Genomic DNA, 51,933 nt, shown 5'->3' on the forward strand with positions numbered 1-51,933 from the left:
AATTGCCATGGGGAATGGGGTTGGGTGCTGAAAGCCTGGTGGTGAGAAGGGCTGTTAACAAACTAGGAAAGAGGGGAAGAGCTATGTTGCTGCTACATCACGTTTGAGTCTTCAGTCAAAAGCAACTGGGAACAACATGTAATTAATCAAGAAAAAGATATTTAAAACCTGTAAAAGAAGGAGAAAAAACCAATTTGGATTGATAACAGCCAGAGCCAGAAGGTAAAACCACTGAAATAGGATAAATGAGCTGTGAAAGACCAATATGTGCAGAAGAGTGAGAATGGGTTGAATTAGTGAGGGTAGATTTTATGCTCAGAGACTAGATCTGGTCAGGTGTCCTTGTAGGCAATACTGAGGAACTGGACAAAACGGGAGAAACATGTTTATGGCAGGCTATAAGGAGAAAAATGTAGAGGATGCTTGGTGAAAATTCAGATGGTTAAATGAGATGATAAGGTTAGACAGTGGTGTTGAAGAAATGTCTCCGAGAAGGCTGACATCTCCAGGCTCTGAAGGAGGAGAAAATCTGGGTGAGTGTGAAGGAGGCAGTCCTGGTGTGCTTGGGCTTGGGGGCAGCTGGTGGTATCACACTGGTGCCAGTCCCAGCGGGTCCCCATGATGGAGCTTGCTCTGAAATTTAGTCTTTGGAGTAGGTAATTTGATGATAAAATAGAGCTGTGGCTGGACGCTAGGTGTGCAACCATGTAACTGCTGGTGGGTCTAAACTGCTCTGGTTGCTTTTGCCATGCCAAGTGAAGCTGAGCTGATCACAGAACAGAGCTGGGGTGAAAAATCTCATAACAGAGAGTGCCTGTGTAAAGGCAGCCCTGTGAACAGCATCTCTGTGTGGCTCACCAGTAAAAGCCTTGCTGTGGCACAGGAGGCTAGGGTTTGCTCTTGGATGCTGAAGAAGCAGCTAATTAGAGGTAGAATCAAACACCCTTTTTATTTTCCAAGGGAAACACGTGAACCTTTTTTCCTTTCCTCTCAGGTTTCATGCTCCTGCTGGTTCTTTGAAGTGGGAAAAGCCTGAAAGGCCCAAGGAGCTGACTTACCACATGACCTCCACAATCACGAAAGTCTGCTCTGCTGAGCTTGCAGCCCGGGCTTCTGTCGATGCCGAATACTTAGGTTAGGCAGGCACTCCACATCTTCTGGGCGGGTTTGGAACAGTGTCTCTTAGGCTTTGGGGATTTAGTAGCGCTGCTTGTTAGTAGCCTAAGGGCTCTGCTTTTTGTCGCTGTTGTCCTGTGCTGCTTGATTAAAGGCCAGACCTGAGCGAGAGCATTTACTGATTTCAGGAGTAAGTAAGCAAGTAGTGATGGTGGGCTCGGACCCTCCGCACTGATGCTGTTCCCAGTGCAGGTCAGTGGTGGCACCCGTCTGGGCCCGGTGTGTGCAGGGCTGGGCCTGTGGGACTGAGCCAGCACAGAGACCGGGGCGGCTATTGAGCAGGAGGTGGCATGAGGTGGAGGAAAACTACCGCGGCGATAACGTGCGTGGGGGGGAAAAACAGATCTAAGCAGTAAATGAAATGGAAAAAATAGCAGTGGGAACAGAGACGAATCAGTAGGACTTGAGCACTTGTAAGAAACAAGCTGCTAGGTCCAGTGTCAGCGAGGCATGCATTAAGCAGACTGAGTGGGAAGTTAATAACAGAGGTGGCCGGTGTTGCTGAGAGGGGACCCGGTGTGCTCTTTGTGTTATGATTCATTGAAAGGACCAGGGGTCAATTTTTCTAGAGATATTTTTCTTAGAAAAGAAGCTGTAAAGCCCTGTGATTGTCAGATCAGGTATACCAACAGTTACTGCCATTAAGTATATGGTAATATGTAGTCAGATCACCATAGGGAGTTCTGATAACATAATCAACCAAAAAAGCAGCTTAACTAATGGTCTGTGCGTTGTAGTTGCTTATATCGAGAGCTATAATAAATACAAAATTTGTAAATTTACTTCTGCTAAGAGATCCCAGCTCATTAAATGTGCGGCACCCCAGGAGCTGCTTTTATTCAGCTCACCTGTGTTACAGGCTGGCACGCAGCGCAGCTGCTCTCACAGAGCAGTAGCTGTCGGTGGGTCAGACTCCTGGGAGATAACAGTCTATGGTTGTAAATGGGACTTTGGGGTGAGGAACTAATAAATGAAAGTTTTTTGGGGGAAGGGGAGGGGAAGCTGGCCTGCATGGGGTAGTTACAGAGCTGACGGATGCGGTTGTTTTTGCCGCCTGTTTTGCTCTCGCTGGGTGCTGTGATGGTTGCGTTTTGTTTTCCAAAGCTGGAGACATCCAGTCTGCGTGTCAAAGACGAGCATATAATGATTTTGCAGTACTTTGCTGTTTTATGATCTCATGTTTTCCGATTGCTCCCTGCTCTCTGCTGATGTTTATGGATTTTCATATTCTCTCCAGTTGGCCTGTGAAGGCAAGTACACACAAGGGCAGGAGCCTACATTAGCAATAGTGCTTGTGCGTGTTATTGCCTAACCCCAGGCAGCATCGTGCTCTTCCCACTCCAGAGGCTTTTCACGTGCGATCAGCCTTGCATGCCACTAGAGCCAACGTGAAGCAGCCTGCCATCCTGCAGAAGCAGCACAGTGGTCTCAAGAAGAGTCTGCAAGGTGCAGAGAGTCATATGCACCGGTCATATCTCGTGCCAATGTGCACGTCCCCCTGTGTTGTAATGGTTAAAACCAGCGCTGATTTTTGTGTGTTGCAGTAACATGCTCAGAGCAGCAGGGGTGAATACCTTTTGGAAGACCATAGACTAAGGACTGGTTGGTCACCCTTTGGAGGTGGGAAGGTAGAGGAAGGTGGGCAGCCACCGTGTGAGTAACCATAGTGCTTATGGCTGTGAGCAGCCTCATCAGTTCGCTGTAAATGGTGCTTGCCTGGGTGGGCCCAAGGCTGGGTGTTGATTCTCAGATGTAATATTCAGAGACTTGCCTTCCAGAGTTTGTCCAGGCCATCCTAAAGCCTGAGTTTTAAAGGGCTGTCCCTACAAAGCTTTGACTTGTCTCCAGAGCTTTAATTCCTACTCGTACAGGCTGCAGGTAGTGATTTTTGTTCCATTAATTTTCAGCTGTTTGATGCATTTTGAGAGCCTGCTCTCTGGAGCCCTTTTACAGCCTCTGCTGCTTAAGGATGATTGCTGGAAAGAGAAAGAGTGAAGGACAAATGGGATGGAGGCAGTGGGGCAAGGCAGGAGTAGGTGGGACAGTAGAGAGAGGAGAGAGTGGTGGACTGGATGCCAGACAGCAGGTAGATGTCCTTCACTGCATTCACATCAGGTTTTCCTGGTTCCCTCTTGCTGTGTCTAGGAGGGGCGATGTAGCTTTGGTTCAGGGCTGTAGCTGAACCAGCATTCCTAACTGCCTGGGTTTAGAAGAAAGGAAGAAGAAAAGAGGAGGAGAATAAAAAAAAAGGCTGAGGCAAAATAATTGATATCAAATCTATATTTGGGCCTGGAATCCCAATCCCTTGATGAAGAGGTCTGTTGTGAGGCCAACAGTGTTACCTGGAGAAGTCCCTGGCGTGGGATTTTACACACTGCTCTCACTGAGATAGTATGTAGAGGAGGATTTTATTTTTGAAAGCCAAACTGACATCAGGGCCCTCCTTCTCCCTGCCCCGTGTGCACACACATGGGCACGCCTGTCCTACCCGCTTCGTAACCATTGTCCCTCTATGTGCCCTGACAGCCATTTCATAACGATAGCTCAGTTCAGTTTTGTTTCATCTCATCCTGTCATTTTTGAAAGAATTGCCACTCTTATTTATATAGCTTGCTGTGTTCCCTCTCTTTTTTTTGCTTTGCTTTTGTAATTTTTTGTACCTCTTAAAACCCCATTCACATGTTGACACAGCATCCAAGAAAACATGCCCTACTGTTCCTTGGTAAGAGGCAGCGCAATTAATTCCGAAGACCTTCAGCTGAAAGAAACCTTGGCCTTCCTCTGAACAGTGAGAGCTTTTCAATTACGCTGGAAAGCTGCATGTGGGCCAGCCCGAGAGCCCCCTCCCCTGCCCTCCCAGCCCTTTCTGAAGGGCTGCTATATTGTAATCTGTCAGAGTCACTCATTTCCAGATAATTGGCTTTTTAAAGGGCATCTATAGGACCCAAATAACTCCTGGCATACTGTTTGTTACCATTGACCTGCCAGGTTAGCAAAGGTTAGACTTAATTGCCTCATTTGTGGCTAATGCATTCCAGTTTTGCTGTTGCTTTTTCTCTGAGAATAATTGCTCAGACCTGGATATTTGTTCTGAAATGTTGATGGTAAGAAAAAAACAAGGGTCATGCTTGGTGGTTAGAGATTTCTGCTTTCACCAAGACAGAGATCACATAAAATTACTACGTTAAGAAAACGACCACATACATGGAGTAGAGATGGTCTGGATGAGCCTTGCTTAGCTCATTGACGGTTCAGGTGTCCCACTGTGCTCCGTTGGCAAATCTGTTAGCGTGGTGCAGGTTATCACAACAGAAAGCAATTTTCAGACAGATTGTGTGCAACACCGATATTCTCAGTCCTGTCCATGGACAGCATGTGCCCTGTGGGTACAGGGGTGGCGGGATGGCCTCTGCAAATGCAGCTCCTCTGGCCACAGGCTGGCTGCTGGGACAGGAGACACAGACACCTTCTGGGCTGGTCCATGAATATACCCAATGCTACTCTGCTGTGCTCTGCTGAATTGATCCTGATATTTTTACAAATGTCTTTAATGCACGTCTTGTGTGTGTCCACAAGCTTGGGTGGTGAAGATTGAGCAACCCTGCAGCAGCATATGATCCGTGCTCATGTGAGTAGTCAGTCATGCGTGCCCTACCATTTCTAACACCATGTGATTTTTCTGCTTGGCTAAGAATAAAACAAAAGCTGCAGCCTCGTGAGCTAGATGTGATCCATTGGACTTTCCCATCTGATTTGATGCCTTCACCTGAGAGTGCAGGAATAGCAGTAAAGCAGCTGAATGCTTCCTACCATGCTGGTGCTCAATTTAACTGTCTGTGCAGAAGGAGAGAACTGCTTCTGAAGGTGAGCAGTCATCCTGTAGCAGTGAGAAGACTGGTTCAGGGTATAACATCATGTCAATGTGCCAACTCTCTCAATGGACTTTTTGGGAGTGTTTGTGATGCACAAGATTAATAATGAATATAATCAAGAAGGCAACTTATGGTTGGATCTGACGGATTTGCCATCATTTAAAGCAGGCCTAATGTCTTTGTATAATGCGTGTTGTGCTTCTGATGGAAGTGATTGGTCTAGCACTGGACCTTCTGGTGTAAATGTCTTCAGGGAAATCCCAAGACTCCTGCTGGTCTTGGGAACAAATCTTGTAGGGAGCTCTCAGAAATTCACTTGGAGTCACTTGGCAGTATTTTAGAAGAGAGGGGAGTAGAGATGAGCCAAGTAAAGTGGGTGGTGGGAGGGATCACAAGTGCTAATGAACATTGGTTTTATTTGCAAAAATGTTTAAGAATATTGGTTACTCCAATGTCCCAAATATAAACTTTTTTTTTTTTAAATCACCTGCCATGCGGAGAGAAAATTAACTTTCAGCTGCCTGATTATGTGAAGACTTCCAGCAAATGCAGTGTAGGGCACTGGTTTGCCACTTGTTTCTTGGATAAACCTCTGTTTGCACAATCTGTTCGTTCTCATCCGGACTCAGCTTGGGGTGCGTGCATGCATGTGACCATTTATATTTATTTAATTCTGCTTGCTTTGGATGGCTAAAATAAACCCTGAAGTTCAAAGATGTGCTCTCTCAAGGGTACCATTCCCATCAAGTCTGAACACATGGTGTAATGCCACAAAAGGAGGAAGAAAAGAAGTCTAATAAAAACCTGTAGCTAGTGAGACCTTGATAATTAAACACCTGTATGTGGTAACTACAGAACTAATTACTGTGATCGGAGCAGCCAATCAAATACAGATGTGTTCAATCCATGCTCTCAGTCGTAGCAGATGTGTAGCAGAAAACACCACGTTATTCAAAACCCCACCTTCAGCCACCCTTGGCTGTGTGTTGATGAAACCTTAAGCTTGTTTTGTCTTGCTCTTGGGCTTCTTCTCTCCAGGGCCTAAGAGCAGAAATGTTGTTTGACTTAGGATGCCAGAACCTACATATCAAGCAACAAATGTGTGTCAAAGAGATCCTGAAATTGTATCCAGTGCTCACTGTGTTCTTGCTGAGCCTAAAGCTACGAAACTACTTGCTTATACTACTGATGATTTAAAAATGAAGAAAAATAGTATAAACGCTAACTTCCAGCCAGATAGTAAAGTATTTAGAAGCAAATGTTACAGTTCTGCATGCTTATTCTTGAAACTATACCTCAGGATTCAGTGCTGACACAAGTCAGTGACCCAAGTGTCAGGTGTCTCTGGTTCCCGTCAGGCTGTGTGGAGCTGGAAGAAGACATATCTGTGTGTCCGTAAGCACTGATCTGTTTGGAGATCTGTATGGACCTTCTTGGTTTTGACTCGGAAGCAGGAGTGCGATTTGAATTCTCTGTTGCAAGGCCACCGCTATACAAAGCTGTGAGGAGTAAAGAAGTAAGAACAAAGAAGAAGTGTGGTGTTTAGCTGTCTGCCAGGCTAAACCACTAAAATAATATTGAGAAACATGGTGAACTTAAGCTTCTTGAGTTGTCTATTTATAAGACTAAGAAAATTCTGTAATAAACGGCAAGTGTGGTCTAATTTTCTAGGATACAGAGAAGTCCTTCCATCCAGTCTCCTCCATCTTGAACTTGTTCCCCAGATTTGGAGATTTTTCCTTTGCTGTGATGCAGAGTATATGATCATCTCAAGACTAGGGAGTTTCCCATCAAATCCATGCTGTATATACATTGTAGCCTAACCTGGCAGACACCATTTTAAAACCACACAGCTCACTACCTGCTCCCCACAGTGGAATGGGTGAGAAACTTGAAAAGAAAAATGCACAAACTTGTGGGTTGAGATAAGGATGGTTTAATAAGAAAGGAAAACAAAACCAAACAAGGAAACAATAACCAAAACACTATAACAACAACAACAAAAAAATAAACCAGGCAAGTGATACACAATGTAATTGCTTACCACCAGCTGACCAGCTTGCTCCTGGGCAGTGACGGCCTGCCCCTAAGCCGACTCCCCCAGTTTTGTTGTTCCATGTGGCATCATACCTTATGGGATATGGCTCTGGCCACTTGGGGCCAGCTGTCCTGGCTGTGTCCCCTCCCAGCTCCTGGTGCACACCCAGCCTGCTCACTGGCAGGGCAGCATGAGAAGTAGAAAAGTCCTTGGCTCCGTGTAAGTACTGCTCTGCAACAACTAAAACATCCCTGTGTTATCACCATTATTTTTCTCTGAGGTCCAAAACATGGCACCATACCAAACACGAGGAAGAAAATCAACTTTATCCCAGCTGAAACCAGGGTAGTATACCTGTAACATCTACCAAATTTCATCTGGTGATGCATTCAAAAGCCTCAATGGAGCTCAGTGATCCTTGTGACTGAAAGGGGATTTACTCCAGATATTGGTAGTAAATGTAATATGCACAATTTTTTATCTGTTTTCAGTGTAGGGATGTGCATTCCTCGTGGCTCTGCCCTGTACCTCTTCAAAACCATTACAACGAAATCCTTGAGTGTTCTCTGTTGAAGTGCTAATAAGTTTGGAAAGACTTTATTAAAATTCCCCCCTCTACTCTGCCCTGGTCAGGCCTCACCTGGAGTACTGTGTCCAGTTCTGGGCTCCCCGGTACAAGAAAGACAGGGATCTCCTGTAAAGAGTCCAGCGGAGGGCCACAAAGATGATACGGGGCCTGGAGCGTCTCCCCTGTGAGGAAAGGCTGAGAGACCTGGGTCTGTTCAACCTGGAGAAAAGAAGACTGAGAGGGGATCTTATTAATGTTTACAAATACCTGAGGTGTGGGAGACAGAGGGATTTGGCCAACCTCTTCTCAGTGGTTTGTGGGGACAGGACAAGGGGCAATGGCCACAAAATGGAGCCCAGGAAGTTCTGCACCAACATGCAAAAGCACTTCTTCGCGGTGAGGGTGACGGAGCACTGGAACAGGCTGCCCAGGGAGGTTGTGGAGTCTCCTTCTCTGGAGATATTCAAGGCCTGTCTAGATGCCTACCTGGGCAGCCTGCTCTAGGGAACCTGCTTTGGCAGGGGTTTGGACCCGATGATCTCTTGAGGTCCCTCCCAACCCCTACAGTTCTGTGATTCTGTGTAATTCTGTGTGTGATTCTGTGAGAGGCTGGAGGAGGAGGTGCGCTGAGTGCCCAAGCAGCTATTCACCACGGCCTGTGGAGAGCCCACACTGGAGCAGATGTTACTGACTGGAGCTGCAGCCCATGGGGAGCTGCAGAGGAGAGCTGCGAGGAGGAAGGAGAAGCAGAGAAACCCCTGGGTACTGGCCATAATCTGCCCCCCACCTCCCCAGTGCGCTTGGGGCAGGCAGAGGAGTCAGGAGGGAAGGGAGGAGGCTGGGCATGGAAAGGGGGGAGAAAAAGTGTTGTTTCAGTGCTTGTCTCTTCGCTTCCTGTTACCCCAATCAGTAATTAAACATCTCTTTTAACATCTCTTCAGTGCCCTATTGAAGACGTTTATGCAGAAATGTCCTAAAGATGTGATCCAGCTTTTACCAAGAAGCTGTATTCAGAACGTTGTCCCAGAAGGTGAGGTGCTTGCAATTGGGTAACAACAGGTCTGGGTTTGATTTGTGCAGCTGGGGAGGGGCAGGGGGAAGAAAAGGAGTTGTAAAAATAGACTTTTAGTGTGGGCTTGAATGATCCTTTTCAAAGATGTTAGATCTCTTAATTTATAGCCATTTTCACAATCCATATATGTATATATGCAGTCACGCAGTTTTATGCGTGTGGGGTGCATATTTAACAGAAAGGGCTAATAGCCATTGTGTCACACAGGAGCATGGGGATAGGATATAAAAACTGTAAATCAGGACAGGCCTCTGAAAGCGAGGAAGTGTCTGAGCAGGAATTTATGGGCTTTGATGCAGAAATTGCTTCGTCTGCCAGTGGTGCTTCATAGCAGCCCAGACTATATGGTCATAATCATCCTGTCTGGAAGTAAAATCTATGGCCGCCTTCAGTAAATGTTACAACTGCTTATAGAGCAGCATCTTTGTATTACCAACCTCAAAAATAAATCTTGCCATCTTTATTAGCATGATCTTTTTTTTATTGCCATTGCTAAGAGAGAGAAAAAAAATAACATTTTATGGAATCAAGATTAAGTATATACAATTCATTATTAGTGACAAACCTGGGATTTGATACATTGGGGAGATTGTATTTTGCTTGCAATTAGGTAATTTTTAAATGTGTAGTTTATAAATTGCAAGATGTGCCATTACTTATCATCCAGTACTCTAGATACCTCCTTCTGGTAGGTTTACCTGTCTCACTTGGCAAATTCAAACAGTGACGTGCAGAGATGCTTGATTTCTCCAAAGGCATAGTAAATCTTGTTCGATTTTTCAAACCTTTGGCCCACAAATGTTGCTAATAATCTTATCTGTTGTACCTTTCCTCATGATTTATTGCTGCAGAATCCCAAAGAGAGTGAGTTAATGATCTATCAGGTATTGCATAATTAATATTCTCCTGTATTACTATTGCTTATTTAATAATGTTCTGTTCTCACTCGTCTTTTCTAATTTATGTGTCCCTATCTGTAGTCACATTCTGGAGAACTACAAAAAGATTTAGTCATTCAAGGTATAGCAAAATTAGGTGTCTGTGTACTAAAAGGTAAATTTCAGACGTTTCCAAACCTTCTTTGATTATGTTATTGTATAAAGGTGGGAGCCGGGGGCTGGGGTTCAGGCTAGGTCTGAAGTGGTTCTTGCTCTGCTTTGGAAATAATCAGATCTGGTGTGATCCAGAAGATCTCTAGAAGAGGCTATAAATCCCAGACTGATGCAGGTATTTAAGCCCTGGGAAAGACTGGGGTTGAAGAGAGAATTTTCTTGTTGTCTATGTTAGATGGGTCCATCAAATGTGCCATCTGCTGTACTGAAGTTAAATCTGTATAGGGGATCTGTAAATCATAAGTACAGATCTCTCTCCAGGTGCCTAAGAGGTTGCACATCACCTGTAGCTTTTCTGAAGAGAGCTCAGTCTGCCCATGAGCAGTTAAATGGATGTGATTTTTTTAATAGTGCTGGAACAGACTAATGCACAAATGGTAATAGCTGCAAGATGATCATCTGAGAAAGAACATGTTTTGTACCAAGGCTGAATTCTGACAAAACACACGCAGAGTAAATTGGACAAAAGGAGAAATGGGAGAGAGATGTCCTTGTATGAGAGGGCACTTTCGTACTGTGAGGGTGACAGAGCACTGGAACAGGTTGCCCAGAGAGGCTGTGGAGTCTCCTTCTCTGGAGATATTCAAAACCCACCTGGCTGCCATCCTGTGCAATGTGCTCTAGGTGATCCTGCTCGGCAGGGGGATCGGACCAGATGGTCTTCAGAGGTCCCTTCCAACCTCAGCCATTCTGTGATTCTGTGATTGTATAACTGGGGTCAGGTTCTCAACCTTGAATGGTGCTGAACACGCTTGTTTCTTATTGACATGCAGCTTGCATGAGGAGGAAGGTGCATCTTCACTTTTGAGGGCTGGGTTCCAGGTCAGTTGTGTGCTCCCTGTCTCAAATTGGATGGTCTGGTAAAATTGGGTAAAAATGGCCCCAAGTGTAGTATATGGATCGAGATCAAAAGGGCTAGTTTTTCACTTTTCCTGCTTAACTGCAATTATGATAAACAGACTGTCAGGTCTGGACTGTTTTATAACTTTTATGAGATGCTCTCTTAGCCTTGGTTCACTCCAAAGGACTTCCTTTCATTTTAACCTGTGAAAGGCCAGAGAGCAGATGCTGTCAGTTGTGAAGCCTGTTGTTCACTGTATGCGAACATAATTTGTAAAACTGTTGGCCAGGAGCTATTTTTTTTTTCTGCTGACATTTTCTATAAATATATTTATGTTCTTCTTGTATTTTAGGTTTGTGTGGTGGCTCGTCTGATATTTAATAGCTATCTTCCCCTCCTAGCAAAGGCCTAGAGATAGCTTCTGTCCAGGATTTAGTCATCTGAAAGTGTTATTGCCATACAGGATATTGACAGTTATCAAAAATCCCCTTTACAGCTAAATCTGTATAGAAGATATTAGTCCACTACATACCACCATGAATGGCATATACAAACAGGTCTAGATTATAAGCTGTTTTAATAAATGGCTATAAATCATATTGTCAGGAAAAAGGGCGCTTCAGATGTGGACTCTGACATTCAGATGTGCTGGTGACTGACAGCTTTCCTGGAAGATTCAAGACCATGGTACTCAATAAGGATCTTGCCGTATTGCTTTCCACAAGCAGCCGTGTTATATCACCTCTTAGGAAGTTGCCCTGATCCATTGTTAGAACAAGTTACTTTTCTTGTCTACTTTAGTGAAAACAAACTAAGTTGGTTGGCTTAAGTGACAGTGGCTCTTAATGCTCTTCAGCAAATGAGAATAAATCTGGTTCTGATAGTTGACTACTTGATGACTCAAGGAAAATTTTGTTTATTGGACTATAATTCGTAACTTGGAAGAAACAAAGTATGTAGAGTGGTGGCTTGTGTTAACCCACTCTCACTGATTCATCTGGAGAGTTGGGATTCAGTGACTTTTATGCCAGTAATCAAATCAGAAGCAAAACCGTCCATACTGGTTGGCTGGCAACTTCATGGCTTTTTTTGTGAAACTGTTTTAAATTCAGGTTTACCTCCTCTGAGGCATGTTACAGCCTGAATCATTCTCTTTTACAACTCAGTCATCAAGTCTCCCTTTGTTCTATTTTCAAAGGGAAAAAAATAGTCCAGACTTTGATAATTGTTCTCTGATTATTTGTATTTTCAGAAAATGGCATGTATATTATTTCTCTGGATGTTTGCGTGAATTGTTTGCTGCGGACCTCATCATGTGGAGAACTTAAGCCATGAAGCATGATAAGAATGTAATCTTAAATTTAATTTGCATCTTCTCTAGTAAGTTGCATTCACAACTGAACATGTCTGAACGTGAGCCAGCGGCGTGCCCACGTGGCCAAGAAGGCCAGTGGCATCCTGGCCGGCATCAGAAATAGTGTGGCCAGCAGGACTAAGGAAGTGATTGTCCCCTTGTATGCGGCACTGGTGAGATTGCACCTTGAATACTGTGTCTGGTTTTGGGCCCCTCACTACTTGAAGGATATTGAGTTGCTTGAGCATGTGCAGAGAAGAGCAACAAAGCGGGTGAAGGGACTAGAAAACAAGACTTACGAGGAGCGGCTGAGGGAACTGGGGTTGTTTAGTTTGGAGAAGAGAAGGCTGAGGGGAGACCGCATCGCTCTCTACAACCACCTGAAAGGAGGTTGCAGCAAGCAGGTGTCCTTCTCTTTTCTCAGGTGACAAGTGATAGGACAAGAAAACAATCTCAAGTTGTGCCAGAGGAGGTTTAGATTGGATGTTAAGAAGATTTCTTCATGAAGATGGTGGTTAGGCATTGAAATGGGCTGCTCAGGGACATGTGGAGTCCCCATCCCTCGATGTTTTTAAAAGACGTGCATGTGGCACTAAGGGACATGGCTAAGTGATGGGACTCAGGACAGGTAAATGGTTGGACTTAGTGATCTTGAAGGTCTTTTCCAGCCTAGATGATTCTATGATTCTGTGATTCATGTAAGAACCAGTGCAAAGCTTATTCTCTTCAGGCCTTCAAAATCATGCTAACATGGATCTTAAATGGCTTACAGAGTACCTGTATTGCTATAGCATCTAGTTCTTGGGCTGTCCCTTCCTTGGAGTGAACTTTATCCCATGTAACTCACTTCCAGGGTTGTTCCCCAAGCATTGAGAAAGACCTTTGAAGGAAACAATTTTGTAGATAATCTGTGGTTTAGATGTCCCACTGTGACTATCCCTCATTTTGTATATGATGTAATTACATCTTTGGTGTGAGGTTTTGTGGGAGTTCTCTGCGATCAACCTGCTATTTACTGTAATGAAGCCAGGTGGTTGAAGTGTCTGTGATTTGAACTACAGTTTTCTTCTAAATTCTTCTATTTGTCATCTGTCTGTATCTTCAAGATTTAAAAAAATTGTCTGCTAACTATAAGGGACCCTTGGTCTTCAGGTGGAACCTCAAGCCATTTTGGGGTGGAAGACAGTAATCATTAGTCAATGAGTTGATACCCAATCAGTAGTCTTTGGATAATGAAAACAACTCAGATAATATATATATATATACATATATATATATATATTCACATTTCTTTTATCTTCTGGCATTAACCTTAAATACCTGAATACCTGTATTTGTGTAACTTGTGCTAAATGGTCCAGCTACATAAAACCAGGTAAATTAGAGAAGGTAGATTGTGCAAGAGCAAGGAAAAACTTTGATTCATCCCACTGAATGTGGTCATAAGAAAAATGTTCTCAAGAAGATTTACACAAAAGGAAAGGGAGGACTTGTGCTTCTGTGTATCCTGAGTAGTTTTACAACAGTGTTTTATGTGAAGTGCTAAACAATAGGGATCCAGGTACCTTTAACTATAATTACAAGGTATGGATGGGGCAGAGGGCAGAGGAGATTGAGTAGAGCTTTTTTAGGGGATAGTCAGGTGGAAAATTGAGCTTGGTCTCCCATTTTTCTATGTGGGTTGACATTGGGTGTTCCAACACTGTTTTGGGGAAAAACATATCACAAACCTGCATACCTGGAAGGCAGGGCCTCACTAGCAGTGCAGGGACTTATTGCAGGGTGTAGTTTGGCACATCTAAGTCTGTGCCACCTCTGAAATGGCCTTTGTCTGCCTTCATGTTTCTGCTCCTTTCCCTGTGCCAGCATTGACTTACAGGCAGCTGTGCAGCAAATCTATTTGCAGGTAGCCAGCAACCTTATTTTCCAGGTTTAATTTTCAGCTGTGTGTCAGCTCGTGGATCTGCCTGGCCAGATGGCCGCTGCACAAGGGCAGGAGCACGTGGCTGGAGGCAGCTCTACCCCTTTAGGTGACAACGTGGATTTAGATCATCTTCATTCAACTGTGAAAGTACACTAGGAGGGGATAGACCAATCTGCTGGACCGAAGGGCTCGATAGGTACCAAACGACAACTTTGCTTGGATCTGCCTTGATACCTTCGGCAGGACTGCTTGTAGTGAGAACAATTGCTTTGTGTGGGAGAAAGAGACGGAACAGATAGTGCCACTTAAATAGCCCCTTATGTGTTAAGACTGTAAGAAGCCTTTCCCCCTCTCTGAACACCGCTCCTATACCACTGTAAAGCTTTTTTCTTTCCATTAGCTTTGCTACTGACTGCTTTTTAACCATTTATGCTGGTACTGTCATCAGGGGGAAATCCCAGACCTGAACAACACTAGTAACTGGCTTTACAGCTTTAACTATTATGAGTGAATTTAACCAAGTCACGGTTAAGTTTTGATTAGTCTTATTATGCGCTATTTTAATTATTTTTTTCACTTCGTGCTTTGGCTTTATTTTTAACTTGATAACCAAAAGGGAGTAGTTGCACCTGTAAATATTGGAATGTCTTCAGTATATTTGCCACACTCCTCTGCCAAAGCCTAGTGAATGAAGTTAACACAGTGAAAGTCTGGGCTTTTGTTGCTTGTGTGTTTTGAAGTCCAAATGCTGTTTGCCAGGAAATGTCTCATCATCAGACCTTTGAATTAAGACTATGTTCTAAACACCTTTTTCCTGTCTTTTCATCTCTACTCCTATGACCAAATAGAGTAGTTTGCATGTCTCTGCTTACTTCCCTTAAAGTGAAAAAGGTTTGCTGTATTTGATGCATTTTGCTGAACATATATTCACAAATGTGCTACCATCATCATTAACCTTGCTTTGTTGGCAGTTGCTTGGAAATAGAAGCAAGCATACAGACAGGTGTGTTAGGTAATGAGGGCAGCTTTCAGAAGGGTGTTTGCCTGTGTACTGAGATGCATATGCTGAGTAACCTGGGAAGTGGAGTAAGGTAGCAGTAGTAATGGCTCTGCCTTCACTGGGACTTTACCCTAAGGCAATCCCTCAGTGGCCTTCTGCTAGGGCAAGCCCCAAGATATGCACAGAAAGCTTGCTGTGTTTGTGTTTGTGTCATTATGACTTATGTCATCTACACTTAAGCTTTGTTTTAGCGTTGGATTCACCTCAGGTTTCTCTCAGTAACTCCTGGAATCAACAGCAAAGTATAACTGTGCTTTGACAGACATTTTAGGATACTAGACTGGAATCTCCAGGTTTTGGACAAGGACAGTGATAGCAAAGGCAGCCTGCTGGTGTATTTAGTGTTGAGCGAAGAAGGCTGAGCTGCCATGCATTCAGTTCTGCTGTGAATATTCAGGTGTTTTTCAGTTAATGAAATCTAAACAATGCCTTCCTGTTTTCATGTCAGGCAAACAATAAAAGATGATGAAGGAAATTCTTTGGATTGTAGCCTTTTAGTCATTTAAGGTGTTTGTCCTGGTCTCTTTGCATTTTCTTACATCAGTTTATATCCCTAGATAGTCTGAAGGCCTCTGAGTGCACATAACATCATATTTTCTGGGTTTTATAAAAGATGATAGTGCCCTGAATGAACTTATTGGGTTTCTTAAATGTCTAAATGTGTCTTTGATCACTTTCATGTGTTTAAATATGTTCTTATGTTCCCTTTCTTTTGACATGTGACTGTGTCTGGAGCAGGCCCAGTTCTGCAGTTTCAGATTCTGTGGAAGTGATGATGTATGAAAGAGCTGATGGGCCACGTCAACATTGGTCTTGTTTAACAGAAGGCTTTCACTGGCTGAAGGCTGGAAGGCTTTCACATGTGAAAGTATTAAACCCAAGCAGATTTGCATGGAAACTAGGCGGCCAGTCACCAGTGCTAAAATGCTTAAATTATTAAATCCTTAAGTTGGAAACTTACTGCACATCTTGTTTTGCCATTGTTATGAAAATCTAGGACCCTTTGACTGAACTTAGCAGTATGAATTTGAAAATTTACTGAAACTGAAGAGTAAAAGAAAAATATGCTCATGCGATGCATAACCCATGATTTAAACAACACTTTTGGTGACCACATGTAAGATCAGTAGTGGTAAAGTCAAAGGGGAATGCTTGTCATTACGGCTTCTTATACTGTAAGAACTAACATTCTTGAACTGGTCTCTTGTGTGATGGCTCAAAATTAAACAGAAAGAGGTATTTCTTTGCATCCAAGTGAAGATCATCATTACAGAAAGCTTTATTCCCAAAGGCTTATTTGTGCCCAAAAGCATACAGAAAAATCAAAAGAAGAAGAATGCTTTGGCTGTTAAGCAGTAGATTGTATTTTTGTTTTAGGATATGCTCCAGCTCTAGGGTGTTTGAAGCAAGGAAGTTGTGCTGAGGGAAGTTTCATGGCATCCTTGCCCAGTTCTTACTCTATATTGGAGGCATCTGCTGCTCATCACTGTGGGAGCCTGGATGTGGGGTAGATGTCTTCTCTGTCAGATCCAGAGTGACTGTTCTTATTAAATATATCTGTTCCAACACAATGTTACAAACTTAGCTAACATTGCTCATAAGTTGCAGACTTTATGAAGCAACAACTCTCCAAGTGCCTCTCACCCCAGAAGTTATTTGTTAGGTGAAGTAAGCATTTTTTCTGTGGCTGCTTGTTTGTAATGCTGCTGTGACTGGTGGAGTTCATTACTGACTGTCCTTGTTCTGCAAAATTTTTCACAGTTGAAGATGTGTCAGAAAAATTCCCAATCAGCTCTATACCAGACAGTTTGTAGGATGTATTACTGTCCTGCAGTATTTCTAGTTTAGGTTTCCCTTATTAACCCCGGAATACCCTCAGTTAGAAGGGACCCACAGGGATCATCAGGTCCAACCACTGGTTCCACAAAGAACCACACAAAAATCATGTCTGATAGCATTGTCCAAACGCTTCTTGATCTCCAACAGGCTTGGTGCTGTGACCACTGCCCTCTGAAGCCTGTCCCAGAGCCCACCACCCTCTGGGTGAAGAACCTTTTCCTAACACCCAGCCTGTCCCGGCTCCATGCTGTTCCCTCGGGTCCTGTCGCTGTCCCCAGAGAGCAGAGCTCAGCGCCTGCCCCTCCGCTCCCCTCGTGAGGGAGCTGCAGGCCGCCATGAGGCCTCCCCTCGGCCTGCTCTGCTCTGGGCTGAGCAAACCCAGGGACCTCATATGTCTTACCCTCTAGACCTTTAGCCATATTGTGCTCCTATGGACGCTCTAATAGTTTTATGTCCCTATATTGTGGTGCCCCAAACCACACACAGTGCTCGAGGTGAGGCCGCACCAGCACAGAGCAGAGCAGGACAATCCCTTCCCTCACCCGGCTGGCGGTGCTGTGCCTGATGCACCCCAGGGTAAGGTTGGCCCTCCTGGCTGCCAGGGCACACTGCTGGCTCACATTCAACTTGCCATCGACCAAAACCCCCAGATCCCTCTCTGCGGGGCTGCTCTCCAGCCTCTCATCCCCCAGTCTGTATGTATAGCCAGGGTTCTTCCTTGCCAGGTGCAGAATCTGGAGCTTGCTTTTGTTAAACGTAATGCAGATGGTGATTGTCCAGCCTTCTAATTTGTCAGGATCTCTCTGCAAGGCCTCTCTACCCTCAAGGGATTCAGCAGCTCTTCCTATTTTAGTATGCATTCAAGTCCTGTGTCCTGATTATTTATAAAAACATTAACGAGAACTGGCCCCAAAATGGAGCCCTGGGGAACCCCATCAGTGACTGCTCACCAGCCTGTTGCAACCCCATTTACTATAATCCTTTGAGCCCAACCTGTCAGGAGACTGTTCACCCCTTTTATTATGTATTTATCTAGCAGTATGCTGGACATTTTACTGCTAGAAACGGTATCATAAGCTTTGCTGAAATCCAAAAGCATTACATCAAGTGGCCTCCCTTCATCAACTAGGTGGGTAACCTTGTCATATAAGGAAATTAAGCCCATTAAGTGGGACTTTCCCCTAGTGAACCCATTTTGGCTATGACCGATGACTGCATTGTTTTTCAAATATTTTTCAATAACTCACAGAATAGTCTTCTCCTTTAATTTTCGTAGTAGAGATGCTTTGGTTTGTGGGGTGGGAGATAAAGCATTGAAAAAATGTACCAAGTTGATGAACGTCTTTGCACTGGAGAGACCAGACCATAATCAGGACAGGATGGGGCTGAGAGCCTCTGGCTGCTCAGATCATCGGGAGAGTGTTACTCTGGTTTCAGAACAAAGACTAACAACAAGAAAACTGTCAAATTTGAAGATGTATTTGCTTTCTGAAGTGGCAGATAGCAGCTGAGAGGCAAGAGAGCTATATTCATAGAGGCAGGCTCATTATAGAAAGGAAATAAAGATTAAACAAGACACTGTTGATTCTCATTGCTTTGAGTGATTCAAAATCCATGATCTCCTTAGTTTGTATGATGTAATCTTGCCCTCCCTTTTCCTTCTTGCCTTTTGAGAGCATTATTGAACATGTTAGGCAAAGATTTTATGTAGACTCCTCCTGAGATTGAAATGTGTTGACAAGCTGAATGTGTCAAGGATGCTTACATATGCTATTGCCTAATAATAACAACAGCTCAGAACCACCGTGAGGCTTTTATGTCAGGCTTGCAGCTCGCATAGAAGACTTGAATGACATTGCTCACTGCAAAATTGTTGGCATCTCTCCTCAAGAGTGACTAGCTTCCTGTGCTATAGCCAAAGCTGAACCATATTACATTTCCAAAACAATTTACAAAACTGAAATTTAGGTTCTTATATTTAAAATATTGAACTTTTTTTTTTTCATTTGCATGGGTCCCTTTCCCTTTCCCTTTCCCTTTCCCTTTCCCTTTCCCTTTCCCTTTCCCTTTCCCTTTCCCTTTCCCTTTCCCTTTCCCTTTCCCTTTCCCTTTCCCTTTCCCTTTCCCTTTCCCTTTCCCTTTCCCTTTCCCTTTCCCTTTCCCTTTCCCTTTCCCTTTCCCTTATAGGATGAAATCTTCATAAAAAAGGTTATCTTGCAAAGTTTTATTTTTTTCTTTCTTTCTCTTTCTCTCTCTTTTTTTTTTTTTTAATATTTTTCCTGCAGTATTGATGTAGAACTACTGTGCAGCAAGAGACCAGAAATCCAGCCAGAACTGTTGTCATCAAAGCAGCGCGGAGTTGGCTGGCTTTATCTTGAAGAAGGATATAGACTCCAACAGCTAAACCCACTGCTTCTACTATTTCAGTCTGCACACTGGCTTGTGCATGCCAATTAAATTAGTGGAATTCAGAGAAAGTAACTTTCTCTTGGCTTTTTGAATGTCAAGACTGATCAGTGCAATTTGCAATTAAATGCATTATCCCTTAATTGCAAACAGCACCAAAAAGGCTTGAATTATTGGGGAAGGGGATTCTTTAAACGTTTTTTTGACCTAAGTCATTTAAGTGGGCACAGAGGACCTCCACCATGCAAAGCACTGTGGCCTTCCTTTGTACTCTGTCACATTTCTTCCCTTCAATTTGGTGAGATACTTGAGGCCTGGCCCCGTTGCTAAACAAAACTGGTATTTTTGTTGTTTGCCACTCCTGGCCATGGCTCTCAGAAACAGTGATGGATGATCCCTGCTTCAGGGAGCTGGGGGCACAGGCAGCTCTGGCAGCCCAGGAGTGCTGCAGCCTACCCAGTGCTTTGGGCTAGGAGCTGGTTTTGGGGCACTGCCAAGAGCTTTTTGCAGTCAGCTGCTTTGAGGCAATTGCCTCTTTCCATGTGGGACCTGCAGCAGTCGGTAGGGCTGCCCAAGAAAATACATTACAAGGCTGTATGCAAGGACAGCCAGTGTGGAGGTCTGCCTTCAACCTCCCAACCCTTCAGCAGCCCAGAGCCTGAAGTGACCAGGTCTCCTCCCAGGCACCTGCTGCAGATTGCTCTGGAGCTGGCAGGAGACCTCCTGTGGGTCCTCTGGCCACCAGCTGGGCTGCTGGGACACCACTGGTAGGACTGCGTCATGTGTGTGAGTAAACTTGCTTTGTATACCGACCATATTGTATCTGAAATTACTAAAGGGCAGTTGGACAAGATCCTTCATTTTCTTTACTATGCTATTTTTTTTGGGGGGGGGGGGGGTAGGGGACAAGGTTTCTCCTCATTTTCATGAGACTTCAGTAATTCCACACGGGAAAATATAGGCAGGTGAAGGTTTTCATGCTTCCTTCAAAAATTCAGTCCTGTTTCTCCTCTGAACCATTTACTGCCAGATTTGGGATATGCCAATAAGACTATGTGGATGTATTTCATGTGATTTCTTGTGAGGAGATGAAGTACTTTGAATAACTGCAGTAATCTTGCTTCTGTGATTTTTTTTTTCTTTTTCTATTCTTCAACTCTTTTCACTTTCCTAGACTTGGAGGAAGGTAACAGGTTAAAGTTTCAGAAAAGGCTACTCTGAAATGCACTGTCATCTGTGTGTTGGGTCCTCAACTCTGTATGCTGCAGCTTAGAAAAATCCTAGAAATTTTTTTTTTTTGGCTAGAAAATCTTTTTCTAATATGACTGTGGCTAGACATTAAGGAGGACCTGTTGCAAGTGTCTCACCATTCAACAGGGATCAAGGTAAGGGAAGCTAATCCGTAAATGAGCAAATGACTATTTACATATCAGATTATTAATTATTTTGTATCAGCATTATGCATTATCAAACTATGTATTTGGCCTTGAGGAAAAAAATTATTAAATGATGGCTGACAGCAGCAGTGTTTTGAAGTCCCTTTTTCACTTACTCCACTCTGCTGTTCAATAATTAAAAAACAAAAAGAGAAAGACTTCATCTGAATAAACACACACAGCATGGGACATCTGCTCTGTGTTCTTCCAGCATCTTGGCATTGCTGGCAAATTGAGCTTCGTAGTGGCAGCAGAGGGATTTCAGGGCAGTGAGAAGGGAGGAAGGGCTTAGCCATCACAGCCCTGGTGGAGGTGCTGGAGCTCACGTACAGCCAAGTTACGAGGAATTGCCCCAGCTCCTTGCAGGCTCCAGGGAAACCTTGCCCTCTCTTGTGCACCATGTTTGGCTCTGGCTTTTTAACATTGTCAGTAAGAAAGTGGCTATGAAAGCTTCAGGCAAGATTAAAATACTGACGATGTGCAAGGGACAAAATATGGGAGAAGTGTCTACAAAAACCTTTTCCAGATACATGCTTTGACATCAGGAGTTTGTATATTTTAACTCATATCTCATAGTTGTCATAGTTGTTATTCCAAAATAACTTTTTTCTTTCTTATTTCTTTTTTTCTCCTGTGGGGGAAACAAGCCACCTGTTTTTGGCTAGTGCTAGTTTGTGTTTAAAGGCTGATTCAAAAGAAGGATCTGCCTGTTCTACCACTGATTACATACCCAGTGAATTTTATATTCCTATGTATGGTTTTCATCAGGATTAAACCATTTTAAACCTGTTCGGCACCCAGTTGCGTAGTTGCATGATGCTAAATTTCATTCTGTTGGCATCTTATTATCAGTAAGCCAGAGGAAGGAACTGGCATATCAGCTGTGCTGTATCATTTCTTTAACTTTTTGGACTTGAAAGAGAAATCATCAGTCAAATTACTTCCCTAGAAATAGTAAATACAGCTCTGCAAATTGCATCCCTTATATTTTAAACAGAGTTCAAAGTCTGGCATTACAAAATGGGGGATATGGGGTGTGGGGCGGGGGAGGGTTATTTTGTAAATGTAGCATTAACAAAAAGGATGGGAAGCATTTTGGGCAGAAGCCAAAAGGAGCAGTCAGGTGGATTGGCGCAATGAAGAGCAGATATCATATTTCCTTTCTCTCTGTTGCTTTTATCATAGTAATCAGCCTTTATACTTGTTAGTTTGCTGTAATGAGTTTGAGACGTCAGCAGGAGTTTATTATGTTTATAGCAGTTAATGCATTTTTTTTCCCAATTTCTTGTTTGAAAATGGCGTCTTCATAGAACATCTCACCTGTCTGGATTTTTTTATTTGAATGTAATATAGGCAGTTCAAGACATAGCTGATAATGGGTGTTAGATAATATCTTGGATACTGTGGTATAAATTGTAAGATGACTGTAGTCTGTCATGATGAATATTAGATAATGATACCTTGTCCCTATAAGAATAACTTACTTTATTATTCAGAATGATCTTATGAGCTCTTTGGATTCATGGGAAATAACTTGGTAGAAATCATAAACTATTCAGATTTTGCTGAATATTCTAATCACACTTGCATCATTCTTAATTATGAATTTGGGGCACTGCCAAAAAAAGAGACAGAGGCAGCAAATAACAGTCTTCCATTAACTCTGTGCTGTTGGAGGGCTGGCACTGTGAGTGCCCTTGTGTTGTGAGCTGGCTTGGATGTTTCCTTTTCCCAGTGTTCACGTTAGTGCAGCTCTTCCAAGTGTTACACATTGGGTACTGCCCAGCTGCAGGCTCTGGATTTATCACTCAAGAAGGCTTAGCTCATTTATTTGGTGTTTAGGGTTTGTCAACAAATCTGCTTGCCTCAGCAAGGCAGCAAGGCTCAGCACCAGTGCACAGATCTCCCCATAGTGTGGGTTAAAAATATTCTGTCAAAAGCAGTGCTGGCTGAAATTTGTATTTCACCTGGCTTATAGTGCTCTAGGGTCTTCTCTGGAGGTGGACGTAACCAGGACTGTATTTGCCGTGGAGCACCTTGGCCATGGGGATGTCATGGGGGAGCTGTGTTTGTCTGGAGTGTTAATTTGACCAGAGGATGCTGTTTGTAAAGAAGAGTAGGAGCACTGGGCACCCAAACTGAAGTTCTTAAGAAGCCCTTTAGATCTGAAATGTAAAACTCTTGACTGGAAGGCCAACATTTTTCATAGGAAGGAGCCCAGATACTTAAACACTGCTGATTTTGACCCAGCTTGAAGGCCGACTGCACATATAAGCCCTGATGCTACTAATAATTTTTGCAATGCTTTCTCAAGAAACACATTCCTTAAAGATGCTTTTTTGTTGTTGTTTTTTTTTTTTTTAAGGAGGAGTAATTTGTCTGGGGAGACAGTGAAACACAAAAGGCCCTATCTTTTCTCCTTGATAGCTAGAGGGGCTAGCACAGAAGATGGCAGACTGGGAAGATTGAGTGAGTGTGCAAATGGAAAGAGCGATATGGGTCTGTAGTCTATAGATTCCAGGTTTTCACAGCTTTGTATTTTATAGTGGGATGTATTCGGAGAGAATAAGATGTACATTAATGGAGGAGTGTATTTTTTCCTTGAACAAAGACAAGGGCCTCCCAGCAGTGTTAATACAGGTTGCATAGTTGCATCATGACATTTTGTAAGCTTCAGAAGAGCTGCTTTTTGCCACGTGAGCTGCAAAACAATCTAGAGAGCTCTAGCTGTTCTGACAGGAAAGCAGTGTAAGAGGTTTACTGAATAGTAAACAAATACATTACAAAAGACACTAAGTGATGCAGAATGCTCAGGGACATAGAGTAAATGATGAAAGACATTTGTCTGAAGAAAGCTGGTAGTGTACAAGCATAGATTTTGGGGCTCTGGCCATAGACAACCAACTCAGTGATGCAAACCACTGCAGTAGCTACAAATTCCATTTTGATTATACCTTTCACATATTCACAGATATATATATATATATATATATACATATGTATGTATCTCAGAAGAATCCTATGGAACGCCTTTCACTGTGAATGACAATTTTTGCTATTTGCTCTTATCCTCTGTGCTGAGATTTCAGGGATCTAAGCTTGGAAGTTGAGATCAACTCCGAAGAATTTCTGATCTTAGAGGCCATATGGAGAGAGAAATGCTCTCCAAAACACTTTAGAGCCAGGGCTCAAACCTATTCCAGCTGTGCAGACCTGTCAGATTTTGCTCTGGAAGTAGTTTCTGTTTAAAAACCTACCTGGTCTCCTTTGTCTTAGGTAAGCTTTCTGGGTGTATACAAAATTTGGAATATACACTAACGTATTCAATGCCAGGTTTTACAACACAGAATTTTTTAATGGTGGGAGAATCACAATAAAATTTCACCTCCCCAATAAAGCGTAAGTTTATGCTAGTTCCCTTGTGGAAGATTATTCAACACATTATTGAGGTAAAATATCAGAACCATTTTTTAAAGCTTGGGTAAAAAATTAAAGCAAGATTAATCATTATGGAGTACAGGAGTAAATGTTGTGCTTTTTTATGAGCTCACAAAAACATGAAATTCCCCATATGCAGATAATTTTTTTTTTTCATGATAGCTCTAGGGGGAAATTTCTTGCTGGTTTCCTTAGCAGATTTTCATATAAAAAAATTGCATGGACTCTCAGAAAAACTGAGCAGAGAAAAATGTGTTTTTAAATATTGAAGTTTGTCATACTTGTTATATAGCTACATATATATAGCACTGTAGTTATACAGTGATGGCTGTGTTTATGTGCATGCTTGTATGAGAGTATGCATGTGCATCTCTGATTTTGAAATGTCTGCCTGTAAAAAAAGCTGAAGTTGTATTCCCAGAGCCTCTTTGTGAAAATCCTTGATTAAACACAGCATGTTCTTGGGGATTTGTTGGGCAGTATAAGGTAATATCGGATTAATAAATGTCCACTGAGCTCCAGAAAATACAGAATACTTTAAAAAATGGTGAAATAAATGTATTTTTAACTTCACACAAGATGTATGAAAACATTTGGGAAATAAATTGCTGCTGCAGTACCAGAAGAATATTTATGTTCTTCCATTTGATTCAGTTTTATTTTTTCGGTAGGTCAGTATTTGTGAAAAGACAGAAGTGCACACATGGACTCGGTCCTTAGAGCCGGCTGAGGAACATCCCACATAGGGACCGGGAACAGTCCACCGGGACAGGCCATATCAGACTGATGTTTGCCAAGTCAGACTCCCTGTAATTGGAGTTCAGATGTGTGGGTATTGAGTGATTTCTGGTTTGAACCACAGCATCCTAAATCCTGCGGTGGTCTCTACCAACTGCCAGAGGCTGTGATAAAGAGGCGGTTGTTATCTGGAGATTCATGAGAAAGGACAGGTAAATCCCTAGTCATGCATATAGCTACAATAACTTTGAAGCACCTCACGAGGTATTTTTTATAAGAACAACCAAATATAATCATTCAGTATCATCAGATCATTGGCAATGTTGAGAAGTACTGGCTGAGAAAGCTCAAGGTCGCTACATGCCAAGTAATACATGTGAAGAAAAGCCATCTGCGCAATACCTAGACAATTATGGACTCTAGTTACTAGAAATCATTCTAAACAGTTTTCTTAGAACACTGACTCCATGCTTTCCAGTGTTCAAAATGCAAATAAACTGCTAGAAATTAAGAAGAGAGCTAAGAACTGGAAAGGAAACATCTTTTTGCCACTGTATGAACACATGCCACGCTCCTTTCTTGAGTATTGCTTTAAAAAGAGAGCTGAACTAAGGGAGGGTGCAGAAAAGGGAAGCATGAATGACCTAGGGCATGGAATAGCTGCTTCTGGTGGGGGCAATGGCTGGGTTAGTAGTTAAGCTTGTAAAGAAGAGTCTAAGGAAGAAATAAGAAAAATCTGTGGGATCATAAGGCAGTGGAGAAGGAAGTGGTTATTCGTTGTTTCTCAAGACCATAATAATAACAGAAAGGTCCTGAAGTACCAATTGCAAGAAGTGGTAAGGACATCTTCTGGAAGAACCAGGACATGCACAGACTATTCTCATGTTCTTTCAGTATCTGCTGCTGACTTTCAAAGAGATGGTACAGAGCTAAATGGACTTCTTGACAGCTCAGTGTAACCGTCCCTTACTAAATCTAACCATCAGTCCAACTAGTGCCATGTCCAGAGTGAAAATTAATTCAGGTGCAGGGAAGTGTCAAGCAATGCAGAAACTGGTTTCTATAGCAATAATGGATAGCCTCCCACCATACATGGTTCACTTTAGATTATCCATGCTTTGAATGTACCCCGTTGGGTGAATCTCATAGTATCTGCGGGAATGTAATTTTCCTGTCAACTTTACTATTAGCTTTGTCAGAATAGTTTTGGATAACTCAGGGTTGATAACTTTGTTCTATCAGTGTGCTGATGACTTTGGAGGGCTGGACTTTGAGTTTGATACCTCTTCCTAAAGACAGCATTTATATCAGGGCAAGTCTTAAAGGATAGATGTGGACATACTGGGGTGAGTCTGGCAAAGGGCCACAAAGATGATGAAGAGATTCTAGCGTCTGACATATGAGGAGAGGCTGAGAGAGCTGGGACTCTTGAGCCTGGAGAAACCAAAGCTCAGCTCTCATCAAAGTATCTACTGGGAGGGAGTAAAAAAAGCTGGAGCCAGGCTCTTTTCAGTGGACCCTTGTAACAGGACACAAAACTGTGTACTTGCAGTTGTGTACATGTATGCAAATAGGTGGCAGGCAGGTACTGCATGTGTAATTTGGCTAAGTGCCTTGGAGTTCTGCATTTCTAGCTGGAGTAATTTGTGCTGTGTCTGGACAGATGCACTGTCATACTCTTTGGTATATCTTGGTACACTGTCCTGGTGTTAATGGAGGTACTTAATGTCCCTCTTCTACTGGTCCCTGGGAGCCCATGCTTAAACATAATTTTCAACATCTAATCCTAATAAAGTACAGCATTTTCAGCTGTGTTTTCATGCATTGGCATGCTAAACTTTTGTTAGAGAGGAGATGCCAAAAAAATTTTACAGAAAACGGATTGATTAATTCAGTCTCCTAAAGAAGTCTTGATTAAAACTGAGTAGTAACATAAGTAAAATATTTATTTTTGTGTGATAAATGTATGTGTATCGAGTCGTTACATCAATGTGAATTTTGCACAGGATTTTTTTTTCCAGAGATTTTTTAATCACTTTTCAATGGTAATGACAAACAGAGTCTCTGAAGAACACTGTAACTGACAGGTGAAAGATGAGGAATGGTCTATATACCATTCAACAGATTATGTGTATTAGTAGGAAAAGAAGAAAAACTGTTGCTCAGATCTTACATCTAGCATTTATCTTACACCAAGATGAGCTAGCATTCATCTTCATGTAATATAAATGGTCCAGAATCTGGTTAATTCATATTTCTGTGGTCTGGAGATAAGAAAATTAATTTCTGAGAGTTCAGTGATGGAATCAAGATCAAATTTACGATGGCCCATGAACCATGGTTCAATTTGACCTTGTCAAAATATTTCATCAATGTATAGTTCAGGAAATGGAAAACTCAAATGTTTCAGACCTTTACAGTCAAGCAAGAATAAAAACTTGGATTTGCCTTGCCCAGTGTTTTTCTCTGAAAAGCAAACAAATGCTTCTGTGATGTGAGGCTTGGAGTAGGGATGCGTACAGGATGAATGCTATGAAATAGAGCAGTTGAGAAAGGAATTGTTTTTTAAGTGTTGTATGGGCATTTGCCATTGATAGGCTACTGGTGGTTTTCTTTTAATCTATGATCTGGGGAAAAGTAGCTGAAAATCAAGCTAGAGGTGATGCCCTCTGGGTTAAAGAGTATTAGATTCATAGCGTAGAGTCTTATCTTTCCTACGGGATGCTTTTTTTCACAGTAAAGTATGCAAACACAGAGCAGTCTTGAGATGGTAGCTACATCTGTCCTTACTCAAACAGAAGAATGTTTCTTCTTGAGAAACACCAGGAAAAAAAAGAAGCAGAGGACAAACAGAATAGAGAGAACTTTTTTTCTAAGGCATAAGAGGTGTGCAGTGGGTTGCATATATACTATGTGTTTAAAAACAAAACAAACAATCAAAAAAACACCAAATAAAAAATCCCAAAACATAAACTTCCCTTTTGATTGCTTATGTATGTTGGCCATAAAGGTGCTTTAGCACAACAGGGACAAAACACTACTGGAAAAGTCTGCTGGACTTTTCTTGAATGCCCGGAGAGTCGTCATAATGTGCATTCAGAAATGTAAATCCTACTCGGCTCTTTCTGAAATGAGATCTGGATTATGCTCTTTGGGGAAAGCCATGACCTCACGGGGTTTCTAAACTGCACTGCAGCTTTGCTGTGGTCTTTATTGTACACTGAAATGATGTGGGCAAAAGATCAAGGGAGATTAATCTGAAAAACATCCACTTTACAAGCCAATAGGGAATCAAATTATACACACTGGAGATGAAGAACAAATCTGTTTGTTAAAATGTGCTGATTTGCATGAAATGTTGTAATTTTGAAGAAATTTACAGAGCAATCTCTTTTTATTCTGTGCTGTATAATAGCTTCTCATTCTTATTCAAGTCTTGACAATTTGGAAGAAAAAGGACACGCTGAAAAATAATATGACAAGGCACATTCCCTTGATGGTGAATCTAGGAATTGACTTGGTACACAGGGGCCAACCTGTCTTCTTAATGTTTTTTGGAAGGGAAGAAGATAAAGAACCATATTTTATTATTTATGTAGAACAGATAGTTAAAAAATAATGTAGCCATCTCATAAAAAAGAAAAGAAAATGCAAGCCAGACTTTTTGAAAAAAAAAAAAAAAGAACGAAAGAAAAAAATAGAGAAATTAAGGATAGTTGAAGCCAGATTTGGATGTTCGATGAACAACTAAATTTGGGAGATTTAAATGCCTTCTGCACCTACTGAAACTCACTTTGCAGAGTGGATAATCAGTTTGCATATCCTACTTGGAAAGCTTTGATTTGACTCATGAAATGGGGCAGGCTATGGCATACCCGCTCTGGTTGGGAGGTGCATGGAGAGTCCTACTGACTTCAAGAGGAGTTGTGGGTTAAAGCTGTTCTGCAGAAGTGATGCAGTCTATTCAAAATAGTAATTTACAGTTTTGTGCAGAGAGAACATGAAGGAAATGAGAAATAAAAATCAGAAGAACTACTAATGCTGGAGTAAAGCCGTCAGGCTGAGCTAAGCCAGTAAATCAAGGAGAAAAGTGCAATGCAAAAGTTTCATGTCAGAATATTGGTGGTTAAAATTACTCTGTTGCTGTTTAAAAACCAACCAACCAAACAAACAAACAAAAAACAACAACAACAACAAAAAACAAGGTGAAAATAAATGCAGAATTAAGCTGGAATGCTTTGTCTTCATGAGAAAGCAAGGAATGGAGAAGTAGGAGCTTCACAGTTCTGCTGTTGAAATTTAGGAACTTCCCAGAAATGTTGTAACTTTGCATAGTGCTATAGTGTCAGATGGGTTGTGGCAGCTGACCAAGGAGTAGCAGTCAGTCACTGATGTGAGGTAAGATGTATTACGTAGGCTTTCATGCTTATGACAAGCTAATCGCAGCACAATGGTATGTGACCTGGACTTCTTCCTTGGTCATTGTTTGTAAGCATTGCAGGGGTGGGAATACATTTTTGATTGGTGCATTTGAGATTAGTTTTAATTCTCTTGGTTTAGCTGTGTATAAAACTACATTTTCCTGTAATTACAGAGCCAAAGAAGCTGCACCTGATCTGAAATGTGACCCTGATATGCAAGAATCCCTGTAGATATTTGCTCTTGCATTCCCAGCCAGAGGCCCTGAAACCAGAGCCTGTGTGCACGTGGCTGATGGGGTGCACATCTGGGTAGCACCTGGAGCCTCATCTGTCCCTTGACATCACCCATTCATGTCAACCCAGAAACAATTTGAGCCTGATTTTTATTCTCTCTCGTGATGGGTGGACAGGAGAACATTACTACTTTCTTGGCTTTTTTCCACCCAAACTGTTCCTCCTTTGTTCTTGCACAGATTTAGCTGCCCTTATCTCCTGAGGTGGGAAGCTTGCCAGCCTCACTGCAGCTCTCTGGTGAGTCTTCCCAAAGGTTTCCTTCTGCCTGGTTCTCCCTCATTCAGATGCTTTCCATCATTGATGAAGAACTGATTTGACAGTTTTCCTCCTTTCGGGCTGTGCTGACTGTGCCAGGCTTCAATAGCCCTTACTGCCTTTTTGGCTTTCACCCCAGTGATCTGCAGTCTGCCTCTGGAGCAGTCTGTCTTCTCTTTTCTCCCAGCACCACATACTAGCTGGGTTTTGTCACATCCAGCAGACACAACACAATGAACATTTCCATCACTCCTGTGAGGGAGCCTAGGGTCTGGCCACTGGGAGCTGTGTGTCCGTGCTGGCATCCAGAAGTCAGGAAATTTGTGCACTAAGTATAAGGAGATGAAAATCCCCTCAGCCACTGTCTCTTGCCATTGGCTTTTTCCCCTTCCTTTCCATGGGGATGTATCTGTGTTCTCTGCCGCCTTCTCTGTTGCTTCTCCCATGTTTTGCCTTCAGGGCAGTCCCCTGTTCCCCTCCCATCGGCTGTGTTTTTAGAGCACTGCACTATGAGCAGTGTCGTGATTCTGTAACGTACTGGAGACTGCGAGTCCAACTGAAACCTCTGTCACTTATGGTACCGACAGGTACTTGACTTTTAAGGCTGTTAATCCCTCTTTTTGTTTACCTCCCATTCCACGTGGCCACGAAGTATGAATACCATTTTTCCCTTAGATTCATATTGATCTGGGTTCTGAATTTCTACTTATTTCTGTAAAAAGTAACAACAAAATCTTACAGACCTATTTCATCAGCAATAGTGCATGATAAGGAGCAATAAACCTGCACAGCACAGATGAGCATAAATACCAATCCATAAATGCAGTAGTCATCCACTGAACAGGTAGTGCAAAGTCTTAGTTTTTTTCCAAATCTTATTTTCTCACTTCAATTGATTAAAAAACAATTTTGACAACGCAAGCCCTTCTGTTAAGACACAAGCTAATGGAAATATTGTGAACGAAGTATTGTCAGGTGTATCTGTGAAGTGTAGGAATCATCTATGGTGATCTGAACTGACTTTTCTAATAGGCATGAAGATGGAGAAATACAGTTAATATATATTTAGAGGAGGGAAGAAAACAGATAGGGAAGGTAAATGCTTAGAGAAGGTGATGAATCCATAGTTACATTTTTCTTACAGATATGGGTGAGAAATCCTCACTGGATTCCAGTCTGTTGCCTAATGAATAAGTAAGTATTCGCTTCATGAGTGATGTTCCTGGAGGCTGGTTTGCACCCTTGCTCAGCAATAAATCCCATTAGCATTTGTTTTCATTAGAAATTTGGATAAGGAGGATGTTCTTAGGAATGACAATAAAGACATGAGAAGGAAATGCGGTTTTTTAGAGGACAGAACTGCAGAATGATTGTAAGTCCTCAGATTTTGTTATTAGTTTGTGTTTCATGTTGCAAATCTAGTATGATTGTCTAACATATCTTTAACTGCAAGGTGATAGTCCCGTTGTGAGAGCTCCTGAGCAGACATACTTGTTAATGCCACTTCCAAGTATTCCAGCCCACCACTTGGGAGTTTATTCTTGTTTCTCAATTTTCCACATCATTGCTTCTATACTTGAAAACATACACCAATATCGTTTTTCCTGGCATGCTGCTTGGTTAAAATACAACACTAGATATACAAAATATATCAGTGTATGGTGTATGACATAGATTAAAAAAAGTGTTTATAAACATATATATATATATAAGTTCATGACATAAATAAAAGATAAGAGCCTGTCTATACTCAAGAAACCGAGTGATGTGAAGTAATTAAGACCTAAAAATACGGAAAAATAAAATTAATGATCTTAATAGCATAACTGACACAGTGGAGTGATATTTCACTAGTATACTCATACCGGGATAGCTAGAAACCTGATTTCTGACCTGTGTAAATTGCTGTTTTTGGAAACCAATAGCAATGTCCTTGTGGGAGCCACATGGGTGAATGATGCTGCCTGTGGATGTGGGTCATAATGGAAAATTGTTAGTAACAGTCATCGGAAAGGAAAAGGAGCTGAATATTCTGGTCAATCCAAGTTCTTATAAAACCCTAATTATTCTTGTCAAAATCCAGACACACAAGTGAGAGAAGAGCTGTGGCCAGAAGATGAAATAAGTTCCTTTAAGCACTGTTCCTGTGGTTGAACAAGGAGACTAGAGGGTATTCAAGCTTCCTTTTCCCACCCACAGTACCTCCCATCAAAAAACAGTCATGCTCTTCCATCCTGCCTAGCTGAACCTTTTTTTTTTTTTTTTCCCAACTCCTCCTTTGGCCCTGCAGTGCTGATCAGAGGAGGCTGAAAGCATTGTGATATTTGGGACGTGTCCATTCCCAGGACTCTCTGAATCATCATATGATGCTGGCAGGCAGCATTGGTGCAGATAAAGTTGGTGGGAGTCAGGGTAAAAGCTTGATTTTTTTTTTGTAGAAACTCATTCTCCTTTGTTTGTGTCAAGAAGTGCTGAAAGGATGCCTAGGGCATGGCGGGTGCTGTGGTGATGTTAGAAGACCCATCACAAGACCTCACTTGCCTAAGGGTAGCACCATGAGGACAGATGTAACCTGGGAGCAACTGGGAGTAGTCTCCAGTCAGCTTCATCTTCAGCTGAAGTTAGTCTTTGTGAGAGAGAGATTAGTCATTTGTTTTCTCTGCAGTCCTGAGGCTTTCTCTTTGCTTGAACTGCCAAAACGCTCCCTTGCAGTGAGTTGAATACACTTAGTATCCTGAATGAGATTCAGTGTGGTAGTACCCTCTTGGATGCCAAGCTCGAGATGCTCTCTTGCATCCACGTGAATGAGTGCATGCACCAAGTGGTCCTGAGCTGTCCCATTTGGGTACGGAGAGGATAAACTGTACCAATGTGGGATTTAATGCCAGTTGCAAAGCTCGTGTAGAGCCCTGGCTGAATACCTGCAGAGACGGCCAGTACTGATGTGACCAGTACATTGCTCTGACCATGGTGTGCTCAGGACCTACACGAGCTCGTTCAGAGCTATCTTTGTGCCTGGGTGTAAACCCCGGCCCCATGCTCTGACTGCATGAAAGATCTACTCTCTCAGTGTGGCTGACTGTGGATATGTGTACACTACATATACGGAGTCCAACTGAATCTTTGTTTTCTCTTGAACTATCTGTTGTTAACTATTGTTTTACTCAGGTTTTAATTAAAAATAAAATAAGTGCAGCATCTATTCTAACCAAAAACTGATTTATTTTTTATTTTTAAACCTAGCTAATAAATTTATAAATCTGCTTCTGCAATGTATGTACACTTTATGTCTTACCTGATGTCAAATATTTTCAGTCCTTCTGTCCAGTGGGAGTTGAGTACCAACTGCAGACCAGGGCTTCCCCCTTCTCTTGAAGGCAGTCACGGCACTGAAAACAGGACATTGCTTGTAGTATTCCATAAAGAGCACAACACACTCAATTTCAGCTTTCATTTTTTCTTTATAGCTAATCTAATAAGTAACAAGATGTGTGAAATAGTGCAGTTAGTTATGATCAGTGAACACTTCTTAAAGGTCAGGAAATGTCATCTTTTTTTTTTTCCGGTTGTCACTCATAGCGGCTGGGTCACTGCTTTGTGTGAGTGAGAGACAGGCAAGGCTCAGCCTGGAGGGGGAAAAATCCTGGAGACTTCTGTTTTCTCCTTGAGGCAATCTCCATCATCATGAATGCACGTGTTACAGCTAATACTGCTGAAAGCTGGGGTGGTTATAAATATATATATTGCCGAAGGCCAAATTCTTGGTGTTGTGTGAAGCCCTTGGCAATTATGTGAAGTCAAAACCCATCGTAAAGCTCTCAGGTCAGAGTGGCCTTTGCGAATATTACCATGCTGCACAGCCATCAAGCCCTCCTATAAATTCAATCTTCAATGTAGAAAGGGAGCCCCATTATGGCATTTTTTGACAGAGAGGCATGAATTAATCAATTAATTAAATTTGGTGTAATAGGGTGATTTCAGGAGAGGGCCCTGTGGAGTCAGGAGCAGTAGGTACTGCATCTGGGAGTGTGAAGGCAGCAAATGCTCCCGTAATATTTTTGCTTGGGACATGCTGTGCACTGGAGCCAGACCCCATGGCAAGGCAGGCTGGGGTTGGCAGCCCAAAGCGTAGCACACATGCTCTTCTTCAGACCCCTCGTATCAATCTGCCTGGTGTTCTGTTCAAAACATCTCATCAGTGTAAATGCTGGTGCAGGTTTATCATTTTTTCATACCAAGGAGCAGAGTTGCCCGAGGCACTTAGCAGGACTTGCTATAAAATAGGAAGTGTTGGGAGGGTTCGGGCAGCGTGGTGCCCCTTGGCCCTGACTGTTAGCAGATGCTGAAGGGGAAAACTTGTCCCACTGATAGACGTTATGGAATAATCTTCCTAGAAGGGAATTTGTCTCTTAATTTGCTTCTTAATTCAAAGCAATTACTGTTTTCTTATTCAGTAAAATACTTTTTTTTTTTTTTTTTAAATGTCTCTTCTGTGGGATTTGGGGATCCTTTAAAGACGTTTAGCCTTTATGGTGTCTTCTGACCCCATCTTCCCCAGGGTAACCCCATGGGAAACCTTCTGCCACCCCACATAGAATATGTTACTTTCTCCTAGTTTATTTGTATATCCTGATGTTTATGTTTTCAGGGAGGGTAAAGGGCTAATTTCATGGCATTTTCTGTTTTTATACATCTCTTGTGTATCTTCTCATTCATTATTCTTTGAGTATCTTTTATCTTTCCGACCCTTAGTTAGAGGCTTTCTGTGCACCTAAATGTTTTATTTGCCCTTACTGTGTTTTTGGCTGCATTTTTTTGTGAGATGGGAGAGAAGCACTGTTTCCTAAGACAGCGGAGTCTTTAACCTTTTCAGTAATGATTTATGTAGCATTAATTACTGTATTCTTTATAGTTGGCTTGTTTTCCTTCCCCTTTGTTTCCATTGCCCATTTCTATTACATTTTTACTAAGCTATCACAGTGACCTCCTGGCCATGTCCTTTTGCAAGCATATTTACATATCACAGAACAGAATGCTGAGTAAAGGAAATCTGGCCACATCACTGTGATTGGGCTGCCTATTTACATAAAACAAATATTTAAGTATAGTCTGCAATTTCAGAGCTTTGCAGTAATACAAGTAGAATCAGATGTTTATTAAGAGACTGAAAAATCCAGTTATTTAACCACACTGCACTGAACTAGAAGAATATTCGATTTCAGACTGGAATAGGACTTCATGAAATCTGCAGCAGAGTGATACTGGCAGGGTTTTTAATTTTTCATTATTTTTTTCTTTTGCTGTTTGCTTGTTTGCTGACTCTACTTACCAAAAGCAACTAGGAAAGAGCATAAGGAACTGAATTGTAGTGTTAATTCTGTATTTATTTGTGATTAAATTGCTTTCCTGTGCTTTGATTTATGAGGAAGGGGGAGCATAAATGGGTGACTAAGGGATTCAGCTGCAAAACTCCCCTTAATTTCTGTGTCTGCTGTTTGGTCGAGCAGTGCAACAGGCTTTAAACTTCTTCAGTGGTGCCCACAGTATGCTGAATATGATAGAAAATGTTGTCTGGTTTAACTCTGAAGAGCTTACAGTCTAAGCAAGACAACAACAGTAATAATTAATTACTGTATATGTAAGAATAAATTAGTGTGTGCATACATATATATATATAATGATTAACAATGCTGTTTACTCTTTTTCTGTGGAACCTGTGAGAAGAAAGGGTTGTTGGAATGTGTATGCACAGTGGCTGAAGACTACAGTAGGGAAGGGGCTCCATGTTCTCCATCCAGAGAAGCTGTGGATGCCCCATCCCTGGAGGTGTTCAAGGCCAGGCTGGGTGGGGCTTTGGGCAACCTGGTCCCTGCCCATGGCAAGGGGGTTGGAATTAGATGGTCTTTAAGGCTCCTTCCAACCCAAACCATTCTATGTGTGGGAGATGGGACAGATCACTAGCAGATTGTGGTGGTATTTCACAGCTGATGTCCTCAGCTGCAGACTGTGCAGTAGTGGTGGTGCTGTGACCAGGTAGTGCTGACTAAGGTGCCTAGATCACCTGCCCAGGTGCTGATCTGTGATGTACTAAGCAGTGCAAGCAAGTAGAAAGGACTCTTGGTGATGTTAATGCATTTCAGTGAGAGGACACAAGACATTTATTTGGGTGGCAAAACAGTTCCTTCTGTCTCGTTGTTTGCTTGTACCCATGCAAAAAAAAAACATCTGCAGTGTGATGAGGGACTGTGGTCACAATGTACAGAGGACTGTGGTGAATTCGGTCACTAAATGCCTTTCTAGGAAGCGTGCTCTGTCTCAGTGTGGGACCTGTGGCGTGAGCCTTTGTGATCTGCTGTGTGGTTGTAAAGGACTCTGTGGTTTTACAGTCCAGGGGCAAAGCATTGGCTGTTCTCCAGGAATGAAAAAGCTCTCGATGAGTGTTGAGTCTAGTCCATGGGTACTCTCAGTAGCCAGGTCATAACAGGTTTGGAGAAGTGTCTTATTCTCCACCAGTCAATGACGATGTTTGCTCCCACGGCTCCCGTTTCAGAAGCTGGTGCAGAATTACACCGTGCTGATGGAACCATTGAGCATTTCCAGAATAAATTTAAGAAGCTCAATATTCTCTTGTGTTTGGATTCTGTTTCTAATTTATATTTCTGAAATAGCTTCTTCTCTTTCTCTCTCTCTCTTTCCTTCTTTTTCTCTCTCTTTGTTTTAAAGTATTATATATTTTTTAGCACCTTAGGCTGCAGCCTGTTTCCATTTTGCCACCCTTTGGCTCTTTGTCTTAGTGACGGTAAAAAGGAAGAATGCATTGCATTTGGTCCTTGCCTGTTAGTTGTGTTTGTTTACTTGCTGGTGAATTATGCTGACATTTCCCCCTCGGGAGAACTTGCCTGCTGTACTGCAAGATGCACTGTTCACCTATGAACATTACCTGGCTTGATGTGTCCGCAGGGCCAGTTTTCTGTATATGGAGAGGCCAGAAATGAAATAAAATCACAAAAGAAAGCAAGGAGAAGAAAACAGAAGTAGGCATATTTTGTAGCATAACTTTTCTGCATCTATTTGTGTTGCAGAGACAGAAAGGCAAAGTTGTAAGAACTCTTTTTTTGAAACCGTTGCTAGAGAGTACTTCTGTTGCCCCACATGAATATTTTCTGTGATGTGACACACAGAAATAACAGTTGAGTAAGCCACGGTGTTTAATTTTTCACTTTTCCTAGCCAGGCCATATTTTATGGTTTCTATGAAAAGTGCAACATAATATCTGTGTAGCCTTGTGGATTAATTTGCTTTCTTCTGGGCTGTGCAATTTGACTAAGAAAAGATGTGTTTTTACAACTATTAGTTTGGTTATAGATCATATCTAAGAACTTATATAATATTGGATGTCACTAATCATCATTTAGAAGAGAACATTATTCAGACGAGAACATGGCAGCAGCCCATTGACTGTAGCAGCTCTGAGTTCCTGCATCAGTATAACGCTTAAACTTGTGCTTCATTTTAAGCACCCGTAAAAAGTATCATTACCTTTTTAATGTTCATTCTTAAATAACACTCAGTGACCCCTTACAATTCAGGATGAAGGCAAAGCAACCGTGGAGCCTGCCTGAAGTTAGGCAAGAAACCAAGGGCAAAGCCAAGACTTTCTGACCCATGCTCCTGGCTGGGTGCTGTTGCTTGCATTGTTAGCTGCTTTCTTTCAGCTGAATGGAGCTGAGTTTATGTTGATGTTTATTCCACTGTCGTACAACTAAATTCAGTCATTTGACAACTTTCATTGCATGCCAAGTTATTGTTGCATTTCAGCTTTTGAAATTTAGCCGCTTCTTCTGTACCCTTAATAACTGCTTGGAAGACAGAGAGTCCTTACATTTTCCTTGTGGAAACAGTTGCTTGGTTTGATGGAGGGAAAATGCATCATGAAATCAGATGTTTCTAATTGCTTCTTGTTTCAGGAGTTTCTATTGTACACTGAAAATCATCCTTAATGCATGAGTAAGCCTGATGAATAGATAGATTTGAAAAACATTGACTCAAAATAAATCTCTCTTGGAAGAGGAATAATTGTTGACTAATTCTCGTGGGAGAGAGATACGAGTTTCTTGCAGGCTCTTTGAACAGTAAGACTTCAAAGAGGATCAGTGAAAAGTAAGAAAGGTGCACTTGATTGTTTATTCTTTCTTGCCATTAGGGCATCTGTCTCATTAGTGTTAACAAGATTTCATACTGTCCTCAGGGAGACAGGTACCTTCCAAGAAATGCCTATAAGGAAAAAAAATAATCGTCCTAAGTGCCATAGGCTGAAGCGTATGTAACTCATAAATCCTCAGCTGACATAATAGTTCCTGAGGCCTTTTCTTCAGAGAGAAAGGGAGAACAAATGCTATGAGGCAAAGTAATTGGTAAATTGAAACAAGCTGTTAGAGGAAATTAATATTTTTGGGCAAGGGTTTGTTGCAGGTGAAGGTGAGACTCGGCAAGGGGAGGACGTCTCTTTAATTACTGATGGGGGGCAATGCCTGTGTGTTTCTAACTCAGTGTCCCCTTTCTGGCAGTGTGGCATAGCATCCTGCAGCAGCAGGGGCACTGTTCCTCTTCATGGGCCCTTGGGTTGTGCAAACCAGCTGGCAGAAAAGCATGGAAATACCAGGTTTTGTACGGCCTTGCAGCGCTGGGGTCTGGAAAATGAAGTGTGAGAACTCCAGAGCTTGCAGGATTTAGATCCAGATATATATAAGACCTTCATTTTCAACCAAGTCCATTAATTTTGGGTGCCTCTAGTTTTAGTTGCTCAATCTGATACACTTCACTTGCACCCAGGAAAAGCGGACTCCAAAAACGACTGGACCTCTGAAAATGTTTGTCACCGCTGTTTGTTTTCATGTAAGTTGGTGTCTGTTTTTCAGGGAGAGCATGGAAGGAGCAGACATCTGGATTGCCTGTGACCAGGACAATGCGCATGGAGTCCTCCCTGCAGGGACTCTTGCAGGGTCTGGGGGCCGCTCATCTGGAGCTGCACAGTTGTACATGGAGTGGTTGGTGACATCACCTGCAGCGTAGTGAGCAAATGCATCACTCCCTGCTTCCTTCTAGGTCAAAAATGAAAAGATAGCTAATTAAATCATGCTTTTAATGCTATTTGAATTATAAAACAAAAACGAACCATTTCTGGTGTATTTTTTTCATTAATTCTATGTCATAAAATGTAATTTAAATGACTTAAGTATCCCAACCAAGTCATTTTGCTAATTATCATAACACAAACATAAAGACAGTATAAATATATGTAAAACCTCACTTGAAATTTTCCCTGACACTGCCCCTCCACAAATACTTGCTGAATGCAGTTAAAAACATGACACTAAGCCTGTTGTAACCTTGTTATAACTCTTTATTCTTTGTGCATGTGCCATCTGGGGGTTAGAAGATAAAGAACCTTATTCCTATCAAGACTATTAAGAACTATTTTTCTAATAAGCTATGGCTAATGTCTATCTTGCATCTGCCCAACTTCCTTTTATGTCTCAAATTTAAACCCAGGGTTTTGTAATGAGGGGCCTTGGGGAGTTAGTGATGAAGCAGGCGGTCCCAGCAGTCAGTGGGGAACAAATCACATCTTGAAAAGGGACTGCCGTCATCCTGAGAAACACGAAGAGACATCAGCGATGTGAAAACAACCAAGTGAAAAAGACTCCAAACACTTTTCATGTTTAAAGCAGCCTTTAGAGATAGAGAGATAGGGATGTTTTCATTTTACTTTTTTTCTTCCTTTTCCTTTTTTTTTTTTTTCCCTACACAGTCAGATTTTTGGAGCTAAAATCAATTTTTAATTTCTGAAGTGCTGTTTTAGTTCTTGAGCCTGTATATGGAAAATATGACTGTCAATAGGAAATGTTTGAAAGGAAACATATGACAAAGCCCCTGCTGTGCAGACAGGCAGGGCTGGCCTAGATGGGATTTGCAGCTGAATTTCACCAATAAAAAAGCAGCATGTATCTCTTTTGTGGCCTACAAGTACGAAAGTTTGCATGATTTTAGAGCTACGTTGTGACGGAAAGATACCAGAAGGGTGATTAAAATGTGATCATTGACCTGATCAAGATCTTAAAGCATTTGTGGTAGCATTTTATGTTTTTTTTTTTTGTTTGTTTTGTTTTTACCACAGCTGCCCCAGTGTTCTCCTGACCCCAGCCTGAAGGAACTAGTTGCAGAGAAATTTATCCAAATATACCTTCTTCTCCTACAGAGGTTGGCAAACATTCAGTAACACAGATTTCTATGAACTTGTTATTACTCAACAGCGAAACAAATTGATCTAATTTAGATGTATCCTGTTTGTGCAGTTTGTTCCAAAATATTTTTCATGTGTTCAGTTTTTAAACAGAAATGTTGGAAGATCTCAGGTTCAAAACATCCCTGGAGATGTTCTGTGGATACCTGGAGGCTTCTGAGGATGCCTTTGTCTTGGTGAATTTTCAGTTAAGGTGCAGTTTATGATACTTAGTTCTCCCAGAACTGGAACTGGTTTAATCATACGTGATGGGCTGTCACAGGCTCTGTGTGATGCCATTCCTCAAAGATGTTGTTACAATTTCTTCTACGTCTTAAATTTAAATTTGAAGCTTTTGCATGAAAGATCTTAGGGAGTTAGTTATCATAGAATTATAGAATCATTAAGGTTGGAGAAGGCCTCCAAAATCATCTGGTCCAACCGTCCCCCTACCACCAATGTCACCCACTAAACCATGTCCCTAAGCACCACGTCCAACCTTTCCTTGAACACCCCCAGGGTCGGTGATGCCACCACCTCCCTGGGCAACCCGTCCCAGTGCCTGACTGCTCTTTCTGAGAAGAAATGTCTCCTAATTTTCAACTGAAACCTCGCCTGGCTCAACTTGAGGCCATTCCCTCTAGTCCTATCACTAATTACCTGTGAGAAGAGGCCGACCCCCAGCTCCCCACACCTTCCTTTCAGGTAGTTGTAGAGAGCCATAAGGTGTCCCCTGAGCCTGCTCTTCTGCAGACTAAACACCCCCAGTTCCCTCAGCCGCCCCTCACAGGACTTGTGTTCCAGGCCCTTCACCAGCTTCGTAGCCCTTCTCTGGAAGCACTCCAGGGCCTCAGTGAAGGCCTTAGCAGCTGATCCCACTAGTTTGTAGCTCCAAATCCAGGATAAATAATGGTGCCATATCCAGCTCGTGTTAAGGGGCTGAGATTAATGTGTGTGTGGGACAGGGGCTTTGGCTGCCCGTGACGGTTGTTTGATCTGGCTTTCGTGCCTGCATCTGGAACCGGTGCGGTCCCAGGTGGCCGTAAATCCTGCTGGTGAGCATGTTTGTGACCCCATGGCAGTGCTGTGGCTATTGCACTGGGGCTGTTGTCCCTCCTGGTGGCAGGCTGCCCTACACCAGCCCCACAGGGCATGAGGCACAGGTTTGTGATGCACCGCGAGGAGTTAATGGAGCTTCATGCGGCTGCGAGTGGTCTCAAAGCATAAAGTTGTTCTTCTGACTTTGACCCCTCTGGATGGGCATGATCATAATTTTGTCTCCTCTTTTATCTTTATGCTGGCCCCTGAATTTCCTCTTCATTGACCTTTTTCACAGGTCACAACAATTTGCACATGATCTACAGCAGAGAAGATCAGAAAGCGAAGCAGAGAGAAAACCAAAAATAGAAGCCTTCTGCTCAGAGCAGCTGTTTCTGAAGTGTGTCTATCTTATGGAGCCCACATTACAAAAGCTCTTTTAATCTCTGTCATTGTTTCTACCACAGCAGAACAGTTTCAGGTGTCGAAGGCCTAGTACCTCCCACTGTCTCTGCTCACTTTAAAAACAAAAGTTTCTTCATGGTGAAATAGGTCCCCATCACTTTGCTGATGAAGTGTCTCGGGCTCCAGGCAAGCTGCCACCCTCTGTGGAAGTAGTCTCATATGTTTATGGGAGTGAATTGAACCTGCTGTACCTATGGCAGTGCCCATTTCTCAGTGAGGCCGTGGCTGTACGATGGGAAGACTTTGCCTAATGATATGTGATTTATGCCGTCAGATTTTTTGTTAGTACCCCTGTTATTGTATAAGATTACCTAGTTTTCCATATGTGAGAGAAGGGACCCAGTGCTTACACTATCTGAATACTATCATGAGAGTTATATTTGGGTCAGCAGTGGCTGATGTGCATAATCTGGCTAGCTGGCACCTCATCTTGAATGGCAGAACTACTCTGTGCATTTTTTTATTTTTATTTTTTACTTTTTAACATCTGTAGGTTTCCTGGACCTTTCTCAGCTCACTGGATTTGGGGTCCCACAAGCTCTATTGCCCTGTGGGGTGCATGAGGTAGCGGTTGCTCCTCTTCTCATGATGCAAAGACAGTTGATGTGAACAATGAGTCTCCCTTACAGGGTATTTATAAGTTTCTTCTTCTTCGTGCTTTATTATTTGGGGCTTACATGAAGCCAAAGGAAATTTTGTCAAGAGAGATTAATTGCCACAAACTGAGGAGAACAGTGGCCCCACAACTGTGGACGTAAAGGGGAGTTAACTCATAACCACGCAACTGCATGTTTGGGGAACTATACAGCAGTGTTGGAGAGGATAAACATGTCTCTGCTGTGTGAATCACAAAATTGTGCAGGAGATGGGTCAGTGCATGTCGTGCTAATGAGGGAGAGTGGACAGTCCATGGCCAGCATGTGTGTGGTGCTAACGATGCTTAAGGCATCAGAGGATGGGGAGCCTAAAGGGCTCCTGGCACCCTGCGTGCCACCCATGGCAGCTCTGGTTCTTTCCTATCCGAGGGAGGATGGAGTCAGAGCGAGCTGTGTGATGCAGTCCATCCCTTGAGCCTGCCCTTCTCCTATGTCACCAGCACTGCTGCTTCCTTCTTGGGTACCTCCTGTGATGTGGATGCCCCTCATTGTTTGGGAACTGCAGGTCTAGACCGAGAGAGGAAAAGGTTGAACCACATTCCCAGCCAAAACTTGCATCCAAGTTTCCTGCATCCTTGTAGAGCTTCAGCCACTGCCTAGGCAGACTGTTTGTAATAATATTTCCTCTTGATTTTGGAACTGAGCTAAAAGATGTGCTTGTATTGATTAAGTACGTTTCCAAAGCTTTTTACTCTGCAGATCAAAGATAACAAGATAATGGAAACTGTGATCTAAGAGTTCATAGAAAACTTTTTTTTTTTTTAATATTGTTTTACAGTATTTATTCATAATTCTGGGCTAGTTGCCTTAAATTAGATATGAAGTAACCACTGTTATAATGTCAGTTTCCATTCCTCACCACCAAGGATTGGGTATTGCAGAAGACTGTTCAAAGATCTTATCTCTGTATCATATGATGGGGTCACCCTAAAACAACCGTTGTTTATGAGCAGAACACGGTGGGGGCATTGGCTTGTGTTCATTCAATTGAAGCATCTAAATCCAATTTTGATATCTGTTGTCTCACTTTTATCTTTTAAATTAAGATCTCAAGAAAATTAATGAGTGCAGTAAGATGATTATAAAATTATTGTCACCAAGAGGCATGATTTATGTAGTTTTTAATGTTGTATTCTGCACGTTGTAACAGGAAAAGCCGAGCAGAGGAGATGTGCAGAATGAGGAGCACAACAGACATATTAATTAAGAGACCTTAGAGAACACGGGGAAGGAAATGGTTATTCCTCATTTGATATCTTATGCCAAGTTACTGTAAACTGGAGAAGCTTTTCTGCAACATGGGCGACTAGGGAAATGGGACAGTTTTGCAGAAGAGGTACTCAGAGTTATTAGCCTCGTACCCCACCCCACAGCTGCAGGGAGGAGGTAGCTGGTTTAATAACAGGAACATGAAAGGTGCTACCAAAGGACCTCTCCAGAGATCACACCGGTCCTGGAGCAAGGTGTAGGAAGTAGTAGTGGCCTGCCTCTAAAAGTGTAATCTGTAATTTCACTTTTTTGTTTGTACCAGTGTAGGAATGGGAGAGAAAGTGCTAGAGCAGAGGCTTGTCTTAAACTTATCACAATATACAAAATACGTGTGTTTCTAGGAGAATGGCTGGTCTATATGTAGTAGGTTACAGCAAGCAAAATTAAACATGAAAGTAAAGCAGCATTTGCCATTTGCCAGTTTAGCCTTTGCTGTTTATGTTGACATGTCGCTAATCTTTGGAGGCCCAGACTGCAGAATTTTTTTCTTTATGAATATTTCTCTGATCCATATCAAAGAACTGGAATTGTGGTTATATGCTGTCTATTGCAACTTATTTATATACAGTAAAAATGAATGTATCTCAAAAATAATAAAAGTTTTAGTGACTAGGCAGCTTTTCAGCATATTGGCAATATACTTTAATAGCAAATATTCTTTCTTAGCATAAGCAATGATACATACTAATACTGTGGACCATCTTTTTGTGTATTCATCGTTATATATTTGACATTTTTTCTGCCTCATCTTGAATGTTACATTCAATAACACACATCAAGACATGGAGGGGAAAAAGCTTGCAACAGCTACAATAAAAAAGAAAGCAATTATTTATGTTTAATTTGCTTCAGGGATCAATGAACCTCATATCTCTGTGCTATATACTGTAGCTGAACGTTCATTTCATTTTATAAGTTTCCAACTGGTACTCTGGGCAACTGAACAAACCTTGTAAAAATTAATAAATAGAACTTAAACCAAACCCAGAAGTTGTGATTTAGAACAGTCATACAAAACAAACAAGAAAACAAAACAAACAAGCAAGCAAACAAACAACCCCCCCCACACCCCTAAATCTTGGGACGACGGTTAAATATTATGGTACAATATGTCCCTGGTATAAGGACAGGAATTTGGATTCCACTAACTTACAATAAGGCAAAGTGAACCCCTAAATGATGTAAGGTGGAGTCCTGAAAAACTCAGAGATTAATTTAATGATCTGGAAAGCTATTAGTATGGACAAATTAACTACTTTTATATAGTAATTACTCATGGAGTAATTATGCATTGTACTGAGTAATGAGCTTCAAAGCAGGTGACACTGTTAATTAAACTGTCCTCATCTCTGTGAAGTAAGTAGCAGCAGTCAAATGTTGATTGCTCCAGAATGGGCCCTGGAGGTAGCAAAGGTCGAAACTTTCTGTGTGACTAAAATGATAAGGTAGAACCATGCCCTGCTCTGACTCCATCTAAGATCTCCATTCAGATTCAGTTCCTCCACTGGAGTTATTTGGCAAGCCTAGCTAGTTTGCAGCAATATTGCACAATTTGCGCTGTACTTGTAGGAATTTCAGTCTCCAATGTCTGTAATACTTTAATGTGCAGATTGTAATCATCAATAGACAGCTTTTCAATGAGTAATCCTGCTGTAGTACCAGTTAATATTGAGGTACAGTGACATGTTACATATAGTGGCAAATCACACTAAGATGTTGCTAAAAGGGTTGGTTACATTAGTGTGGTCACCACCAACCACACACTCTCTCTCTGCCTTGCACCAGATCTTGTGTTCAGTTGATTTTTCACAAGAAATGTGCTATAAGCATATGGCCAAAGGTAAGAGGTTTGAGAAGTGGGAATGCTTCCTGTACTGGCAAGTCACCTGCTTTGAATCATTGTACATGAGATGTCTCCTTAGTGACCTGATCTTCATCGTATGTGCAGCCTAATTATTAGAAAATCTTGAAAATATGCCTGAAATGTTATTTTTGTCTTCCAAAAGATTCAAAGTTTCGGTGTTGGCCTAAGCACATGTCAGTTTTTCCATCTTGACTTTAAAGAAAGATGTTGCATGAACCCAAAATTCAGATAGAACTTCAGATGGGTATTTTCAGTAGGGATGAAACGAGAGAATATCAGTAATTATTTCTCTTCCCCTTGTCTATTTCAACATGAGAAAATAAAGCAGGTGAATCTGTAAGAGATCTGTAAGATGTTCACCCTTTCCCCTAGTCCATGTCAGTTCTGTGTCATAGCAGAACCTCTTCTCTGGCAAATATGATCACTGTATGGTCACACTGAAATTTACAAGCTTCGTAGACATTCTGATGCTTACCTATGCTTCCTATAGGATATTTTTTTTCCCTGATATTAACATACTGTCTCAGCTTGCATTTCAATTTCATTCATCTTGGTCTTTTCTCCAGAATCTTGAGGTGTTGTTTGTTGTATTCCTCTTTTCTTGCATCCTTTCACATATTGGAAGCTGTCCTCATCGTCTCCCTGAGCAATGCAGATTGCATTGATCTTTCCTCAAGGGCTCTCTACTCCCCAGTCTCAAGCCAGTCCATTTTGGTTTTATCATGGTTCTTGCTTTGCTCTCAGCATTTTGTTCTATTACTTGTGCCAATGACTAAAACAAATGCTTTGTAGAGTTTGCTCAAGATCTGTGTAGTGCCCATATATAACTTGACCGAGATGCATACAACCTACCATCCTAGAAGCTATTTGCTTGGACTTCAGTGTTTGTTCTTGCTTTCAGGATGTGCTACATACAGAGCAGTTCCCTTCAAAGGTTACATTTGCATTATCAGCAGAGAATATGGAAAACTGCACAATTTTGGTTGATTGCAAACTACAGATTTTCTAACTGGCACTGTAATTCTAATTGCTTCTTTCTGGGTACTTCCATAAAGTTTACCAGCTAATTTGCACAACCATGTTCAGCTGCAAAAAGCTATGGCTCAGTCAGAGGCTGCAACAGCTTCCTCTTTTCTTTGTCTGGAGCATCTGTTATGATAGTAAACAATTTCTTTTTCTGAATAATTCCAAATAATTCATCCAGTGTAATTCACTCTGAGGAAATCTTAGATAGCACACACATGCCTTTTGTTCTTCTGCAACTTCCTACTGTTAAGAATATGTCTGATTGTTGTCTGTGATGCTAAGTAGAATGTATTAGCCAAATAAAATAGGAGCCTGTCAATGACAGAGCCGAGTTGGCTGACCTTCGTTGATGCTAACAACAAAGAAACCTCAAACACTCAAAACCAAGTGTTCTTCGAAACATACAGTAAACTTGCTTTTAAACTCAGCTTTCACTGAACAGAGTGAAGAAAAAGAGAAGAAACGTCAGTGTTAAGTACAAGCATAATTAAGCTTTAAAGGAACAGTAATACTTCTATGGGACTGGAATTAGAGCAGGAATGCCACCTTCATTGGACTCCTTCCTGACAGTATCCTTGAATCTTCTTAACTTATCTCAAATAATTTTAAATCAACCTTAAAACACTGTTCTATCAAGAACTCTTTAGACCATGGAGATCTGGAGATCATGGTACATTTTTGTCCTTTTAAAGCAGTGCCCATTTCTCCTCTGCTTCTACAGGAAATAGTATTGTGTAAAAGAGAGAGGGGAAAAGTTACTGAAAGAGCTGCAAAATGCAAGGGGTTTGCAAAGGATCTCTTTGGGTTTCAGGTTGGGAGTTTATAACGGGCTTATTGGTAGAGTGCTCTGTTGAAATGAGAGGAGCTCTATGACGAATTGAGGAAAAGTTTGTAGTGCCCTGCAGTCAAGCAATGAGAGGAGTGAGCTGGTTACATGAGTGCTAGTAGATATACAATCAGAAATAAAGGGAAAAAAAAGTACATTTTTATTTCTAGAGCTGAGCTAAATCACAACCCTTTTTGAGAATGAAGTCATAGAATCATAGAATCATAGAATATCCCGAGTTGGAAGGGACCCATAAAGATCGTCAAGTCCAACTCCTGGCACCACACAGGTCTACCCCAAATTTTAGACCATGTGACTAAGTGCACAGTCCAAACGGTTCTTAAATTCAGACAGGGTTGACGCAGTGACTACTTCACTGGGGAGCCTGTTCCAGTGTGCGACCACCCTCTCGGTGAAGAACCTCTTCCTGATGTCCAGCCTAAACCTCCCCTGCCTCAGCTTAACACTGGTCCCGTGGGTCCTATCACTGGTGACTAAGGAGAATAGGTCAGCATCTGCCTCTCCACTCCCCCTTGCGAGGAAGTTGTAGACAAGTCAAAGATTTTTAAAACCTTAGAGGGAGAGAACAGGTCAGACCTGACTTCCAAACTGTGTGAAGGAAAGGGGTGGTTTCCTTAAGACAAAATAGCACATCTGGGCACTTCATGCAGTTCAGTGCTGCTCCTCACAGACAGAGGACCAGTCTTGAGTTGCTCATCTGATTTAAGAGTTATCCCAAATGATGTGTATTACAGCAGGCAGGAAGCCTGGCAGTCCTCCCCATCCAGAGCCTCGTGTCACTGGAGATGACCATGCTGGATGGTCAGCAGATCTTGGGCACAGGGCAACCTCTCTGTTAGTGAAGACTAATTATCTCTCAGTGCATGAGAAGTCCTTGCAGAAAATGATGGGTTCATCATTGCTAGTCAGAGAAGACTTGGGAACAAGCCCACGGTTATTAGAAATGTAAATCACGTTGACATAGCAATCACAAAGTGAGTATGAGTTAATTGACTGTGGATTTAAGGAGTGCACATGTTACTTTGAGGAAGCTGTAGTGAAGTGAAGGTGTCTCTGGCTGCAGTGGGAGGTTTAGGTCTCAGTCACTGGTTAATAATGCTGTGTGAGAATATTAAATACTATTCCTGACATAAGAGGGCCGTATATCATAATTTGCATTCCTGGAACCTGTTATAGGGGTAAGGATTAGAAAGTCACAAGAGGTGTAGTAATACATTTTGGTGAATCCAGAGTATGCTAAGCAATGGTAAAAGAAAAGGATTAAATACAAAAAAAAAAACCATTCAGCTTTCCTTTCCAACAAGTGAGACAGAGCTGCAATATTCTGCACTAAAGCTGATGCCTTGTATTCTTATAGTTTAGGAGAGGATAAATGATGATGTACCAATACTTTGAAGAGGAGATAATATTATTTAGATTGAATTTACAAAAGAATCTGAGAAATTCTAGGGACCTAGCCAGGGCTTGGGTGAATGGGCATCACAGTGACAGTTAAAATTTATGAAGGTTTTTCTTGGATAAAGACAGGATAAAGCAATCATCTGAATTACCCACATGAATGAGAGGGATCTATATTAATAGTAACCACTCAAGGAAAAAAAATCAAATTGTGGACAGAAATTCAACAGAAACAGCAGTCAGGAACTAGCAGCTAATCTTTAAGTTGAATAAGGAATTGTCTGTAAAAATTTACTTCTAAGTTCCCTAGGAACTAACATGATAAACAGAAATCTAAGCAATGAAAATTTGCCGTTTAAAGTCAAACATAACTGGCAGACATGTTTAATGACTCAAGCCCCATTTGGCACTAGGCTGAAGTCTGGGCTGAATTTTGTAAAACAACCTCAGTAGGATGTTTTTTTTATTATTATTATTCCCCCCCCCCCCCCCCCCCAAAACGTAAAGATTACAGACACTGGTTCTGCAGGTGCTCCAAAATCCCTCAGAAGTCTCTCTGTAGCGTTTGGCTCCGGCTGTCAATGCAGCGATTGGTTGCGTCTGGCACAATGGGACTCTATCTTGATTGGGGACTCTGCATGCCGGGGTGATGTAATCAGTAATATTTTGGTTTTGTTCAACTCCTACAGCAACAGCTGCAACAATAACCCTGATATTTTAGTAAGACCTCAGAATCTGTTAAACTAAAGCTTAGTGCATCACTTAAAGAGTATCACAGGATCTCTGTTTTTGAAGCCTCCTGACAGCAATGGACATGGTACTAATGATTTCAAGCCGGGACTGTGACCAGTTTTCCATATTCAATTTACTTTGCAGAGAGATTACATTGAGTACTGTTATTACATTGATTACGGAGGATCGGAAAGAATTTCTGTCCTGCCTCATTTCTACAGACCCTTGCTTTGGATGACCCTTCATTAACAGCCTATGTGGAAGTGAGTGATTGTATCCCAGGAGGCTTGTGTCTCTCCAGCAGTCTCATCGCTGCTTCATAAACCTTAAGTGAGATCTTTATGTACAGTGGGACTCGGAGTTGCAGCCTGTCAGAAATGAAATGTTTCCCCTTGTTTTGCCCCAGGGAGAACTTGAAGGTAACTTGTCTCCAACTTCAGACACAGTTATTCATTGTGCAGCGATGCTGGGAGTTTTCTGGGAGAAGCCAAGTGTTACCTCTGCAGGAGCAGGGACTGCTCATGTGAGCCAGTGTCACCACTCAGTGCAGTGAGAGTGAGTTGTTTCCTCCATGTAACACAGGAGAGGATTTACATAGCTAATGGCAAATATGGTTAAAAAGAGAAACTATTGAAATTTCACCCTTATGACATCTGTATTCTATCTAATATGGGATGAATATTTCAAAATACATATTCAGAGTCTTTTATCAGTCTTTAAGTGAAGTATTTAAAAATAAATACGTATTTCCCTTCAAAAAACAAGTGTCATTCCTTGTGCAAAATGTTGTTATGTCAAACCCTTCTAGCCTGGTAAATCTGAAAATTCATTCAAACTCGGAGTATCTTGAAGGACTAAGCCATCTCTTCTCTTGTAGCTGGAAATACAGCAAAGCTTTACAAAATGAATATACTGAGAGGACTGTTTTTCTTTTTTTTGAATGGTTGCACTTAAAACAGGACTCAGCAACATGCATATATGCCAAAAGCAAACAGTAGCACATTTTGAAGGTTTTTGTTTTTGCATGTCTAGCAGGGTTTTTATTGATCAAATTTAACACTGAAAATAAAATGTCAAAGAAACCAGATTATCTCACTGAAATAAAACACAGTGAGTTTTATTTCATAATTAAACACAATAACTTACAGAGTCTGGAAAATATTTTTAAATTACCTTTCTGTTTTTACTGACATATACATTTAAAAAAATGCAAGTTGTTTATTGCTTCAGTGATAGATTTAGAGGCAGTATGTACATTTAGTCATAACTGCTTGGCAAGCCAATTGGCCTCAAATTTAGGACCATTCATTTTTGCGGTCCTCTCTGCTGAAGCCAACATTGTATTAAAGTTAACTCTATGCCTTGCACATGTAGTGTTCTGCATGTGGAGAAAGGTGTGCGCTATGACCCACCTGGTATTCTGTGTACAGTCAAATTGCATTTATCTGCCATGGGAGGTTTGAAAAGCTTTTTCTCTGGGCCACTGGAGGAATCTTTGCACTTTTGTACCCTGACCATGACAGAAATCTGTAAGAAAAGCAGTCTTACCGTGCCTAGGGTTAGTTCTGCTGTGGTAAGTCTTCCTGGAGCCTAACAATATTGGAGAAAGCATAGGTTCCTTTTGTGGAGATTAATTACTGTTTGTGAAGACAACCGAAAATGAAAAGTGCGGGGTTTATAGCATTTTTATTTTTATTGCTGCCATCAGTAACTTCAATTGTGCAGTCTGCAAGTAAAATGCTGGATTCTCAGGGAATTTGTCAAGAGGAAGGACTGTTAAATAGGACCTAAGCGTAGTTTGTAGTAATGGAGATATGTAAAGCATTTCCTGTATTTCAGCTGGCACGGATCTGCTTGAGCAATACATACCCTGCAAAATTAATCAAGCTGTTGTCCCAGTCATGTAACATGTGGCTCCAGAAGTGCCTTACGGAGTTTGTAGCTTATTGGAAATTTCATGTATGCCAAGCCAGACAAAATGAAAAAATACTTAATCTGAATGCTTTATCTGAGAACTTCTGGCTCTTTCTTTGTTGAGGGGAAGGACCATTCTCACATATGACTGTATTTAAAGAGAGAGCCAGGATACCAGTCCTTGAATATAAATGTTGTTTTATAAATAATTATTCTGAAATATTTAGACTATTTCAAGTTCTCTATGGTATTTTAATCAAAGCTACAAACTGAAGTTAATACAAAGTTGCATAACATTTTCAGTCAGAAAAATTCACGCAATTCTTCAGTGTCATATTTATCTTGCTAATGCAGATTTTTCTTTAAAATTTACGGTTCAGATATTTGCCCAGTTCTGCTTAACTCAAGCCCTTATTCTTTCTTGATTCTCCTGCAGTGCAAGCTCACAGCAAGCTCAATGACAGGAACCCATCCTGACACACAAGCCAAGGCTAATGCTTTTCATTGCACACCCCCTTCTTATGTTATGGGGGTTCCCATGTGAGCTCCTGAAGGTAATCACTGGTAAGTTTGCCACTGCATCTTACAGCTACATGCA

General features: G+C 41.8%; 1 long non-coding RNA gene across 1 annotated transcript; it reads left to right on the forward strand.

Moving 5' to 3' along the window:
- The first annotated feature begins 4,486 nt into the window (after positions 1–4,486).
- On the forward strand, positions 4,487–40,021 carry LOC308190891. Its single transcript, XR_013947556.1, has 3 exons — positions 4,487–8,416; positions 8,596–8,684; positions 38,763–40,021. It is a non-coding gene; the product is annotated as an uncharacterized lncRNA (long non-coding RNA).
- Positions 40,022–51,933: the final 11,912 nt, after the last annotated feature.

Source organism: Anser brachyrhynchus (assembly GCF_964034855.1).
Source record: "Anser brachyrhynchus genome assembly, chromosome: 2".
Taxonomy (NCBI): domain Eukaryota; kingdom Metazoa; phylum Chordata; class Aves; order Anseriformes; family Anatidae; genus Anser; species Anser brachyrhynchus.